Raw genomic sequence first — 72,089 nt, 5'->3', positions numbered from 1 at the left:
GAGGGCATCTTTTGAGATGAGCACTGGGTGTTGTATGGAAACCAATTTGACAATAAATTTCATATGTTTAAAAAAACATTAATAAATATACAGGTCACCCTCAAGAAAATAAAAAAGAATAACAGAGGTGGCAGTTAGATAAAGGGCCTATTCATTAAATCCATCTATCTACATGAATATAAAATTTATAGTTACAGAGCTAAATGCATACTACTACTTTATGACATTTTTTAGAAACCTAAAGACAGTTAACAAATGAGGGAAACTCAGGTGAAGCTAATTAAATTCATATTCATTTTTACACTTGGACAATGGCCACATTGGGGTGAACTACTTGCCTCAGCATTCTAAATGACTACATGAAATCAAATTTGGTATTCCAAAGCTTTCAAACTTTTTCAACATTTGGATTTGCCTCATGATTCTTCAACATTTTGTCTTCTAAATATTATTTTCATTATTATAAAATTATGTCCATTGAAAGGCATGTATCACTTAATCTTGCTCAAGAACTTTGCATAAAGTAACAACTGATAATTGTTTGCCAATGAAGATTATCTTGTTTGTCTTAATCATTGCTTTTCTGATATTCTCTCTAATATATAAAGCTGCTTCTAGCAGTGCTAAAAACATGAAGGCTACTTTTTCTGGGCCTCCCCATTTCGATGGCAGATTTATGTGCGTATGCAAATTTCTTTAGTTATTTTTCATAATCTGTCAGTCTGGCTTTAAGTTGCCTTAGAAAATCTATAGAAAATCTCATAAACATATAATCTCCATTAACACCATTAGAATAGTTTTAGATTCTGTATGGAATTCCTGAATTTGTTGTTAAAAACGTGAGACAACCTTAAAAAGATACGCATAATATATATTACATTGTGAAGCATGTGTATGCTAAGATCACCGACCACTATGACAACAAATTATACGCCATATTTTGTTGCATTTGTGCTGAGAGCAATCAGTCTTTGCATTAGAAAACTGCTTACAAGTGGGGAAAGTGGGGAGCTCAACTGTAAGGAAAGAGGTTTAGGTATGAGAAGGTCACACAGAATAGGATGTGAAGCAGGAACAACAGTGCTTGGCAGAGCTAGTGATGAATGTGAGGAGACAGACCTCAAGTTACAAACCCTGGGCTGTTAACACTGAACAGCGAAGTGCATGAGATTCTAGAGGCTCTGGGTGAAAAGAGATTTCAGAGATGATGAGATCCTCTGAAACAGGAATTCTGAGTTATTAATTCCTTTATTTGTTGTATCTATCCTAGAACCTGGTACATAAAAGGCATAAGTATTAGTCAAATGAATGACTTATGAATGAAATGGAAATCCATCAGGGTTAAAAATAGAGGGTCATTTTTATTCACGAGAGGAGTATACCAAGCCCACCTCTCCAGTCACGCCTTCTCTCTTGCTTGCTCATTATCTTCAATTAATACTGATTTTCATTACATTTTTAGAATACTGAAAGCTCTTTCCTGCTAAATAATTTTGCTCTTGCTATATGCCATCTCCCTCAAACATATTTCCATAGCTTGCTTTTTTGTCTCAACTCAGAAACTACATCCTCAGTAAAAGGCCTTGTCTGACCTACTGTATCTTAAGCATTTCCCCCAACATTATTCTCTATCACATCACCCTGTTAATGTTCTTCATAACAGCTAACTCAATCTGGGGTTATCTCGTCTGTGCAAGACTTCATTTATTTGCAGTCTGTGCTATCTCTTCCCAAAGAATACAATTTTCTTGAGAATAAAGAGTCTGTCTGTCTCATCCACTGCCTTAATCCCAAGTCCTGGGACACAACCTGGCACATGATAAATATTTGCTGAATGAATAAAATAACCTTCTAAATAAAGTGTGACTTTTCATATCAACATAACTTTGGGTTGAAAATGGCAGACAGCCTTCAACTGGCAAATAAGTAAATAAAATCAGGCACTGATTGGTTCAGGATTTAAGAGATTATATGTGAGGTAAAGGAATTGCTACCTGAAACAAAGCCACCAGGATACATGCGTCAGCTTTGCCTCTGCGGGGCTGGCTTTACTGTCAAACTATGCTCCCGGCACGTGTCTTAACAATCAGTCCAGTAAGGGAGACAGCTTCTTTTTCCTGGGAGCCCAACCGATTTCTCCCTGGTTATACCCTCATCTGGCCAGATGGGATAGCCAATAACCCAATAACTGGCCAGGGGGAAGAAATAAGTTGTTTGATTGTAGCCTAACAGGTCCCATCTGGGACTTGTGAGTAGAGTCAATTCCACCCAAATCACATGACTAAGGATGCAGGAGGGGGTGGTTTCCCAAAGGAACCTGGGGGTGTTATTACCAGAAGGAAAGAGAACAGGTGATGGGCGTCAACCACAAGATGCCCTCTACAGTATCTTTCTTCTGATCCATTAACTGGAACCAATCATAGCTTGATACAAAGCTCTCCTTTTTAGGGGCGCCTGGGTGGCGCAGTCGGTTAAGCGTCCGACTTCAGCCAGGTCACGATCTCGCGGTCCGGGAGTTCGAGCCCCGCGTCAGGCTCTGGGCTGATGGCTCAGAGCCTGGAGCCTGTTTCCGATTCTGTGTCTCCCTCTCTCTCTGCCCCTCCCCCGTTCATGCTCTGTCTCTCTCTGTCCCAAAAATAAATAAAAAGCGTTGGAAAAAAAAAATAAAAAGCTCTCCTTTTTATGTGAATATTATTTAGGCTGACACAGATCTGCTACTTCTGATCAGAATGAGGAAGACAGAAAGGAGTGCAGAGGCTATGTTATTTAATATTCCTTTGGTTGTTCATGAATATTCATACAGCTCCTAACAGCTGGTTGCTACTCTGCCCAAGCCTCCAAAGGGAGGCAGATCATCACTCCCATGGAGGCTCGTTCCCTTCTCTGGCAGCCTTGAGTTATTAGACTATGGCTCTTTTCTTTGAGCTGGAACCTGATAGATAATACTTAGAAAAGCCTCAGTGGCATAGCCAGAAGAACTCTGGAAAATGCTTGCTCAGCAGGCTGGGAGGTAGACTTTTGCTGCTGAGGATTGCTGAAGCCACGACAGAGAGTCATGTCGCCACCTTAGAGGACTTTCCTCTGTCTTCTCTTCTGCTTCCATCCGCAGGCTCCTTTGACTTACAGAGCTCTCGAACTCAGCACATCCAACTCTGGAATTACCAGTTTTCCTCTTTAGTTCCTCCACCTGCCTTCTACCTCTTAAATACCTTCTCCCCCCATTTCCACTGATCTCCTCATACCCCTGTATCTCTCATACCCCTCAGACTCCTGTATCTCACCTCCTAACTGCTTTTCCTCACACTTATTTAAACTTTTCTAGTTCATCTCATACAGAGAGTTATCTTAGAAATATATACCTGCTCCTTTCCTGCTTACCTCTGTTAGGGATTCCTTTTAGATTATAGATAGAAGGAACAGAAGTCCTTACCAGTATTTTCCCTGCCTCCCTCTGCAGCCACATCTCTGATATCTCTGTCTTCCCAGCTTATACTTCATGAAAGATCCCCAAACGTACCACATTCTCCCACACCTTTGTAGCTTTCCACCTGCAAGTTCAACTGCCTGGAACACCTTCCTCCTGAGAGAAGTTTCTAGCACTATTACTCTTCTTTAGACTCTGCTTTACTTCCCCAAGGAGGCCTGCTTCTTATTCCATGTCTGAACCAACTACTTCCCCTTTGTGGCCCCATAACTATCTTCTCTCATAACAGTCTTTACATTTGACTGTGAGCTTCTTGAGAGTAGGGACAGTCTGTTATTTCCCTATCTTAAATGTATGGCTTTCAATCAGAGTTCAATGGATGTTGATTAAACCAAAGAGCTGACGTATATCACTGTCGCTCAGGTGGAAATTTCCAAGATTGCAAGGGCACAGCCTAAAACTCTACAAAGAACTTCTACACATTACTTAACTCCAACTGTAGTCACTGAATGTATAAATGTAACTTTAATAACAGAATGTATAAATGTATGTATAAATGTTTTCCTAAGTATTATCTATCTATGAGAATTATAGCAAGAGGAAAACAATGGAATTCTTTTGACCACTTTATTCCAAAGGGGAATATGTGATCTAGATTACAATATAGAAGTGGATACCTTCACAAAAGGGGACTTGTCAAATAGGAAACACACAGAAGAATGCGTGTTGTATGCTTGATGATGTTCCAACTGACACAATAAAACTACAGGAGTTGAGTTCCTTTCCAAGTCTCTTCAATGTAACAGAAATTCAACTAGAATAAAGATAGCATTCAAAAGGTTGGGGGAGGGGAGCTTTACCAGAGAGGAAATAGTAACAAAATGAATGACTACTCCAAAAATTAAGGTTTCCAGACCACACTTTCAGCATTTGCTATTTTTCCCCAAGGGTTTCAAAATCCTAAGACTGAATTATAACTAGAAAATTTGCATTATAATTAGTGAATGTGAAAGAGGTAGAAGGTTTGCTATGGGAAGAGCTAAAAACAAATATTTAACATTTTCAGGTAAAGGCATTCAGTAATTATTATTCTCAAAAGTGGGATTAATATTAGATATATTTGTAAACCAAAGATGCTGGTGTGTGCTTTTTGTTATATTTCAATGCAATCATATTAGATATTTGATATGGAAAATTTCAAGTGGAATTAGATAATATCCATACTAATTTCCTAAATTGATTCCTAATTTATTAAAATGAGATTTTTTGAGAATTTGATTTTGGAATAGCTTTATATTTACAGAAAAATTCACAAAGATAGTACAGAGAGTTCATGTAAAGCCCTCACCTGACAATGGGTTTCTCCTTTGTTAACATTTTATATTAATCACCATTACAGAATTGTCAAAACTCAGAAACTAACATTGGCACATTTACTATTAACTAACCTCTAGACTTTGTTTGGATTTTACCAATTTTTACATTATTGTTCTCTTTCTGTCCCAGGATCCCAGTAAGGGTGACACATTGCATTTACTTGTCATGTTTCTCCAGTCTCCTCTGACCAAGACAGTTTCTCAGTCTATCCTCTCTTTTCATGACCTTGACAACCTTGAGAGGTACTTGGCCACATACACTGTAAAATGTCCCCAAACTAGGTTTGCCTATTGTTTTTCTCATGACCGAACTGAGGCAATATGAGATTTTTAAGGGAAATAATACTTGCTTTAGTAGTCCTATTTTAAGAAACCGTTTTCTTTGTGTGCAAAAAAAAAAAAAAAAAAAAGACTGTGAAAATCTTCTTGGTTTCTGGTTTATTCTGTCCATAATGAGACCCCCCCAAAACGAGATCCAACAAGATTAAATCACACACTGTTATATTTTGATGCACAAACTTTAAAGAGTTCTTATGATTTACTGAGGCATTCTTACAACTTACAGTAATTTTGAAAATGTTAGATGCTATGATAGCCAACTGGAATGGAAGGGAAAGCGTCCAGTGCTGCATAAGTTAAGCCAACTCAGGGGTACCGACTCTTTTTGCCTTCTCAGACTGGCATTTTTCTGAGACAGAGATCTCTGTTGACATGCTCTGGGGAGGTTAAGGTGGGCAGACTTAAGAAATGTCTTTGGTCAGCATGAACCTGCTGAATCCACTGGTCCTAGAGAGGTGGAAAAAAAGGTTACACAAACTCATGGCTTCATATACTAAATTTGTTTTCCTATTCAGCCATTTAAATCATTAATCAAATGAGCCCGTAAGCTCCCAAAATGAAATGTGGCATTGGAAGAGATTATGGGTCTAAGTAGAAGCAAAATTGAAATGCTAACAACATCAAACTAAGAGTCAGTGAAAGAGGATGTTTGCCATTGTGCCTGGCTTCTGCACCATTTATAGATAGTTCCATTGCTCTGAGTGGTTTGTGTAATAGTGAATAAGTGGAAACCCACATAAAAGCTATCTTTAAATGCCATAAAGATGAGTAATCTGAAGATAAATTGTTCAAAGTCATCTTTGCAACAATACGTGGGCAAGTTTTCCATGGTCTCATGAGGCAGCTTAAGAACAGGATTGAGATCTCCATATCTGTACTTAGAGATTATGGCTAGAATTAAAAAAAGAATTGAGACTAAAAAGTTATTTTTTATTCTGATAGCCATAAGATACTGGGAAATTAAAATGTTCTTACCAAAAACTATAATCATGCTATTATTTTTCACATTTCCATAACTATTAATAATTTGCTATCACAACAGTTAAAACGAATTCTTATTTATTCCTTGGTTACTTGGCATACTACTAGTTTGTTGATAAAGAAAGTAAAAAGGTCCATATGCATGAGAGAAGAATCAAAGCCCTTGGAGTCAAACTGAACTGGGTTCAAATCCAGATTCAGCCCCTTTGATCTGGAGCAAATCATCTAACTTCTCTACATTTTTGAAATGGTGGTAACTTCACAGCGTGTTATGATTATACAATACAAAATACAGAAAAGGCTGAGCTCAGTTCCTATGCTATTTCTAAACTACCCACAGGGTGGGCCATCTTTTCAGCTTTGAACATCCCTAAATGAGCAGGTGAGAGCTTTACTGAGCAACTGAGTCCCTGTATGTCTCGTGGAGGGGGACTGAAGGTGGAGGAAATATGCAGAGCAGGTCCAAAGACAGACAACGAATGAAATCCAACTCATAAAACAAGATACTTGGCAACTCTTTAGAAAAGATGAGAATGCCCTTTATAGATTAAAAAAAAAAAAGTATGTTTCTAAAATGAAAATCACTGGTAAAAAAAAAAAAAAAGAGTTATAGTTAAATGGCAGAGACAACTTTCCTCCCTGTAAGTGCAGCACATAAAACACCATAAACACTAGCAAAATAAGTGACCTTCATGAAGCAAGCAGACAAATAGCAGTTATTCAGCATAATTCTAACCAACCATTATAATTCTTCCCAGGCAGGTCATCTATATAAAGCTCTGTAATAGGCTTCTATGGGTGCCATAACATATCACCACAAACTCAGTGGCTTAACACAATGCGAACTGATTATTTTACAGTTCTGTAAGTTAGAAGTCCAACAAGGGTCTCACTGAGCTAAACTCAAAGTGTCAATACGGCTGCATTCCTGCAGGTTCCAGGGGGGAATTTGTTTCTTTGCCTTTTCCCGTTTCTAGAGATTGCCTATGGCCCCTTCTGCCATCTTCAAAGCTGGCAACAAGAGGCAGTCCTCATGTTACATCACTCTGACTTCCTCTTCTGCCTCCCTCTTCTACTTTTAAGGACCCCCAAGTAATCCATTTATTTTAAGGTTAACTGATTAGCAATCCTTATACAGCCTAATTCTTCTTTGCCAAGGAGCCCCACTTAGTCACAGATTCTGGGAATTAGTGGGCAAATATCTTGGGGGGAGGGGTTATTCTACCTGCCATAATCTCCAAGGAAGATCACCTCTGAATTATATACTATTAATCTCTAGCTATAAATAATAGACCCCAACTCAAACATACCTCATGCATATTCTTCCAACGATTTAAAAACCGTGGAACTTTTCAGCAACTTTAGCAAAGGTATTTCCATTGCATTTAACAAGAGCAGAAAGAGACGATGCCATGACAGTAAGAGTTATGTGACCAGAATCATTCTTGTTTACACTAGGCAATGGAATTTTGTTATCTCTGGTATCAGACTTCCTTCGGCTACAGGGAAAACAGGGTTTCAAAATATAATATCCATGTCAACAAGCCATCCCTGTAACCTACCATACAATTTAGTCCTTTTTGCATCTAGAACTTACTGTATTTCCAAAGAGAAAAATATCTGTTACATTAGCAACAAGTCAGAGAGATGACTTAGAAAGTGAAGCTATAAATAGTGTGGTTGGGGTATGAAAGCACAGAAATCGTGGGATGAATTTTTCTTTTTTTTTTTTTTTTTTTTTATTTATTTTGGGGACAGAGAGAGACAGAGCATGAACGGGGGAGGGGCAGAGAGAGAGGGAGACACAGAATCGGAAGCAGGCTCCAGGCTTCGAGCCGTCAGCCCAGAGCCTGATGCGGGGCTCGAACTCACGGACCGCGAGATCGTGACCTGGCTAAAGTCGGACGCTCAACCGACTGCGCCACCCAGGCACCCCGAATTTTTCTTTTAATAGACTCATCTAAACACAACTGTGGTTTCAAGCCTAAATACCACTACACATAAAAATACTTGGTTGCAAAACAAACAAACAAAAACACATTTGGTTGCTTAACTTTATTAGAAAAATTAAAATGATATAGAATTTCACTCCCCAAGAACACTTAAAAATTTTTTTAATGTTTATTTATTTTTGAGAGAGAGAGAGAGACAGAGCGCAAGCAGGAAAGGGGCAGAGAGAGGAAGACACAGAATCCAAAACAGGCTCCAGGCTCTGAGCTGTCAGCACAGAGCCCAATGAAGAGCTCAAATTTATGAACCATGAGATCATGACCTGAGCCGAATTTGGATGTTTAACCAACTGAACCACCCAGAAACCCCCACAAGCACATTTTTTTTTAATTTTATTTTTTTAATTTACATCCAAATTAGTTAGCATATAGTGCAACAATGATTTTAGGAGCAGATTCCTTAATGCGCCTTACCCATTTAGCCCATTCCCCCTCCCACAACCCCTCCAGTAGCCCTCTGTTTGTTCTCCATATTTATAAGTCTCTTATGCTTTGTCCCCTCCCTGTTTTTATATTATTTTTGTTTCCCTTCCCTTATGTTCATCTGTTTCGTCTCTTAAAGTCCTCATATGAGTGAAGTCATATGATATTTGTCTTTCTCTGACTAATTTTGCTTAGCATAATACCCTCCAGTTCCATCCACATAGCTGCAAATGGCAAGACTTCATTCTTTTTGATTGCTGAGTAATACTCCATTGTGTGTGTGTATGTATATATACATACGTATATATATGTATATGTGTATATATACACACACACACACACACACACACACACACACACACACACACCTACCACATCTACATTATCCATTCTTCCACTGATGGAGATTTGGGCTCCTTCCATACTTTGGCTATTGTTGATAGTGCTGCTATAAACATGGGGGTGCCTGTGTCCCTTCAAAACAGCACACCTGTATCCCTTGGATAAATACCTAGTAGTGCAATTGCTGGGTCGTAGGGGAGTTCTATTTTTAGTTTTTTTGAGGAACCTTCATACTGTTTTCCAGAGTGGCTGCACCAGCTTGCATTCCCACCCCACAAGAACATTTTAGAAAACTGCTGTTAAAGTCTGATGTAAGGCACTGCCTACATCGGGAGATGTAGATTAAAGGGGTATGGAGCCCAGGCAGGTCACAGAAATAATGGCTGAAGCCAGGTGGGCGTCTGGTGCACTCGCTCCATTGCTGTCCCGTCTGGAGAGGCCAGCCACCACCCAGCTCTAGCAGCTGTTGGCTCATATGATTGTCTGATATTTTCATAATTCAGCAAACATAATTTTTATGTGGAATCATTCATATTTTCAAGGTCGGCAACTTAATAATGGGCCTCTGAATGTAGATAAGACAATCCTTAATAACTACCTGATATTTTAGTTGATAAAATCAAGACTGGTATAACCTATTGTCTAAGTGGATGCAAACATCAAAACCTAGAAGAAACATGTGTGTACACAGATGAGGCAAAGAGCCTTAGCAGGTACCTGAGGGGTTCTTTGTTCCTTCCAGGGAATACATTGTGCCTTATGTTCTGTCATGGCCCCAGCACATAGCATAGTATCTGTCACATAATAGGATTTAAGTGAAGGCTTATTTAATTAAATAGTACCTGGACTTTAAAGAAAACATTGGTGGGACACCTGGGTGGCTCAGTCGGTTAAGTGTTTGACTTCTGCTCAGGTTATGATCTCACAGTTCATGAGTTCGAACCCTGCATCAGGCTCTGTGCTGACAGCTCAGAGCCTGAGGCCTCCTTCAGATTCTGGGTCTCCCTCTCTCTCTCTCTGTCCTTGCCCCGCTTATGCATTCTCTCACAAAATAAAATAAGTCTCTCAAAAATAAATAAGTAAACATTTTTTAAAAAAATAAAAATTTTAGAGGGAGGAGACAAGATGGCAGAACAGCATGGAAGTTTTTTGTGTCTCGCATCCATGAAATACAGCCAGACCAACACTAAACCATCCTGCACACCTAGAAAACTGATTGGAGGATGAACACTACAATCTACACAACCTGAACCACAGAATTCAGCAGGTACGCAGAGAGGAGAAGTGAACTTGGGGAGCGAGAAGGCACAGGAAGGGAGGTGCTTTTGCAAGCGAGAGAGGACCGAGAATGGGGTGGGGTGGGGGGAAGAATACGGGAAAAGCACCCCTCCCCAAAAGCAGCTGGAGAGAAAGTGGAAAATCGGAAACAGCCGCAGGGGCTAAACTAAAAAGGGAGAAAGGAGAGGGTTTAAATTCCATCAAGACTGTAAACAAGGGGAGCGCAAAGGCTGCAACTCCACAGCTCCATACCTGGCGGTGCTCTGGTGGGAAGGGCGAATCCCCAGGAACAGAGTGCGGTCCGGGAGGTTCTCAGGCCACACAGGCAAAAGTGGTTCCACTGCCGGAAGGACATTTGGTAAAGACTGCTGAAGCCACCTGGTCCCAGCAGACCCCAGAAAATGGCCACATTCGCTGGTGCTGGAACAAGGTCCTTAAGGGTGAAGCCTGGCGCCAGATGTGTGTTATGATTTTCCATAATCCCTGAAAAGCTGCTGCTACACTGTCTCGTGAACTTTTTCTGGGGCGGGCTGACACCTGGCCGCAGTCTCAGGGCACTGGCAACAGCAGGGTCCAGTGGGCGTTCCTGGGTGCAGCCGACATTCGGCCATTACTCATTCAGCCATTGCTCAGTGAGACCCTGGCACAGAGGGGCGGAACAGGTCAAAGCCACAGTCCTTCAGAAGTAAGGGGCCAGGGAAAACAGCCGCATTTGAGATAAAACTCGGGAGAGAGGTACTGTCTGGGGCCTGGTCACGGAGAGTGAAAAAGCAGGGAGTGGACGAGAGCTGAAGACAGAAGACAGGTGCGTGACTGCTGATCGGGGAGAACAGAGTGGGTGGCTGGGTGGCGCCGTTTCACCCCTCCCGCGCATGCGCATACGCACACGCACCTATGAGCCCTGCAACAATCCACCCCAGTAGGCTAGCAGCGCCATCTAGTGGAGAGAGGAGCCTTTACCCTGAGCCCCGCCCAACTGGGCCAACTTCGCTCTTCAAGAACACAAGTCTCCCCGCCTGCTTAGTTTATGGACTATAAAGAGCTACAAGTCTGACTTCTAGGGAAAAATGAAGTAATCTCAGACCTACATCAATCTGTTAGCAGGTCCATCTATTCAATTTTCTTTTTTCTCTTTTACACTTCTTTTTCTTGAATACAGAAAGAGAAAAAAATTCATTTTCAATTTTTATTAAAAATATTTTTCTTTAATTTTTATTACTATATTTTTTACTTTTGTGTAAATTTTTTCAAATTCTATTTTACTTCCATCAGTTTATTTTAGTCTACTTCAGTATATTCACCTTTTCAAATTTTCAAACCATTTCCTTTTTTTCTTTTTTCCTCTTTTTCGTTTCTTTTCTTTTTCTTGAATGCAGAAAGAGAAAAACTTCATTTTTACCTTCAATTTCTATTAAAAATATTTTTCTTTAATTTTTATTACTATATTTTTTTACTTTTGGGTAATTTTTTTCAAATTCTATTTTACTTCCATCAGTTTATTATATAGTCTACTTCAGTGTATTCACCTTTTCAAATTTTCAAACGATTTCCTTTTTTTTCTCTTTTTCTTTTCCTTTCTTTATCTTGAATGCAGAAAGAGAAAAACTTCGTTTTTACCTTCAATTTCTATTAAAAATATTTTTTTTAATTTTTTTATTATATTTTCTGCTTTTATGTAAATTTTTTCAAATTCTCTTTCCCTTCCATCATTATTTTAGTCTACTACAGTGTATTCACTTTTCAAATTTTCAAACGATTTCCTTTTTTCTTTTTTTAATCTTTTTTCTCTTTTTCTTTTCTTTTTCTTGAATACAGAAAAAGAATAATTCATTTTTATTTTTAATTTTTATTAAAAATATTTTTCTTTAATTTTTTTCTACTATATTCTTTACTTTTGTGTATATTTTTTCAAATTCTATTTTACTCCCATCATTTTAGTCTACCTCAGTGTATTCATTTTTTTCAAATTCTCAAACGATTTCCTTATTTTGTTTTTTTTCTTCCCCCCTTTTTTTGTGTGTCAAACCACGTTCAACACCCAGACCAAAACACACCTAGGATCTAGCATCATTTATTCAATTTGTGTGTGTGTGTGTGTGTGTGTGTTTAATTTTTAAATTTTAATATTTTTTAATTTTAATTTTTCTACCTCATTAATTCCTTTTCTCCCTTCAAAATGACAGAACGAAGGAATTCACCCCAAAAGAAACAGCACAGAGAAATGACAGCCTGGGATGTAACCAACCCAGATACAAGCAAGATGTCTGAACCAGAATTTAGAATCACGATAATAAGAATACTAGCTGGAGTCGAAAATAGATTAGAATCCCCTTCTGTAGAGATAAAAGAAGTAAAAAGTAGCCAGAATGAAATGAAAAATGCTATGACTAAGCTGCAATCACGGATGGATGCCGCGGCGGCAAGGATGGATGAGGCAGAACAGAGAATCTGCAATATAGAGGACAAACTTACAGAGAATAATGAAGCAGGAAAAAAGAGGGAGATTAAGGCAAAAGAGCACGATTTAAGAATTAGAGAACTCAGTGACTCATTAACAAGGAACAACATCAGAATCATACGGGTCCCAGAAGAGGAAGAGACACAGATAGGGGTAGAAAGGTTATGTGAACAAATCATAGCAGAAAACTTTCCTAACCTGGGGAAACACACAGACATCAAAATCCAGGAAGCACAGAGGACCCCCATTAGATTCAACAAAAACCGACCATCAACAAGGCATATCATAGTCAAATTCACAAAATACTCAGGCAAGGAGAGAATCATGAAAGCAGCAAGGAAAAAACAGTTCCCTAACCTACAAGGAAGACAGATCAGGTTTGCAGCAGACCTATCCACAGAAAGTTGGCAGGCCAGAAAGGAGTGGCAGGATATATTCAATGTGCTGAATCAGGAAAATATGCAGCCAAGGATTCTTTTTTTTTTTTTAATTTTTTTTTTTAACGTTTATTTATTTTTGAGACAGAGAGAGACAGAGCAGGAACGGGGGAGGGTCAGAGAGAGAGGGAGACACAGAATCTGAAACAGGCTCCAGGCTCTGAGCTGTCAGCACAGAGCCTGATGCAGGGCTCGAACTCACGGACCGTGAGATCATGACCTGAGCCGAAGTCGGCTGCCTAACCGACTGAGCCACCCAGGCGCCCCAACAGCCAAGGATTCTTTATCCAGCAAGGCTGTCATTCAAAATAGAAGGAGAGATAAAAAGTTTCCCAGACAAACAAAAATTAAAGGAGTTTGTGACCATTAAACCAGCCCTGCAAGAAATTTTAAGGGGGAATCTCTGAGGGGAGAAAAGATAAAAAAAAAAAAAATATATATATATATATATATATATATATATATATATATAGCAACAAAGATTAGAAACAACCAGAGAACACCACCAGAAACTCCAACTCTACAAGCATCATAATGGCAATAAATTCATATCTTTCAGTATTCACTCTAAATGTCAATGGACTCAATGCTCCAATCAAAAGACACAGGGTAACAGAATAGATAAGAAAACAAGATCCATCTATATGCTGTTTACAAGAGACCCACTTTAGACCTAAAGACACCTTCAGATCAAAAATAAGCTAATGGAGAACCATCTATCATGCTAATGGTCAACAAAAGAAAGCCGGAATAGCCATACTTCTATCAGACAATCTAGACTTTAAAATAAAGACTGTATCAAGAGATGCAGAAGGGCATTATATCATAACCAAGGAATCTATCCACCAAGAAGATCTAACAATTGTAAACATTTATGCGCCAAATGTGGCAGCACCCAAATATATAAATCAATTAATCACAAATATAAAGAAACTCATCAATAGTAATACCATAATGGTAGGAGACTTCAACACCCCACTCACAGCAATGGACAAATCATCTAATCAAAAAATCAACAAGGAAACAATGGCTTTGAATGACACACTGGACCAGATGGACTTAACAGATATATTCAAAACATTTCATCCTAAAACAGCAGAATATACATTCTTCTCCAGTGTACATGGAACGTTCTCCAAAATAGGCCATATACTGGGACACAAATCTGCCCTAAGTAGGTACAAAAAGATCGAGATCATACCGTGCATATTTTCAGACCACAATGCTATGAAACTCGAAATGAACCACAAGAAAAACTTTGGAAAGTTAACAAATACTTGGAGACTGAAGAACATCCTACTAAAGAATTAATGGGCCAACCAGCAGTTAAAGAGGAAATTAAAAAGTATATGGAAGTCAATGAAGATGATAACACCACATCCAAAACCTCTGGGACACAGCAAAGGTGGTCATAAGAGGAAAGTATATAGCAATCCAGGCCTTCCTAAAGAAGGAAGAAAGATCTCAGATACACAACCTAAACTTACGCCTTAAGGAGCTGGAAAAAGAACAGCAAATAAAACCCAAAACCAGCAGAAGACAGGAAATAATAAAGATTAGAGCAGAAATTAATCCTATCGAAACAAAACAAAACAAACAAACAAAAAACAGTAGAACAGATCAAAGAAACCAGAAGCTGGTTCTTTGAAAGAATTAACAAAATTGATAAACCCCTAGCCAGTTTGATCGAAAAGAAAAAAGAAAGGACCCAAATAAATAAAATCAAGAGTGAAAGAGGAGAGATCACAACCAACACAGCAGAAATAAAAACAATAAGAAGAGAATATTATGAGCAATTATATGCCAATAAAATGGGCAATCTGGAAGAAATGGACAAATTCCTAGAAACATATACCCTACCAAAACTGAAACAGGAAGAAAAAGAAAATTTGAACAGACCCATAACCAGTAAAGAAATCAAATTAGTAATCAAAAATCTGCCAAAAAACAAGAGTCCAGGGCCAGATGGCTTTCCAGGGGAATTCTACCAAACATTTAAGGAAGAGTTAACACCTATTCTCTTGAAGCTGTTCCAAAAAAATAGAAACGGAAGGAAAACTTCCAAACTCTTTCTATGAAGCCTGCATTACCTTGATTTCAAAACCAGACAGAGACCCCACTAAAAAAGAGAACTATAGACCAATTTCCCTGATGAACATGAATGCAAAAATCCTCAACAGGACATTAGCCAACTGGCTCCAACGATACATTAAAAAAATTATTCACCACGACCAAGTGGGATTTATACCTGGGATGCAGGGCTGGTTCAATATCTGCAAAACAATTAACGTGATTCATCACATCAATAAGAGAAAGGACAAGAACCTTATGATCCTCTCAATAGATGCAGAGAAAGCATTTGACAAAGTACAGCATCCTTTCTTGATAAAAACCTTCAAGAAAGTAGGGATAGAAGGAGCATACCTCGAGATCATACAAGCCATATATGAATGACCCAGTGCTAATATCATCCTCAATGGGCAAAAACTGAGAGCTTTCCCCCTAAGGTCAGGTACAAGACAGGGATGTCCACTCTCGCCACTGTTATTCAACATAGTATTGGAAGTCTTAGCCTCTGCAATCAGACAACACAAAGAAATAAAAGGCATCCAAATTGGCCAGGAGGAGTTCAAACTTTCACTCTTTGCAGAATAGATGATACTCTATATGGAAAACCCAAATATGCCACCAAAAAACTGCTAGAATTGATTCATGAATTCAGCAAAGTTGCAGGATATAAAATCAATGCACAGAAATCGGTTGCATTCCTATACACCAACAATGAAGTGACAGAAAGAGAAATCAAGGAATTGATCCCATTTACAGTTGCACAAAAAACCATAAAATACCTAGGAAGAAATCTAACCAAAGAGGTGAAAAATCTATATGCTGAAAACTATAGAAAGCTTATGAAAGAAATTGAAGAAGATACAAAAAAAAAATGGAAAAGATTCCACGCTCCTGCATAGGAAGAACAAATATTATTACAATGTTGATACTACCAAAGCAATCTACATATCCAGTGCACTCCCTATCAAAATAACACCAACATTCTTCACAGAGCTAGAACAAATAATCCTAAAATTTGTATGGAACCAGAAAAGACCCCGAATAGCCAAAGCAATCTTGAAAAAGAAAACCAAAGCAGGAGGCATCACAATCCCAGACTTCAAGCTATACTACAAAGCTGTAACCATCAAGACAGTATGGTACTGGCACAAGAACAGACACTCAGATCAATGGAACAGAATAGAGAACCCAGAAATGGACCCACAAACATATGGCCAACTAATCTTTGACAAAGCAGGAAAGAATATCTAATGGAATAAAGGCCGTCTCTTCAGCAAGTGGTGCTGGGAAAACTGGACAGAGACATGCAGAAGAATGAACCTGGACCACTTTCTTACACCATACACAAAAATAAACTCAAAATGGATGAAAGACCTCAATGTAAGACAGGAAGCCATCAAAATCCTCGAGGAGAAAGCAGGCAAAGACCTCTTTGATCTTGGCCGCAGCAACTTCTTACTCAACACACCTCCGGAGGCAAGGGAAACAAAAACAAAAATGAACTACTGGGACCTCATCAAAATAAAAAGCTTCTGCACAGTGAAGGAGAGAATCAGCAAAACTAAAAGGCAACCAGCAGAATGGGAGAAGATATTTGCAAATGACATATCAGATAAAGGGTTAGTATCCAAAATCTATAAAGAACTTATCAAACTCAGCACCCAAAAAACAAATAATCCAGTGAAGAAATGGGCAAAAGACATGAATAGACACTTCTCCAAAGAAGATATCCAGATGGCCAACTGACACATGAAAAAATGCTCAGCATCACACATCATCAGGGAAATACAAATCAAAACCACAATGAGATACCACCTTACACCTGTCAGAATGGCTAACATTAACAACTCAGGCACAACAGATGTTGGCGAGGATGCAGAGAAAGAGGATCTCTTTTGCACTGTTGGTAGGAATGCAAACTGATGCAGCCACTCTGGAAAACAGTATGGAGGTTCCTCAAAAAAAACTAAAAATAGAACTACCCTACAACCCAGCAATTGCACCACTAGGCATTTATCCACGGGATACAGGTGTGCTGTTTCAAAGAGACACATGCACCCCCATGTTCATAGCAGCACTATCAACAATAGCCAAAGTATGGAAAGAGCCCACATGTCCATCTATGGATGAATGGATAAAGAAGATATGATACATATATACAATGGAGTATTACTTGGCAATCAAAAAGAATGAAATCTTGCCATTTGCAACTATGTGGATGGAACTAGAGGGTATTATGCTAAGTGAAATTAGTCAGTCAGAGAAAGACAAATATCATATGACTTCACTCATATGAGGACTTTAAGAGACAAAACAGATGAACATAAGGGAAGGGAAACAAAAATAAAAACAGGGAGGGGGACAAAACAGAAGAGACTCATAAATATGGAGAACAAACTGAGGGTTACTGGAGGGGTTGTGGGAGGGGGATGGGCTAAATGGGGAAGCGGCACTAAGGAATCTACTCCTGACATCATTGTTGCACTATATGCTAACTAATTTGGATGTAAATTTTAAAAATTAAAAAAAATAAAATTAAAAAAATAAAAATAAAATAATAAAAAAATTTTAAATACAGAAAACTTAGGTTACTCTCACACTTGTTAACATAAAGAATTATACTCACACTTGTTACTATAAAGAAGTAGTGACATAGCTTTAGAATTTTTTTAATGTTTAATTTTGAGAGAGAGAGAGACAGAGTACGAGCAGGGAAAGGGCAGAGAGAGAGGGAGGCACAGAATCCGAAGAAGGCTCCAGGCTCTGAGCTGTCAGCACAGAGCCAGGTGCAGGGCTTGAACTCATGAACCGTGATATCGTGACCTGAGCCAAAGTTGGATGCTTAACCGACTGAGCCCCCAGGTACCCCAAGTGATGTAGCTTTAGAATGTGGGGTTGGCTTAGAAGGTAAGAACCCTTAATATTTTCCATGTTATCAAAATATATGTATTCTAAAATTTATTATGTCGCACTGACCAAGGAGGTCTTTTATAATGGGGCAAAGCCAGATTTTAACTTGAAAGTATAATATAACAACAACCCAAACCACGTATTTGTATGATATTTTTATGTTACAAAGTGCTTTCAATATATGATTTCTCTTATCATCAGAACATTTCTGTAAGGTAGACAGGTATTATCTTCATTTAATTTTTTAAAGAGTTTATTTTTTTATTTATTTCTTTTGAGAGAGAGAAAGAGAGCACATGGGCAGGGGAGGGGCAGAGAGAGAGGAAGAGAGAGAATCCAAAGTAGGCTCCGTGCTTTCAGCCCAGAGCCCAACCTAGGGCTCGATCTCACAAACTGTGAGATCATGACCTGAGCTGAAATGAAGAGTCCAACACTTAATCAACTGAGCCACCCAGGTGCCCCACCTTCATTGTAAAGATAGAAAACTTGAACAAATGAAGTTAAGTGACATTATAAAGACTTACAGAAACCTAGCTATAGAACTGAATCTCTCAGCCCATGATGGTTCTCTCCTGACAAGGAGACAGCATGGCGTGTGACATTAAAGCATAGACTCAAATAAATTAAACCTGCAAATGGCACCTCCATAAACAGGATGAGAAGGAAATTACCTCTGTGTGGCACAGAAGAGGAAGGCAAGAATGAACATAGCAGGAAAGTATATTTTTGAAAAAAGTGTGTGGACCTCAGCGTACCTTATTCATCATGACACTAGTGGCATGTTGGGTAAATCATTCAGCAAAATGAGATAGATCAGCTTGACCTGTGTTGTTTCACTTAGAAACACATTGCTCTGTAATATTTTCATGTCCTACATACCTTTGTCTCCCCCACTACAGTGGAAACTTCATGAAGTTCAGAGGCTAAGACATAATAAGGGTTCTTAAGCACGCTCTACCCAGAAGAAATTAATCGAATGTTTTGATTGGTTAATGGGCAACATATATATTGGTTACAGTGGAGCATAATGGTCATGAACAGGGGTTCAAGTCCGTAGTTCTGTATCTGAAGCCACGTTCTGTCATGACTAGCTGTGCCACTTGTGGGCAAGTTACTCCACCTCGGTGAGTCACGTTGCCATCTGTAATAAGGGTGACAGTGATACAACTTAACCGTAAGTTTGTAGTGAGGATTAAATTAAGTTAATGCTTGTAAATAAAAACCAACGGGATGCTGGGTACCTAACATACACTCAATCAATGTTTCACTGCTGCAATATACTGAGGTTTCAAGTTCAGGGACGTGCTGGAGGTACATGCCAGTCTCCATCGATTTGAAGAAAGAACGTTGGGTTGGTTCTCAAAAACAAAGTTAGATGCCGAGGGAAAATTTTTACAATTCACCCAAAATGTATTTTTAAAACAAACTTTTAATTTATCCCACATGCCATTTGGAATGTAGCAACAGAACAAAGAACAAAAGGCGGATGCTGTGTGCCTCACCAGCGATACAAACGATTACAAACACAATCAGCCTGCAGACACAAGCTAACGGGGAAAACCGTGTGACATGTCAAGCTTTACAGAGGAGTGAAGAAGACCTGAGATTTGGCTGGTCACAAAGGAGACATTCAAAAGAAGGAATATGTGCAATACTTTTTTGAGTAATTCTCCTTGTTCCTAGAAAGAAACAAATATGTCACAAATGTATTATCTTATCAAAGCCCAGCCCCTTATTTTCCAGTGTGTGTGTGTTCTTAGCTCACGTTTCAACGTACATCTTTAGACCCTAATTGCTCCCCTGCATCCCCCAAAGAAATGCAACGGTAGAAGTACCTTAAAATGAGAAAGAGAAAAACAGAATGCTCATATCTGAAAAGGGAAACGACACATACTGAATGATCTCTATCATACTTAGGGTGATATTTATGAGAGAAAACCAGAGCCAAGGGAGTGAAACATTTTCTACCCAAGAGCAGCAGAAAAATGAACAATCACAGAGCAATTTGTCGCACAACAATTTGGAAGAGAACTTGATGCCAACATAAGAGAATAAACTACTCCACTGACACTTCTTCTTTTGTGTCTTTAGGATTTATAGGATCAAATTCATGCAACCTGAAAATTTTTGTGAAATAACACTTTGAACCCTGAATTTTCAGTTCTGGGGCGCAAGCAGAGGAATGCCAGCCAAGCTTCTCTCACACAACCTGAGGGACCAGCTCTTTAAAGTCACAGATGTTGACTCAGAGAACATCCTCCGTTTCTCCTCTGCTTCCTTCAGGGTCTGGGTTGAATTCCAACGGCCTGGGAGACTCCGCCATTGGAATCTCATCTCCTCGCCTGGCGTTACCTTCCTTGGTCTCCTCGTGGATCAAGTGTGGCAGGCAGTCCTGCTCCGAGTTACTCCAGACATAGCCGGGTAACGTCACGTGGCTGTCGGGCTGGTGGCCGGCTGTCTTGGTGGCTTTGCCAGAGATGAGCACCATGCGAGCGCTGGCAGCCACCTGCGACTGGCTGCTGGTGCTGTGGGTCAAGGTGGTGAGCACGGAGCCGTATCGGTGACCGCCGCATGGGGGCGTCCTTTTCCAGTCGATGGAGAGATTCCACCGGCCCCACAACTTCTTCACCTCGGACTGAACCTGTCACAGGAAATATTGTGCATCAGAAACCATCAGGGAGCCTGAAGCCTTGTTAGACGGATATTTGCCCTTCAGTGATAGTAATCGCCGAGTTTCCACTGTGTGCCAGGGAATGATGTACATATTCTCCCTCAACCTCAGAAAACCTCTACATGTTATTACTGGCTCCGAGAGAGGTAAAGGGTCTTGTCCAAGATCAGTATTTTAATATAAGCTGAAATGCAGCCCATAGAAACATCTGAGTTGTGGGAGAGGGAACAGAGGATTCTGGGTGGAAGAGGAGGGGGGTGGTAAATAGTGCCAGCTGTGCCCGAGGAATGGCATGGAAGGTACTCAACTTGAAATGTAATACTGTGACTTTGCACAGGCATACTGAGGGAGGAAAAAATGGGAAAGAAGCCTGTACCACGAAAAACAGGCACTGCAAATGACTTCTTAATAGGGTGGGGCTCTTGCTCCCAATCTTGTGGTTGAGGTTTCAGTTCTCCTGCTATTACCATTTACCAGAAGAGAGCTTAGTTGGAATTTCCATGGAAAGCAGTGGAAACCTGGTAAGCTGATAACAGCATGGCTAATGCTCTCCAGCCAACCCCTCAATGAACTAAAAGTGTCCCGTCACCATCGTGTGGTTTTTAAAATATCAAAATATTCTCATGGACTTGTCCCAAGAAAACTTATTTTTTAGCTTCTTATAGGACTCGAAATTGAATGTAAGTTTATGTATTAACTGGAATATGAAATTCACTGTCCTTCCAAGTATCAATTTACATTCCAACGAGTTGCATGGTGTTTGGGTTTTTGTTTTTGTTTCTGATATCAGGGTTTGCAACTGAATTAACGTTGAAAAGTGCTAGAAGAGGAAGACTTTAGCTTATTTCCATTCATTCTTGCTTTCTCAAAATAGTTTATGATCGAAATATCCCCTTTCTCCCTGCTCATTTTTTCCTGTCACTCCTGGGGATCCTGAAGAGATTCAGGCCACACTGTGATGGCCATTTACAAGCTGACTCAGACCTACACCTGTGGGGTGTCCGGGGCTCTTCAAACCTACCTCCCCGTTGCAGTAGCAGTAGATGATAGACACAAAGAAACCCTGGGGAACAAAACAGAATGTTAGCATGCTGACAATTCATGAAGATCACAGCACTGACGTGTCTTGTGTCAAAATATATAAATTGAAAAACTGGGTGGTGGTATGATTCCTTCAGAATATTATATGAACTACTCTCTCCTGATGTTTCCAAATCTTCAAGTTTATGTTATATTTGTCTGAGATCCTTCCTTGGCGTCAGCTGAACCAAACAAGTAACTGAATAAAACACTGTCAGATCCATAAAGAATTGATTCCCATTTTATTAGCTTCATGTATGTTGTCACTCAAGGATCACAGAATAGCACCTGGTGAGTACGAGGTATTTATACATTGTGAATGCTGGAAACTACAGACATAGGCTATCATATGGCAAAAAGACAAAGAAACTTCTGTGTCACTCATTCAAAAGTATTTATTGAGCCTCTACAGTGCAAACTGCTCAGCATGCCAGGGGTGAACAATTTAATCAAGACAGCCGGGGTCCCTCTTCCCTTAGAGCTTACATTCTAGAAGGAAATACAGATGGATAAAACGTAAACACCTAGCCACGCTGGAAAATTGTAAGATAATAAGGGCTATGCAGACAAAATGTGAAAGAGAGGAATGGAGAAGGTATATTGAATGGGTAACTCAATGAAGAGCGCTTCGAAGAGATAGCATTTAAGCTGCTTTGAGCGACAAGAAGAAGCCAGGCCTTGTGAGTATTGGGGATGCTGGGGGAGAGCCCTCCAGACAAAGGCAACGGCAAGTATGAGCCCCTGAGATAGGAATGAGTTTGAGGAACAGAGAGTGTGGGAGCAGGAGCGTGACTCAAACTCAGTGGGTGACAGGGAGCACAGTGTGACGCGAGGTCACAGTCGGGCAGGATCCCTGCCGCATAGGGCTGTGCACACCAGCAAATGGCATGTGGATGTTATTCTGAGTGCAATGGGAAAACTCTGGGTACTTCGGGTAGATGAGTGACACGATCAAATTTATTTTTAAGATCCTCCAGACTGTATACGGAGACTAGATTTAAGGCGACCGGAGGTGGCAGCGAGCGAGTGCCCCGGAGGAGGGAGGTGTCCGCAGTAAGCCATGTAAGCGATGACGGTAATCGTATTTTCAAATGAGATAAAACGGGTAGCAGCTACTTCTCCTTTTTTGTCTCCCTTTCCCTTTTTTGCCTCCTCCCTGCCTTCTTTTTCTTTGACTTTCGTTTATTTTCCATACACACACGCAGAAGCCCCTGCTCTGTACGTGTTCCATATTTTACAGCAATACGCTTTCTTGTCTCACTGCCCAGACTTGGTGAGAAGCAGCTCCTGCTGTGGGCAGAGGTTAAAAGCATAGGCTCCAGAGAATAACGCCCTTCCGTGGCCCCCTGGGAGACAGGTGCATGAAAGTCGGAGAGAGGAGCAGAGAAAAAAGTTGCGGGGGGGGGGGGGGGGGACCCCAATGCAAGAGCCGGAGCTGTCTACCTGAAAGGAATTGAAGAAGAGCTCACAGTGCATCCGGACCTCCCAGCCCAGCCCGGCGAAGGAGTGGGGCAGGCACAGGAACACGATGTAGTGCACTCCAAAGACCAGCACCAGGACCAGGGTCGATTTGGCGAGTTTCCTGAAAGAAGCCTTTTTATTAACCAACTTAGAGTGCCGGTCCGTGGAGATGGCTTGCAAAAAAAACCAAGCTTAGGAGAGGCTGACTTTTTCCCCGTCTCTTTAGATCCCGTGGCTTCTGCTAGATATTTTTCCCCCCTCCCTCCTCTTCCTGTCACATTTACACTAAATAGAAAAAACGGAACGATTAATTCAAGCTCGAGAGGGCCTGAGAAAGGCATAAGGGAAATAGTACTTTTTTTAAAAGCTGAATTTTTTATACTAAATCAAATTGTTTATTCTCACTTCCCATGATTATTATCCCTTAATTCTCTCTAATCTCATTTCCACTCTCCTGGATTAACAGATATTGTTTTCATAAAGCTATGAAATGCCCTTTGTTGCTGCCCTAAATTTACTTTAACTTCTATGTTTGAGACTTAAACAAGTATTACTTCCATTCATGTTAATTATCTTTACTTTCCACAGACCACATTTTGATTTGTTTTGTTAATTTTAAAATTAACTACTCCCAGGGCATGTGGGTAGCTCAATCACTTAAGTGTCCAACTCTTAATTTCCGTTTAGGTCATGACCTCACAGCTCAGCTCAAGAGCTCACTCCCTGCCTCAGATTCTATCTCCCTCTCCACCCCTCCACCCCTCTCCTGCTTGTGCTCAGTCTCTCTCTCTCTTAAATATAAATAAACGCTAAAATTTTTTTAATTAAAATAAAATTAACTACTCCCTAGTTTCTTCATCAGTTGGATCTCCATTAATCATTTCATATTTTCTTATAAGCTGCATATGGCCAATGTTTTTTGCTGTCTGTAAATATTCTACAAATTATCTACAGTTCTAGGTTTTGTGCCTTTATTTTGCAAGCTAAGCAATTTGACTTTATTTCCCTTAACTACTTTTTTCATATATATTTTCTTGTGTATCTGGAGGAACCCCAGGTTTCCAGTATGTTGGTTGACTCTAAAATGGCCCCCAGTGATTCCCCACCTAATATTTACATTCTTGTTAATCCCCTTCCTTTGAGTATAGACAGAAACCTAGGACTTGTTTCTAATTGACAGACTACAGGCAAAATGATGGGATGTCACTTCTGTGATTACATTTCATAAGATTGTAACTTTCATCTTAATAGCAAAGCCTCTCCCTTGTTTGGTCCAATGAAGCAAGCAACCATGTTGTGAGCTAGTCTACTGAGTGGCCCATGTGGCAAGGTGGGGTGGCATCAGCCAACAGCCAAGAAAAAACTGAATTCTGTCAATAATCTCATAAACTTGGAAGTGGATTCTTCCCCAGTCCAACCTTAAGATAAGCCTGTAGCTCTGATTGACATCTCAGTTGACCCTTATAAGAGATCCTGAGGGAGGAGGTCCATGTAAACCATGCTCAGATTTCTGACCTACAGAAACGTTAAAATAGCAAGTTTTTTTTTTTGTTTTAAGCCACTTATGTTTGTGGTAATTCATTTGCACAGTAGATAACTAGTACACCCCAGCACATCATTTTCTGGTGTTTGGCTTTGGGGTTTTGGGGGGGAGGGGGTTCTTTTGTACTTTTTATCCAAGAATCTGCCAAATCTGGCTTCTTCTTTCTTTTTTTTTAATTTTTTTTTAACGTTTATTTATTTTTGAGACAGGGAGAGACAGCATGAACGGGGGAGGGTCGGAGAGAGAGGGAGACACAGAATCTGAAACAGGCTCCAGGCTCTGAGCTGTCAGCACAGAGCCTGACGCGGGGCTCGAACTCACGGACTGCGAGATCATGACCTGAGCCAAAGTCAGATGCTTAACTGACTGAGCTACCCAGGCGTCCCTGGCTTCTTTCTTATTCCTCAAATATTCCCTTATTTGGAAATCATTTATGCCCCAGTAATCTCAAACAATTGTAACCTTCTCCCTTTCTTACTGGTCTTTCCTCCAGCTATTTTTCTTTCTCCCTCCCTCCCTTCCTTCTTTCTTTCCTTCCTTCCTTCCTTCTTTCTTTATTTGTTTACTTATGTATATACTTACCTAGTTTCCTTCTTAGAAATAAACAGTGTGGATAAGCAGAGATCACAATGGACTAAAACTAAACAGAACTGGATTCAGATTCCAGATTTGCCACTAACTTCCTAAGTGACTGGGATTCGGTTTTCTTTCCTCTAAAATGAGTTACAGAGCCCAGAAGTTTATAAGAGCTATAATAGTCTAAGGCTTTCATAGGGATCATCTTCCAGACACATCCACTTTCCTATCATAACCATCTTATCAGTTCCCGCAGGACCTGGGTGTCCCACAAAATCATATTCAAAAGCCTAACTTAGACATTTAGAGTTGCATATGTGTCCCATCTCATTCTCCTCTGCCTCTTGTATTTCTCAGTAGTGCCTAGACCGTCTGCTCCTCTTGTCTCAGAGCCGTCTGCTCTGCCTCAGGCTCACAGTTTCCCCAGTGGCCTATGGGCTTTCCCCTGTGCTGTTCTAGCCCCACACTTCATACTTTGACTCATCTACAGTCTACTTAGTTTGAAAATTCTACCTTAAGTCTGTTTCATTCAAGGCAGCATCCATGGTAAGACCATGGATTTCTCTGACCTAACTAAACCTTTCAACTTTCAGAGGCTCCTTGGGATATGCCTGTCCTCCTGAACCCTGACAAGTGACTATCCTTTTCCACCACTGCATAAATGAGCAAGACACTGTGAGTAACTTCATGACATCGGAATTCAGTCTAATCAGATAAAGGGGGACAGCACTAACTACATTTGCAGAACTTTACAAGTCTTGTTTAACATGACCCTGAAAAGGAAATTGCATTTCCTCTTTTAAGATGATTGAATAGGGGCACCTGGGTGGCTGAATCCATTGAGTGTCCAACTTCAGCTCAGGTCATGATCTCACAGCTCGTGAGTTTGAGCCCTGCGTGGGGCTCTGTGCTGACAGCTCAAAGCCTGGAGCCTGCTTCAGATTCTATGTCTCTCTCTCCCTCTGCCCCTCTCCTGCTCACTCTCTCTCTCTCTCAAAATAAATAAACATTAAGTTAAAAAAATATTTTTAAGATGAATGGATAAATCCCCCTGGAGATATTCTCAAACTCAAGCTAACTTTGATTGTTCTTATTGTGTGTGACTAGGAGCCATAAACTAGGTTAAAACAGGAAAGAAAAAGAAGAAAGAAAGAAAGAAAGAAAGAAAGAAAGAAAGAAAGAAAGAGAAGAGGAGAGGAGAGGAGAGAGGAAAGAAAGGAGAGGAGAGGAGAAGGGAGGCGAAGGGAGGGGAAGGGAAGGGAAGGGAAGGGAAGGGAAGGGAAGGGAAGGGGGAAGAAAGAAGTGCAACACATTGTGAAATGAGCACAAATATAAAATTTTAGGGACAGTTTGGTTCAAAGCAGAGCAAGAAACAGTTGTCAAAGACTGCAATTTAGTGGGAATCCTGCTAGCTCAGCCATCTGTTTTTTCTCTTTTTCTATGACTAGGCTCTTTTACAACTCTGTAGAGGTAAAAGTTAATTTGTAGCAAACATGATAATTGAATTTATTTTCTATTGCTATGTAACATATTATCACAAGTTTAGTGACATAAACAATATCCATTTATTCACTCTCAGTTTCTATATGCCTCACGTCCAGGCATGATGTACATAGATCTTCTGCTCAGGGTGTCACAAGGCCAAAATCAAGGTGTCAGCCACCAGGATTGTGTTTTCATCTGGACCTCAGGGCTCTTCTCCAAGTTCATGCATACTGCTAGCAGATCTCAGCTCCTTGAAGTTGTAGGACTGGGAGCTGGCTATTGGCCAGGGATCATTCAGTTCCTACAGGCTGCCCTCAGACTGTCCTCAGGTCCTAGCCATATGCCTTCACAACATGTGGGATTACTTCTTCAAAGCCAGCAGGAGGATCTCTCTCCAGGCTCACTCACAGGAGTCACTACCCCATCACTTTTGCCTTGTAATGTAACCTAAGCAAGGGAGAAACTGTCCTATCACAGGTCTTGCTCAAGAAGGGGTATGGAGGATGATTATAGAGGCATGTACACCAGGGGGAAAGTAATCTTGGTGGAGCAGGGGAGGGGGTGGGGAAGGTGAAGTATGTATCTTAGAAATTGGCCTACCGTAGTAGTGCAAATAATTCCTGTCCACAGAAATGTAAATTGTGCCCAGTGGAACGTCACTAATTTTAGCCCTGTGGATATTAACAAGTTTTACTAATTTGCATCCATTTGTAAATTCATTTCAGCCTTCATGATTCCCTTTTAAGCATGTGTAATGTCTTACCAGTTCCTTCATTAATGACTTCAATAAAATCTTTGAAGTGTGTTCATTTATATTTGTATAAAAGTTATGATTACATCCTCTTTGAAAATTTATCCTCCAGTGCCAGGGGTAAGTTGAAGCAGGGGCATGTACCAGGCCGTTGGATACATGGGTCATCTGTTCGCTTATAAAGATGGATTTTTGCACTCGCATCAAATCATTCAGCAATCCTGGGCACTGATTTGTTCGGCGTCCATCTGGTCACTCACGCACACTGTACATCTTCGCAGCCCGGCTCTCTGAAAAGGCACAGCTGCCTAGCGAGATGATCAGGGACGCACCAACTGAACGTGGCCTTCTGGCTTGCTGGAAACACGGTGGCGGCTCTGCCTCCAAGGGCAAAGCCATGAGAGGAATGTAAAGGAATCGAAGGGTCCATGGGACTCAGTGTCCTATTTAGAAAATAGATACTCAATTCTTGCAACAGCTCTCTCCCCAGGTGAAAAGTGTTGGAAGATCTCTACTTTCCTTGTCAGAGTCAACTTAGCTTTTTGAAAAAAACTACTATTTCCCTTAAGCCTTTTTCGATCCCTCTTGAGCTTGAATTAATCTTCTCCTTTTATCTATACACCTAACACTTTGTAAGTGCATCTCTACTGGTACTGTCCTCACTTTGTTTAATTAAATTAATCTCTCTCTCTCTCTCTCTCTCACCACTCACTCAAATTTTTTTGCACACAGAAACCATGTCTTCTTATACTTTGAATTCTTGTGTGGCACAAAAAGGGCACTCAGTCAATGAAGCTGTTGCCTATGACGCCCCTGTTACATACTATACCGGCTGCCTCCTTTTATTCTGCCAACCATGTAAGAGCCGTTATCATTCCATAGCCTGATGAGGACAGAGGCTCGGAAAAGCAAAGTATTCGCCTAAAGTCAGACAATGAGTACAGGATTCAGCCTTAAAATCTGCCCTCTTTACTATCATACTGCATAATAGACATTGGTTGAATTTATTCCAAAATAATAAACAATAAATACGATTTTTGTCTAACATTGAATGGAAAGTCAAATTAGCCAAAACATTCCAATGTTCTTGTCCATTCAGTCTTGCATTTCTCATAGCTCATGTTCTTCCACTTCTGGCAATCTTTTCTTACTTTGCAAGGGGATTGAGTTGTAATTTAAAACAAAAATGCAGGGGTGCCTGGGTTGCTCAGTCAGTTAAGCATCTGACTTCAACTCAGGTCATGATCTCACAGTTTGTGAGTTTGAGCCTTGCTTCAGGCTCTGCGCTGACAGCTCAGAGCCTGGAGCCCGCTTCAGATTCTGTGTCTCCCTCTCTCTCTGCCCCTCCCCTGCTCATTCTCTCTCTCTCTCTCTCTCTCTCTCTCTCTCTCTCTCTCTCTCTCTCTCCCTCCCTCTCTCTCAAAATTAAATAAACATTTAAAATTTTTTTTAAAAAGCAAAAAATGCATCAGCCTTGCTGTTAAATCTGATATGTTATTTAATTTTCTACACACCAGTCTTGTTTTAAAATAACTGATGTGGTAAATAAAAAGAAAGACAGAGCCTTTCCTCACCACATTTTGAACTTTGGACACTAGTAAGAATACGAAGGGTGTTTCAGTTATTAAAAAAAAAAAATGTATGTGGCTGGAAAATACTTTCCCTGACTACCTGACATTAGTCTAGACTCTGTTCAAATTAATCATTTCAAACTTAAAACACTTCTGGGCCCCAGATTATTTAAAAATTTGTTCTGAATTCTGAATAGATTATTTTAATCCTTGATGAATTTTTCTCTTCCATTGTTTTGAGAACTACTCCCCCATGCATGAACTCAAAATATTGTCTATTCAAACTATGTTTTAAGATAGTTCACCCTTTGTTCTCTCCAGAATTTTTTCTCAAGTCTCTTTGGTAACTTTTAACTGAGAGTTCAAGTTCACATCATTTAGAACTATAAAAATAAGGAGCTTTTATTCAGAACTAGAGAAATAAGCAGCTTTCAAAAACCTTTGTACTTTTCCACTTTATGGAGAAAATTGAAGAGCTATTTACATTTTCCACTGTTCTGTCATCCCCTGGCCTTTGTCTTCATCAGTGGGATGTGACAGGAGACAGGCTATATTAGTATGGCAAAGGTCCTTCACTGTAAACTCTTAGGCACAATTTATATTATAATAATACCGCTTGCAGCACATTAAAAATAATTGGAGCCTGCAGCTACTGGTTTGTTCAGTGTGTGTCTTATCCCAGACTCCAGTCTATACCCGTCATCTTTTCTGCCTGACAGTGAAAGTTGCCTACACAGTAGAGGGAAATAATTCAACAAAGGGCTTCGAGAACAGTTGTGACACTGAACCAAAATACTGACTATGGTTTCTTCCTTTCTGTGTCTCAGACAGCATTTCCTAACAATCCAAGACAGAAAGAAGTGGTTATTACTTTGGGATTATAAAGATCAATCCACATCCACCTGACCACTGGATGTGTGCACAATTGGATAGAGGCTGTTATTATTCGGGACTCCCAAAATTGTCATTGGGAAAAGTGGGAATACCCTTAAGATAGCTTGATAATGATCATAAACATTCAATTTGCCCTTTTCTTCATGAAAGACTGAATAATGTGTCTTGCTCAGTGTATTTGAACGTTCTTAAAAATTTATATTTGGTAGGGGCCAGTTTGATGGACAGATTGGAAACAATACAGCAAACCCACCTTCTTGATATTTTCAGTTATGACATATTATTTTAAGAACACAGAGGGGCCCCTGGGTGGCTCAGCCGGTTAGGTATCTGACTTCAGCTCAGGTCATGATCTCACGGCTGGTGGGTTCGAGCCCTGTGTTGGGCTTTGTGCTGACAGCTCAGAGCCTGGAGCCTGCTTCAGATTCTGTCTCCTTCTCTCTCTGCCCTTCCCCCACTTGCTCTCTCTCTCTGTCTCTCAAAAATAAATGAACATTGAAAAAAAAAGAACACAGATAAAATTGTCTGCTTAGATCATCAACAAGAGATTTTCTGGGTAGTCACATTGTTTATGGGAAAATCCCAATCTGCTAAGAACAGATAAAAAAAAATTATACTTAATACTTAAAATGTAAGCACATTAGGAAGGTTCTGGATTACTTAGATTTTCCTAAAATATATCTATGCATTTCTGATAAATGGCATAACTGAACCAAATGAAAATTCATATTCACAAATTTATCTCTCAGAGACATTTCAGATCAATCAATACCTGTTCTTTACTCTAAATAGTAACCAAAATATTTCCTCTGGTAGATGCCTGTCCTGGAATTACCTGTATTGCTTTTTTGTGTCATGCCCAACTGCATTGGTCTCCCAGATTTTGGTAGCCAGAACTCTAACCGTATTCAGAAACAGAATAAAATTGAGCTGAAAGAGAAGGTAATATTATAAAGAATTATTAACTTAACCATCAAGATGTTTATAAAAAGTTATACAAATTGAACTTCTTTGTATTCAAAAACCATAAATTACCCATTCCATATATGTGAAAGAGGGACTCTGAGATAAGATACTGGACAGCTAGTGATTCTTGAGTTGCCCTCATGAAAACACAGAGATAAAAAGTTGCAACAGCACTGGAAACTAAAAATGCCAGAGGATGATCTGCCAGAATCCATAGGGAATTTCCAAACCCAAGTTCAGATGAAGTCCTGTGGCAGACTGGCAGAATAAAGGATAATAGTTATACAAATGTAACTACCTGCCCTTTTTGAAATGAGTTCCCAGCTTCTGTATATATCTTAGGGAGAGGAATAATAGAGTTGTTTGGGCGATGCTGTCCTTCTTATGACATATGAAAAGTATTGAGTGAAGTATATAGATTTAAAAAAAAAAAGCAAATGATGTGGGGCATGGATGAAATAGATAAAAGGGATTAAGAGCACACTTATCTTGATGAGCACTGAGTAATATACATAATTGTTAAACTATTAAGTTGTACGCCTAAAACTAACACTGTATGTTATGTACACTTCAATTAAAACAATATTTTAAAAACACTTCTCAGGCACACACAAAACAAGATGCTGTCTAAGAATAGGCCCCCACTGGAGGCAGTTAGATTGAATTTGAAATATTACAGGTGTGAGAACCCCAGAGACAATCAAGTTCTGGTTTTAAAAATGTTGGGGAGGTGTTCGTAGGATAAGCCCTTTTATGTCCGAGGGCCACAAGAGTCAGAGAAGAGATCCAAAATGAAGAAAAAGAAAAGATCTCCAGGTCTAGGGTCATAGGGAAGTAGAAGCCTGAGGCCCTGGAGATGCCTGCAGTCCAGAAAGTGTCACTACTTAGGAATAATGGTAATGTGGGTTGCCAAGAGTGGGCTTGTGTTAGCGGCAGATGAACAGCAGGAAAAGAGGACCGATCAAGTTCTGGATCTTGGAAAATAAAACTTGTCTTGCCGAGTTTTCAACCATTTCTGGAATTTGAAGAATTTGGGTTGTGGGGTGATTCATGTGCCCCTCTCCTGGGTCCAGCTGATCGTCTCCATCAGCCCTCAGCCCCCTGCCACCTTCTTTGCCATCCTACCTACTGACTATGCTCTCACCTCTCACTGATTTCACACTTCTTATAAGAACTAGGGGCTGGGACTTGAGCCCCACACCCTGGAGGAAGGACACAGGTGCACTGTGAGCTGGTGGAAGAATAAGGATTTTTCAGGCCAGTAAGAGCTGCCATTTATTGAACACCTGAGTTTAAATGCTCACAGGAATATGGGACAAGCATAGGTCCCTTTATTACGGATGAAGAAACTCCAGCCCAAAGAGATCAATTGATTTGACCTAAGCTACCCAGCTATCAGGGGAATCTGACCCAGGTCTGTGTGGGTCTGTACTGTGAATTCTTAACCACTATCTTATACCTTCTCTTCAGGAGGATAAAAAAAAATGCAAAACATGAGAGCTGAGGACCTCCATTCATCCTCACCCACCGCAACACCTGGCTCCAGACGTAAAATCATTTTCTTTTCTTTTTTTTAATGTTTGTTTATTTTTGAGACAGAGAGAGAGAGAGAGAGAGCATGCATGAGCAGGGGAGGGGTAGAGAGAGGGGGACAGAGACTCCCAAGCAGGCTCTGTGCTGACAGCAGCAAGCCTGATGAGGGGCTCCAACTCCAGAACAGTGAGATCATGACCTGGGCCAAAGTCAGATGCTCAACCGACTGAGCCACGCCGGTGCCTAAGACGAAAAATCTTTTTCAATAAGAGGGTGAGAGCTGCTCACAGATGTCACATGAGTGCTACTTTGTGAACAGCCACTCATGTCAGGCCCCATTAATTCTACTCTCCCTATGACTACAGCCCCAGGCGATACAGTGCAGCTGGGAGTCAAACTGGTGAGAAGCGATGATGTGTAATTACCCTTAAAGGACGAAGTGGTAGGAACTAAAGCTGGCATAGCTATGGAAGCAATGCCAACTGGGGACTATCACTTGTCATTTCCCATTCCTGGAAAAGGAAAAATTGTAGATGGCTTCAGGCAGGCCAACCTTAAACTCCATCCATATTAAAAAGCTCATGACCAGGAATTGGCCAGCGGACCACACTAAATAAATACTGAAAACTCCGAAGAATTTGACTACAGAAAATACACACTTCCGATACATCACTTTAATAACTAAGATGATGCATTTAAGGACAAGGAAGTGGATTATGGAAAGAATTAAGAAAAACTAAAATTGAGTGAAACGTGCTGCCTTAAAAGATCAGCTAATGAAATATACCGATACCTGCGACAATAGTTGGGTGAAATTCCAAATAATTACTCTGAATAATTTAGGGAAGTATAGAATAAAGGGTAATTAGAAACTAAGTTATTGACCACTTAAGTGTATTACGCGAAGTGACTCAGTCTTCACAGGAGATAGGCATATTATTGCCCCATTTTACAGATGAGGAATCTGAGTAACAGTTTACACAAATTATTCCCAGTCACACAGCCAGCACGTGGCAAAGGCCTCCTGAGGCCCTTGCCGCCTGGACGCAATAGCATGCACTCAACCACTGCACCGTACTGTCCATAAAATAGAGTTGAGTTACCATGGAGACAGAAACTTAAAGAGCAGGATGGATTAAGAAAAGATTGTAAAGAATCTAAACTATAATCAAGTTTGGGGAGCCTGGATGGCTCCGTCGGTTAAGCATCTGACTTCTGCTCAGGTCATGATCTTACAGTTCATGAGCTCGAGCCCCACGTGGGGCTCTGTGCTGACGGCTCAGAGCCTGGAGCCTGTTTCAGATTCTGTGTGTGCGTCTCTCTCTCTCTCTCTCTCTCTCTCTCTCTCTCTCAGCCCCTCCCCCACTCATCCCTGACTCTGTGTGTGTGTGTGTGTGTGTGTGTGTGTCTCAAAAACTAAATAAACATTAAAAAAATTTTAAATTAATTAATTAATTAAATAAAATAAGATATAATCAAGTCTTAAAATCAGTATTCGAAACAGCAAACAGCAGATCTAACAAAGCAGGAGAACACATCCAGCAATGTGGAAGACCACTGAAGACGCTTCCCACACGGGAGGTAAAGAACAGAGAGAACCATCCACACGATGAGGGGAGAGGTGCCTGTGTGGACGACAGGGAATTGCAAGTTATCATGTAGGTTTATTTCTCCTTCTGCAGAAAAGATAATGATAAATTGAACAAACCAATAAAAATATGAGGGAGAAGTCCCTGCACCAAAAGAAGATCTGAGCCTGTAGACGGAAAAATGACGTTATACGCGGGGCAAATTGAATGATAAAAGAATGAGACCAAGAAGATGCGTCCGGGTGAGATTCTTCAATTTGATTTTAGAAGATGAAGACACGATTCTAAGAGAAAATTAGAGAGTCCTCGCATCCCTCATGTGAACCTCTTGTAAAATTTTGCTTAAAGGTCTACTTCAGGCAAAGCACAGATAAAACAAAGAAAAAACCAAAACCGAGAAGGTGAATAAAATGACCCCCTCGTCAGCATTAAAACCAGTCACATATAGAATCAATTTTATGCAAATGTGGTTTTTAAATAATGCAAATGTAAACATTAGATTCTCTCTCAATTAAAAATTTAAAGATGGATTCAAAGTGAAGCACAGATGAATTGAAACAAAGAACTCAAAACTTCAGCCTGGAAACCTCTGGCCCCGCAGGCTATCTCTGAGACTTTGTTCCCAGAGCCCTCTTGGCAGGGATCCTTCTCTCACTCCCTCTGCTCCCCCTCCCTCACGAGGGTAGCTCATTTTCCTAGGCTTCAGGCTGAATGTCAGCTTTCCTCTGAAGCTGTTCCAACCTCACCCCAGCACTTGTCACGTTTAAATGTTTGCCCCACCCACTCTGCTTAAGCTTCGGGAGGAACTGGTGTCTGTCGCCCCACCGTATCACGGCCATTGCCTCACCCACCACCCGCAATGTTCTCGGTGTTTAATCGGGACTTGTTAAATGAGTGAATGAATAATTGCGTGAGATATGCCCTCTCCAAGCCCTAGTTATATTCTGGGAAATCAGCATATCTCCCTTTCATGTACAGTGTTCACTTCTACGTGTCTATCATAAAAGACATCCTCAGAGAAAGAAGTCAGAATTTATGTATAGGAAAGCCCACTGTTGTAAAACCTCTATAAACCCATCTCTGGGCCCCTGCAATTTTCATCTCTGCCTTTGGACACATTCGGGGGAGGGGTGCTTTCTCCTGGTCCCGATTGTCCCTGCCAGGGGGCGCTGCTCAACTGACGTGCACTTCCGTTCTCCCCTTCACTCTCTCCGGCCCTGAAGGAGACAAACCGAAGTATTTAATGAGCAAATGTGGGAAGAATATGGACTTTGTTTGACCTGGCCCATCCTTCTTTGCCTTGGGAGCTTGCCACGAGCACACTTGCCCTGCAGCATCTCCAGGGTTAGGAGTCTGCCCCTTAGCCTCCTGTGTGAATGTAGGTCCTCCTGTCTCCGGGGGCGGTGGCCCCCTTGGTCAGGATGGATTACATCTGCCAACTAAACCTTTACCACTTCTTCCAGGCCATGCTGCCCTGCGTGCCCTCTTCTTCCTTCCATCGATGTTCTGGAAGGCCCAGCACCAAAACAACGCTCCGTCTCTGCTGTCGACCAGGAAGTATTCCTCTCAGAGTTTGATGTTATACAGAAGAATTTTTTCTTAATCATCCTTAAATCAACAGCGTGTTGCAGGTGAATAACAAATTGTTATATTGGCAGATGTTTATTTTCAGAACAAAAAAAATGAATGTTTTCTAATGTTTTCTGATGTTCTCTTAAACATGGTTTTAACACTTGTGAATAAAACAAAACCAACAACAGTGCTATAATTTTAGATTGTGTGATTCGAAAATACAGTGGTTCATCCTAAATTTATACTAAAGTCTGATGATCTCTAAAATTCGATTCTCTCGATATGACTTCTTCAAGTTAGAACCTATAAATGCTTATTCTCTATAAACTCCTATGTTCTCTTAAATTCAGTTTGCTTTATATATAGCTTAGAACTTCTGATCACATTTACTCCCAGATTTTACTCCCAGATACACAAAATTCCAATTAATAGAATCTCTGCTATTCCAGTATCCAAAGCCAGAATTAAGTGAGGGATCCAACCTATATTTAAAATTCTTGGCAAAGAATTTCTGATAGCGTATATGGAGCATATCTAATTACATAAAACCCTGCCACATGCAATGCAAGTTTGAAAAACAAATATTTTATCCAAAGTTAATATATAAAAACTATAAATATTGCCTTAAAAATTGAAAGAACTTTTTCCCATAAATTCAAGAAACAATCTTGACACGTTTTGGAGTGCAAGTGACAAGAACATGGTCAAAACCATGCTTAGTCTCATTTTGTCACACTATCTGTGACCTTTATCTGTGTGGACTCTAGTTACCTTCTCTGGAAATGAAAAGGTTACAGGAAATGCAGAGGTTCTGTAATTACACAGCACTTTGCTTGGTGCTCTCATTTCACTTCTTGCCTCTTACCAGTTCCCCAGGGCATCTACTTCGCACACAGTTTTATTTTTTCAACAAATATTTATTGAGTGGCCACTCTGCACCAGGAAACCTGCTAGGCACTAGAAATATAGAAGTTGAGGGAAAATATGGTTCTTGATCACATAATCCTTGTAGCTTAGAGGGCAAGATGGACGCTCAACAATTAGGAGCTTCATACATTGTGATGATCTTGAGAAGGAAAAAAACCTCACCTTGCTCTGTGGGTTATGACAGGTGTGACCTAATTTAGACTGGCGGCATCAAGGAGGCCACAATGAAGAAGTGGCATTTAAAGTGAGGAATGGAAGAAAGCACATCCCCACCTTCCAGGGGTACAGAGCAGAATGTGGGAAAGCCCTGAGGAGGCAGAGGTGGACAAGTTCAAGGATCTGAAAGGAAAACAATGTGGCTGAGGTACTGCATGTAAATGGTGCAGGCACGAGTGACCGGGGGCTTCTCTAGACTATCAGGAATGTTAGATTTTATTATACGTGCAAGGAGTTCATTGGGTAGAGACAGTGGGCCTGAAGTTAGAATCCCCACTTACTAGCCACTTACTCCATCACTTACTAGCTGTGTGACCTCGGGCAGTTTCCTCTTCTAGAAGATTAGATAAATCTATGTAAATAAAGCACTTAAAACAGTGCCCACTGCAAGGTAAGCACTGTGCACTGTTTGCTGTTATTTGTCATGCTTCCCAGCTTCAGGACACTGAGGAGCTGAGAGGAGGGAGCCTTGTCACTCAGAACACGAGGACGAGGTTCAGGCACACCTCTTTCCTTACAGACTGGTTCTACAGTGAAATGAGAGGATCTTAAAGGGAACTGTGATAACTGAATTGTAATACTAAAACAAAATGGTCGCTCAAAGAACACAAAGCTTCTCTTGAATCTTCTCTGATTCATGAGAATAAATGGGTGTTGTGATATTGGAAAAACATTTAAGAATTCTTGCTTTGGAGCTGTCATAATTTTAGTTCGAGAATATGAAAGTGGCTTCCCCCTAAGTTTTCTTCAAAATGCATTGAGTGTACCATCATTTCTAGCTCTCTTTCCCCAATGGGGAATCTTCTAAGAACCTCCATAATCACCTAACTTTACTGTTTTACTTTTCAGTTTAGAAACCTCAGCAAATAAACTTCTCATCCATGTTGACAATGTAACTAAGATCTGCAAACAAACAAACACAAAAACACAAAGCTTTGGCTAAAAAATCAATGGTTTTGGGGGTGCCTGGGTGGCTCAGTTGGTTAAGCATCCCACTTTGTCCCAGTCGGTTAAGCGTTCCCAGATCAGGTCATGATCTCACAGTTTGTGAGTTGGAGCCCTGGTCAGGCTCTGTGCTGACAGCCTGGAGCCTGCTTTGGATTCTGCATCTCCCTCTGTCTCTGCCCCTCCCCTGCTTGTGCGCTCTCTCTCTCTTTCTCTCTCTAAAATATAAATAAACATTAAAAAAATTTTAAATCAACGGTTTCAATGGAAGACGTCCTATGATTTACTTTTCTCCACTGTCCTCTGCTTCAGTTATTCATTTTGCGAGGACCTCTTAGACTTTTCACAGGTCTTTTCTTTCCAGCAAATGAAAACTCACACTTGATGTTCTTAAACTCACCTACATTTTCATATAATGTTTAATTATCTCTTATTTCACAATTCTAGTACAAAGCACTGAAGACACTAAAAGTAAGAAGACCCCTTAAAAAAGAGGATGGTAAGTGATGGATGAGCGAACCCAGTAGAGGAGGAACTAGGAGGAAAGAAAATGAAAGGTGGGGAAGCACAGATGAGGATAGAGTATTAACGGATAAAAGGGAAATCAGAGTGGTAAACACCAGACCCTACTTCATAAAGTTAATTTGTATCTTTAACTTCATTCATGTTCCCCCAGGGATATAGTTTATCACCAAATGGTTTGATGGGGTGGTTTATCCCCAGACTAAGAAAGCAGCCCTTCATTAGAATTAAAATTAAATGATAAGAGTTTATAAATGTAAGTTGTTCATTCATTTACCCACAGTCCGTTTATAGCTTCTCCTATGACATAGAATCTGTTCTACTTTGCTAATATGCTGTTTTCTCAAGGATACAAACCGGCTTCTCTAAAAGTGTTCTACATTTTATATCCCCCATAAGCACTTACACCAATGGGCTTTTGAAATGAAGAGTCCTTTTCAATCTTTTCTATTTTTCTTTCTGCATTTTTCCTATGAGATAAACAAGCTTTTCTCTGAGTCTGGATAAATACTACAAAACCTCAGTCCCATTAATAGCTGTCCCTCTGTATCCAGTGTGGCAACATAATGACAAACTGGGTGATGCATTGTGCTACAGAAAACAAAATGAGAAAAGTAAGAAACTGGAGAACAAAGAAAGACAAAAAAAAGAAAATCATTAAGAATTAGACTCCTACATTACTTTCAAATGATTTAACAGTTAATATGGGAACATAAGTCATTGTATTAAGATGTTTATAATCTTGAATTAACACAAGAAACATGAGATGGTATAATTTCTTCATCAAACCACAGAGAAGCGATAAAGCCTTCAAGGGAAGTCAAGAGTAAACATTTTGGTGAGTTTTGTCAGACACAAAGAAGTGTAACTTTGTTTTCTTTCACAACACAGATATAATACACCCGTGAAATATTATAGGCAGATAAGGTCCATGCAATACACATTGCCTACTCCAGTCTTTTTCTATTACATATCAGACAGGATTCTGTGGAATATGTCTTCACATAGCATCCTCTTAACTACTGGAAGACATTATGCCAAGGAAGAGGTTTAGTCAATGCTTTATAATGAAGCGTCCTATCATTTTTCTTTCTCCCAGTAATTCCTCTGTTCTCCCACTATTTGTCCTCTCCTCCTGACCTACTTACTACCAAGTGATCAGAACAGTAAAGTGGAGCTATAATATAACAGATGTAAAGAAAGAAGAGTTTTAGGACCTTCCAACTCCTTGAACATGTAAATGGTCACAGATATCTTGAAGCCCTGGAATTTAACCATGTGCTAGCTGATTAAAGCAAGGTCTGTGCTTTCTGCATAGATCTCAGCATCAGCCACAAGTACTGGTATGATCCTAGCCCAGACTCTCCTAACAGCTATTGCTGTAATGTGCGAGTCTCCTAAACCTTTGTAGAAGAAAGAGACAGACACACTCTCTCTCAGTTTTAGCAGCAGCTTAATTATGCATCCTATTCCTTTCTTTCTACTACACAGGCTTTTTACACTCACCCCGATAGCTGCTAAGATTGGAGCTTGATAAATCCACTTGATGTTTCCAGCACTAAGTTCCCAGCATCTGAGATATGAAAAGAATTTTCATGAATAAATTGACAAGCAAATAGGCAGTGAGAACCAAGTAGCATTTTAAGTTTTACTGAACATTCCTGTCCCAAGCTTTTTTTTTAATGTTTATTTATTTTTGAGAGGGAGAGACAGAATGCAAGCAGGGGAGGGGCAGAGAGAGAGGGAGACACAAATCTGAAGCAGGCTCCAGGCTCTGAGCTATCAGCATAGAGCCTGATGTGGGGCTTGAACTCACCAACTGTGAGATCATGACCTGAGCCAAAGTTGGATGTTTAACCAACTGAGCCACCCAGGCGCACCCCCCCCCCCCCCCCGTCCCAAGCTTTTGATTGAAAGATAAGTAGACACACACACACACACACACACACACACACACACACACACATCTCATTAAATACCCAAACTAGTGAAAAAATGTGTAATGGGTCTTGGTTTCCATACGATGAACTGTGGAGCATTATAAATATTGTTTAATTTTATATCAACAAGAGTCAAAACCACAGTTCCAGAGCCACAAAAAATTATTGTCTTCTAAATGTGGTACACCTGATACTTCATTTTCTTATCACTAGAATGAGAAAGTCTTCTCACTTCCAAAAGTTTCAGCAATTCTGTAACTCCACATGCTGTAGAATACTGACAATAATGTGAATCATTCTTATCCATCGAAATGCAATATAAAGCTGACAGTGGGTGGCTCAATCAGTTAAGCATCCAACTTTGGCTCACGTTACCGGCTCTCGCAGTTCGTGAGTCTGAGTCCCAAGCTGGGCTCTGTGCTGACAGCTCAGAGCCTGGAGCCTGCTTTGAATTCTGTGTCTCCCTCTCTCTCTGTCTCTCCCCTGCTCATGCTCTTTCTCTCTCAAAAATAAACATTAAAAAAAAAACTGACAGTAATGCAAATGATCCTTGTTGACAGATATGCATTAGAAAACTAGAAGCAAGTGATTTTTATACATAGAAATGAAAACTAGTTGTGTTTGGTGGAATATGATTGATTATTGCCTTATGAAGACTGAATTTTTGCATGTATTTATAAATTTATTTCAGTGTTCATTTTGCTAAATATAAGCGTGTGATTCCTATATTTCTTCTTTGAACCAGTTATAACATCTTACTGGTTCCCTCATTAATTAGTGAGTTAAAAGATCTTTGACAATGCTCATTTTACATTAGCATAAAATCCATGATTTTATCTTTGACTGTAAAAAGCTTGTTTTTAGCAGTACTTAATAAAAACACTATATGATACTTGTTATGTTTATCTTCTGCTCAACTGCCATCCCAACTAGAATTTAGTTTCTACATGAACAGGGAACGTTTTTCTTATTTTCTGATGTAGTATAAGTGCCTATAATAATATGGAGCATGTAGGTAGCTGACAAATATTTTTTGGATTGAATTGAATTGAAAGTAAGTTCACTCAGTCTCACCCAGGCTGGTTTGGGATTGGGTGAAATTGGAATAAATGGAACAGTGTTGAGAAAAACTAATTCTGCTTGAAACTTTAATGTAGCACTTTAAACAGTTTTTATACATTAAAGATACATGACTCAAAGCTCCTCTCTTGGGTTCTTTCTCCTTAGGAAACACCTAGCATCAATTGTAGGGACAATAAATGAAATTATATAAAAAATATTAGGGATATAAGGATAATTTTTTAATTCTAGATGATAAACTTATCAAAAAGTTACTTTTAAATTAATGAATAAGTTATGGATAATACAAAGCAATTTCAACTACCCCTTGAAGGTAAAACATTTTCAGTATATATGTAATGACCATATAGTTTTAAATTTTAACATTTTCATACAGGTGATACATTCCCATTTGAAAAATCAAACTATATGAAAAGACAGCCATTGAGACATCTCAGTTCTTCCCATCTTCCTGTTTTCCTCTGCCCATCTCTCTCCGTATACATCACATCTTTTATTACTTTATTGTATATGTTTCTAGTGTTTTCTTATGCATATTCAAATCCAAATATTATATTTTATTTTCCCCTACCCTATGAAAAGTGCAACGTATACTCTGTTCTGCAGCTGGCTCTTTCCTTTTAACAGTACATTTTTTATTTCTTTTCCTATCGGTACCAAGACAGCTCAGTAGCACAGCATTCCATTAGAAAGATGTACCACAGTAGAATCAACTAGACCCCAAGACCAAAGTATAATCCTGACCCTGATACACTGCAATCTGCAGAATCAATGGATTTGAAGTTTGAATAACATGGAAATCAAAGACAGGGAGATTTTGCACTCGCACATTATTAAACCTTTCCTAGCATTATTTGCATGCATGTATTTTTCACGTTATTCAACCATACAGGAAAGATAAGTGTGACTGAGTTGTGCAGAATGTCTATCATGCTACCCGAAAAACGCTTCCTACTAAATGGAAAGTGGCATATATTGTATGAATATAAATTGAACACTGATTCACTAGCTGCAAGGCTCTTGAATTCTGTAAATTTTCTTTTTGCTTTGACTTTTGGTAATATCTCCACAATCTTCTTTCTTTGCCTCAATGACATTTCATCACGGTGTCTCCTAACACACTTCAGTTCAGTTGTACAATTGCAGCTCTATAAAATACTTCTATTTGGAACTAGGTCAAAACCAGCTACCTCTAGAAACAGGAAAAACTTGACTTTGATAATTTTCAATGTCAAAGTTTCAAATTCACCCTTTGATATGAAAGGCAACTGAGATGTCACATTTTTTTTTTAAGAAAACACTATTAATCCTTGCTTTTCATTCATTCATTCCTCAATGTCCCAGCTCATGCTGTGTTTGTTAACATGGCTCAGAAACTACCCTCTGTTCAGACTTCACAAATTAAATTTTAACACTCTCAAAAATGCGGAAATGAATGTAACTAAAAATGCAGTTCTGAGTAGTGAGCATGAGGCACAAGGGTCTGACTAGAAACTAGGAACTAGGACTTCCTGGAGCCAGAACCGGGAATAGGAGAGGCACTGTTCTGCCAGAACAGATCCAGGGAGTTGTGCTGACCGAACACCACATTGTACCCACAACTCACAATGTGACAAGAGCAGGGGAAGTGCAGAAGCCCTGGGAACCATGCAGATTTCCTCGAAATGGTAGAAGCTATCTTTCTTGGTCCTTTGCACCACTGGGTCCCACCTTGCCTGTTGGCATCTCATCTCCTTTGAATGAGCAGGGAGAAGGTAATAAGGTAGCTAATGGGGGGGGGGGGTTGCTTTCATTAAGTAAAAAGAAAGAGAAACAAATATACTCACTTTTTAAGCTCACTTGTCCAATCAAAACTACTCAATTTTCTTACCCTAGCTTAGCCAAATAACTTTTGATAGAATTTTAGAACTGTAAGACTTCCTTTGTGTATTCAGTAGCATTTAGAGGATCTTCCAAAACTGAGTCTGGTCGGCTTACCTCTAATAGGCAAGGCTACAGAGAAAATCAGAGTTCTAGCTTTGGAAGGCCAGATTAGAAAAAAGAAGAATCTCAAATATTAGAGACAGGAGCAGAGATCCCATTCATCCTTTGAGGATGCCCCAAGCTGGCTCCAAAGCTGAACTTTGTGGCAGAGCACTCTCTGTAGGTCAGATTATCCTCAAGAAAACCGACAAAAACTTTCTATCCAGAGACAAGCTGAATTTCATGAAAAATCAAGTTAGGCAACTTTGAAATCATGCTATGTATGTGATAATACAGTTTTATTTTATATGCAAAATAAATATAAAATGACCCCTTAACCCAATTATCACGTTCAGATCAGGACACTATAAAATTCAAAATTTTATTCTGAGTAAGGCAGGAATAAATGTTTTGCACAGAGGAGTCATATGATCTAACTTATATTTAATTTTTTGGCATTAATTCAACTGTTTCAGAGCAATATTCAGTATCAGTTGTACTTTTTGAAACATTGTATACCTAAAGGATGTTTTGCCTCAAAAACAATAGACATATAATTTTTTTTCTTAAAAAAATAAATATGACTGTTAATGGTGTATGATTCAGTTTATGATTTTCAAGAAAGAATAAAAGATCGCTAAGAAAACTAATTATCTAATTCAATATAAAATGTATTGTGAATATTTTTGCTTGCTTTCTATGCTCAAGGCTTGGAATATCTGTTGAACGGATGAATGAGTCAAAATTGCTACAGGCTGACCGTAGTTTTGGAGATGTAACCTGATGTCTCTGGGAGGCACTTTATTCATCTCTCAAATGAGAGGATTGAACGAAAAAATACCTTAGGATCTATTTTCTCTAAAATTCCAAATCTAAGTTATATGGTTACACATCTCAGGGTAAAATTATTTAGCATTATTTAGTACCTCTTTGCTGACTCAACCCACCCCGCAAGAAATCAAATAGCAGACACTGTAAGTTTTCTTTGACATTTCCAGTATCATCGTATACATATAGCAATGATAATGCTGATAACATTAACCCTCAATTATTAGCAAATTTAATGTTTGCATAGAAGTTGGAGTTTACAAAGCCCTTTCATAAACGGGCTCTCATCTGATTTTCAAATCTACCCCCTGTAGACTCACAACCTTACTCATCACCAAGAATATTTTCATTTTACAAATGGGAAGTCTGAGGCTAAGGGAAATGGCCACAAATAACAAACGGACGAGAAAATGCATCTCCTGGTAACTCACAGTTTGCATCAAGTCAGACTTTATCTTGCTCAAGAGACACTTAGCAAATGGAGGAAAGTGGCCAAATAGATCCATAACAACTGATCAGCAAGCATTGAAGAGTTCTCTATTATAAAACAGAGACATTCACTCCTACCCGTTTGTAATTCATAGTTTTTTTTTTCAAATCTGACAGTTATACATGCACATCAAGAGAAATAAGATAGTATGTAAGAAAGGGAAAATAACAGAATATACATACAAAATGCTACAGGAATTTGATAAGGAAGATTTTACATGGTGGGATAGTGAGTTCAAACATACTGAAGTTGCAGACTACTTGTAGTTATGGTTTTCCTTTCTGAACACCATGAAATGTAGATTTAATCGTATCACGTGAATGAGAGAAACATGTGCTAGTAAATAGCTCTGTATGTTTACGTACAACACCGATGCCCCAGCATGAGCTCATACCTTGCAAAAAAATGTGAACTATTAAAAAGTCCATCATAGGCGATGAATTATTTCTGATTTAGAGAATAGAACTACAAGTGGTAGAAGGACAAAATGCAGATATGATGAAGGCATGAAAAACTGCCCAGGGTACAATGGGCATTGTCCCCTCTGCATCCCTCATTACCAGAGGTGTTGAAGCAACTGAAGGGTGAGCAGCTGTCAGTGAAATGTAAAAGGAATCCCTCTACAACACTCCTCCCCCACAGAAAATAAAAATACCACTAGTCTTAAAAGAAACATCTACTCTGCTCATGGTATTTATTGAGAGCCTCTGGAGCCCAACTGTCTAGACAAATTCCTTCTCTACCACTTGTGGCTGTGCAATGTTGGGTACAACTATTCTGGCCTCAGTCTCATAGAGTTGTTATGAAGTTCAATTAAACTAATAGTTACAGAACCCCTAGAAAGTGCCTGGAATGTGGGTATCATTCAAAAATTCTAGCTACTGGAGTGCCTAGGTGGCTCAGTCAGTTAAGCATCTGACTGCTGATTTCAGCTCGTGTCATGATGTCACGATTTGTGAGATCGAGCCCTGCGTTGGGCTCGCCCTAACAACATGGAAACTGCTTAGGATTCTCTCTCTCCCTCTCTCTCTCTGCCCCTCTCCCCACTCCCCTCAAAATAAGTAAATAATTTTTTTAAAAAATGCTAGCTGTCATCTTTATTATTACTTTTCTCCCATTTTTCCTTTCATGCTGGTAATGATCTTTATAAAATGCAAATCTGTTGTCATTGTCACTGAAAGGAAAAAAAAAGAAAACAACCATCCTAATGTAACCTATAAAGATCTGGAAGATGTGGCCCCATCTCTTCTCCAGCCTCATTTTTAAGCTCTAACTTTAGCAGAATCAAGGCTCCGCTGGCTTGATAGGATAAAGGCCATCAGTTAGGATTAATAAAAACATAAGTCCTGCTTTCTAATGGAATAACATAACAAAAACATTATTTTTGGTCAGACATTACATATAGGTATAAATTAATGAAATAAGGGAATAATACTTGCTAATAAGTATTTAGTACTTACTATTCCAAACTCTATTCCAAAACTATAGGTATTTTACATACATTCCCATTCAATCTTACAACAATGCCGTGAAGAGTAATATTCATTTTACCTGCACTTCATTGATGAGAGAGGCCAGGTAGTACATCTGTTGTCACAGACCAACAAGTAGTAGAACAGGCCTGTGAGTTACCTGCACCTGAACCCTTCCTCATCATGTCCGCATTTAGTGCCTGTCAGCTACCAGGCTGTGCTAAGCGTTTTGTCTGTATTAATGTCATGTATACATTATTATCTCTGTTTTATATTAAGAAACGGATGTACAAAGAGGTCATGTGTGTTTCCCATGGTCTTGAAGCTAACAGCAGCTAAACCAACATTTGAACTCAGGTCTGTGTAAGTCTAAAAATAAGGTCTTTTACCATCATTCACCATCACTGCACTGTACTTTAAAATGCTACTTCAGGGGCACCTGCATGGCTCAGTTGATTAAGCATTGGACTTCATTCAGCTCAAGTCACGATCTCATAGTTCATGAGTTCAAGTTCCACATTGGGCTCACTGCTGTCAGCACATAGCCTGCTTCAGATCCTCTGTCTTCCTCTCTCTCTGCCCCTCCCTCATGCACTCGCACACTCTCTCTCTCTCTCTCTCTCTCTCTCTCTCTCTCAAATAAACATTAAATAATAATAATAATAATAATAATAATAAATAATAATAATAAAATGATACTTCAAATTAGTCCCAGGCTACTTGGTAATCCTAGTGAATCACTTCCAATGTGCATTTATTTTTTGAAAACATTTAATTATGCTATAAAAGACCAAAAAAACCCAAACGGGTTGGATGAAACCCATAGTTTGCATCAAATAGAGATAAGTATGTAATAAGTGGAGCCCATGCATGTTAAACATAAGTATAACTGGGCACTATATATTCATGATACACCATATATATGAGACACAAAATACCCCTGATAGACAGGAAGTGCTCAATACCCTTGACATCTTAATTCCACCACTGATTGGTGAAACCCGTGCCCATGTATTTTTTGCCCAAGGAACACAAATAAAACCCAAAGCTGTTTAGCAGGCTAACTGGCCAGCTATAACTATGACCAAGTATACTTTCTTCTCATCAATACGAAAAAGCAATTGTGTGTCATTGGCCCAGGGCACCTTCTGTCTGTGGGTCTCCTTGCTGCAACCACATCTCTGGTCTTCAAAACCACACCATCAAGTGGGGACGGCTGACATGGACAGATTGAGAGAGGAGATCTGAATATTGCCTATCCCATGACTCATGTGGTGCGATCCTTCCACATGCTTGCACCATTATCTTAAGCATGTTAACTTACCTATCTCCTTCCCCTTGAATTCTTACAATATGTTTTAAAATGATATTACAAACCAGAGAGGTCAAGCATCCTAATCTGGTCTGTGAGTCTTTCTGTCCCAAGACCTCTGGGATGGATAGCTTGCTGGTAATGTATCAAAGGCTATAATTCCACCAAGGTAATTTCCTACATGATGTCCATAAAAGGAAATGTGGTCCACAACAGCAGCCAGTGTAAATTCCAGGCAGGAAGACTGAGTCTTAGGAAATTTTAGGCTCTCTCTTTACCTCTTCTTTTTCACTCACCTTGCGTCAGCCAGAGTTGCTCGCGCCACAGCCCAGGCTGCAACAAATGCTGCCGGGAACCCTGTAATCAAAAAGGGATTCAGGGACCATACTTGCTTTAAGATTAAAGGAATTTTTAATCTCATACTCAGCACACATAAAAATATACTACTAAAAGTTGAGAGAGGAAAATAGACATGAAAAAATATGGGTATATCAACACAAAATTCTTCTTAGTTTTCCTCTTGACCCCCCTGAGAAATGAGCCAGGTACATTGCTGTCATTTGCCCCTGAGAGTGTGAAGATTTGAAGGTTGGCCCAATGTCCCCTTGAGGGATGTAGGATCAAGCCATATGGGGAGGGGACAGAAGTTCCTGGAGTCAGAAGCAGGTAGCAGTTGGAGCTTTGGACTTTGATTCTTGCCAAACTGGTAGCTACAAGCCTTCACGGAGGAATGAAGCCACAGACTTCATGAGATGCTACAGGGAGGCTATTATTGTAAAAAATTAGAGCTTTGCCATTCTAAATGTGCAAGCCATTAGAGAAGCTATACTAGGAAGTTTTAATCTGTGTAGCCTCTTCTTTTGAGGGGGGTTCATGTTGGCTCAAGACAAGCATATGTATGCATTAAGACCATAGCGAAGGATGAACCCTATGTTACTTTGAGGCTTTGAGCGCTGAAATATGTGTCCTTCATAAATGATAAACACCTCGTGAGCTTGCAATGTCAAATCTATTACACTGACTTTCCACAAGTGTATAAAGTGTGCCCACAGTAAAGGCTGACTGTTCAGTCCATGTTATAGTTGATTAGACTCTGACATCACAAAAAAAATCGCAAACCATAACTTTTATGGAACATGACAAAACAGGACCAAAGGCTTGGATGGACAGCTTCTCATTCTGTGGAATTTATGAAAGTGGTTTGAAGAAAGGAAAGACAGAGCATAATGAAAACATTGCAGAAGTTAGGAAGCACTTTACAAGGGGAGAGAAAAAGTTTTAATCTAACTTAGGACATTTTTATTAAACACAATATTAAATTCTTTACTTTTAAAAACACATTTGTGGGGCGCCTGGGTGGCGCAGTCGGTTAAGCGTCCGACTTCAGCCAGGTCACGATCTCGCGGTCCGTGAGTTCGAGCCCCGCATCGGGCTCTGGGCTGATGGCTCAGAGCCTGGAGCATGTTTCCGATTCTGTGTCTCCCTCTCTCTCTGCCCCTCCCCCGTTCATGCTCTGTCTTTCTCTGTCCCAAAAATAAATAAACGTTGAAAAAAAAAATTTTTAAAAACACATTTGTAATTTTTTGAGTTTTCCTTTTTAGCAAAAAAGTGAAAAAGAATAGGTTCAGATGAAGAAAAATGCCATTAAAAGTGAAAATAAGATGGTGCCCTGTAATAGAGAAAGTTTTGGCCTCCCTGGTGATCATCTCATTGAATTTAACCTCAGCACTGCAGCCTGACTGTGTGGTTATTTAATTTTATAACTCCGTTTTCCAATTTTATTTATTGCTTGCATACAACATCTAAATTTCAAATTCTATGTTCCAGAAAATTGTTTTTATCAAAATAGATCTACCCAGGGGGCACCTGGGTGGCTCAATCGGTTAAGCTTCCAACTTCAGCTCAGCTCGTGATCTCATGGTTGGCAAGTTCGAGCTCTGCGTCAGGCTCTGTGCTGACAGTTCAGAGCCTGGAGTCTGCTTGGGATTCTATGTCTCCATCTCTCTCTCTCTGTCCCTCCCCTGCTCACGCTCTGTCTCTTTATCTCTTTCTCAAAAATAAATAAACAAAAAAAAATAGATCTACCCAATTCTGATTATTTCTTAGGTTCAGTTCACATATTTTATCTATCTTTCCATCCATCTATCTACTCATCTACCTATCCATCCATCCATCCATCCATCCATCCAACCATCCTTCCAACCATCCACCCAGTAAGCATTTATTAAGTGCCCATGTATGTGTCAAGGATTATTCTACTTTCAGAAAATAAAACAATAAACAGATCAACAATATTCCCATTTTTCTGAGGCATATTCTGTAGGGAGATGCAAAATCAATAACATAACGTCAGTTATCAGTCAGCACCCTGAGGAGGAAACAAGAATGATGCTGTGTAATGAAGACAGCCTGGCCCCTTCTGCCAGGGTGGTTCAAAGAGCCCTGACATAGCTCTCTTTACGGTTCTGCTGCCTTGGCTATTTTAAAAAAGTGTCTGCCTTTTATCAGAATTTTCACATTTTCTCATTTACAGGTCTTTATCTTTTGCTTCCTTTACAGTCTCCCAATTAAGCAATTTCCTGAATAAAGTTCTATACACATTGATCAAGGGTGATTGAGCTGGAAATCTGCTTTAGATGATCATTATAACAAATATCTTCTATCAGACACTATGTCTTCATGAAATTACTTTTCTCTTCCTCTTGGAAGATTCTCACTCACAAAGCTAGCACAGAGGCAACCATGGAGGAAAAAAGAATTGAAACCATTTTTGGGATTTAAGGATTTTTGATTACCAATCTTGGTATCACATCATTACATAATTGGGAACACATAAGTATAGAGGAAAATGCTTGAAATTTAGATGTTATTTTGAGTCTGAATGCCAATTTAAGTAAATTTACTGTAAATTCAAATGTTACTCAATATATACATTTACCTTGAGAGCTGAGTAATCTTCATAAAATGTCAGTATAAATAAGTGACTCTGAGAGGGAAGCAATCTCTGGTCTAAAAATAAGTAAACACAGGGGTGGAGGGCGCTTGGGTGGTTCAGTAGGTTGAGTATCTGACTCTTGATTTCAGCTCAGGTTCTTGAGTTCAAGCTCAAGGTTCCTGAGTTCAGCTCACAGTTCTTGAGTTCAAGCCCTGCATTGGGCTCTATGCTGACAGTGCAGAGCCTGCTTATGATTCTCTCTCCCTCCCTTTCTCTCTGCCCCTCCCCGCTCATGCTCTCTGTCTCAAAATAAATAAACATTAAAAAATTAAAAAAAATAGACATGGGTTCTCATGTGGCTCCATTATTATTCCCCTATAAAATGAAGTTTTGGGGGCACCTGGGTGGCTCAGTCAGTTGGGCAACAGACTACACTCAGGTCATGATCTCACAGATCATGAGTTCGAGCCCTGCATCAGGCTCTGTGCTGACAGCTCAGAGCCTGGAGCCTGCTTTGGATTCTGTGTCTCCCTCTCTCTCTGTCTCTCCCCCACTCACATTCTGTCTCTGTCCCTCAAAAACAAATAAACATTAAAAAAATTTTAATAATAAGAAAATTAAAAAATTAAAAAAACTAAAATGAAGTTTGGGACTAATTAACAGTAGTCAAAAATGTTTAGGCAATTAAAACCTTTCTTCAAATAAAAACTTGGGCAGCAGTCCACACATAAAACAGGGAGGCTTTGAAGCCAAAGGCAGTAAATAGGATCTTCTTGTCTTGGTCTATGGAGTTTCATCTCGTTTTGGATACTTCATAGGCTTCATAAAGCCCTGCCTCATCCTTATTCTCCTCCTGTGGTGCCAGTACTATTTTACAATAGTAAAATAGGTTGATCATAAAGTGTAAAGTTAGTTCTAAAAATTAGAGACGCATCGTGACATGGGATTCCTGGATTAGCTATAGACACACAATATCTTAATAACCAGAAATCTTGATTCCCCGGGGAATCTAGTCAACATATTGACTGCTCAGACATGAAGTTCCAGGCTATACCTCCAGTTCCCGCTCTACCCACCACAGAATGCTGGAATTCCATTTCCATTGCCTATCTATCTCTTTAAGGAACTTAGAAGTGGCTCCATTATGATTTTGGCAGAATCGTTCTCAACTCTGAGGAGATTTGAAGCCAATACTGAATGAGCACATCTTTTTGTCAGGAAAATTGCAAAACCTTTGAAAGTCTTCCATTGTTACAAGGAAGAGTGTCTACTTCTGAAACTTTAGAAGAGCTACCTCCTCCTGAGATGGAATTGCTACAGGAAACAGAAGAATTTTTTTTAAGTATATTTTATTATTGGGGCGCCTGGGTGGCTCAGTCGGTGAAGTGTCCGACTTCACCTCAGGTCATGATCTCACAGATCATGAGTTCGAGCCCCATGTCAGGCTCTGTGGTGACAGCTCAAAGCCTGGAGCCTGCTTCAGATTCTGTGTCTCCCTCTCTCTCTGCCCTTCCCCTGCTCATGCTCTCTCTCTCTCTCTCAAAAATAAATAAAAACATTTAAACAAAATTAAAAAATATATATATTATTACTAAATATATATAAAAATATATTTTATTATAATCCAAAAAATGCAGTAATGTACTGCAGGAAAGGACAGTCTGAAATAAGAGTTACAATAAAAAAGAAAATATGCTTACTGAATTTAATATTGCCAGTGGGCAGAAACTGTAGATCGAACTGGTGGAGATGAGGTGAAATCTTAAAACCAGGTGAACCCACTGAGATAAACCTACATAATCGCTACATACGGAAATCTAAACTTTACTATAATTTGTTTCCTTTTAAAGAGGTAATCATCCACATAATTTTAATTTTTTTTAATGTTTACTCATTTCTGAGAGAGAGAGAGAGAGAGCCAGGGAGGAGCAGAGACAGAGAGAGGGAGACATAGAATCCGAAGCAGGCTCCAGACTCTAAGCTGCCAGTACAGAGCCCGACGTGGGGCTTGAACTCACAAACCATGAGATTGTGAACTGAGCTGAAGTCGGAAGCTTAACCAACTGAGCCACCCAGGCGCCCCTGTAATTTTAAATGGTTAGTAGTAAAACTTCAAATTACATCTGAAAACCTTGTTCTGTATCTTACATAAGGTAAGGCTAAAATATAGATCTTTTATTGACTCTGTTAAATGTAATTTTAAGACAATCTTCAGTAGAAATAATAAGGGAATTAAAAATCATGAAGGATGGGAGAAATGGCTTTTCTAGATTTTTAATTGTGTAAAGGTATCATTTGACTATCAAAAATAATTTTTGTGGAGAACAGGTCTTATAGATCAAATATTTTGAATATCATACATCTGATCAGAACAGGCAAACACAAAACAAAATGACCTACTGGTCAGACTGCATGTTTCTTGTGTAGTCTTTACAACATATCTCTGTATTTCAATTATATTTACTGCCAACTGGATAATCAAAAAATATTTGCTGAATTGACATCAGCTTATACAGACTATTCTCCTGATTATTTTCAGAGAATACAGAATATGAAAATATTCTACACGAAAGTTTGGCAAAAGAGACATGACTAATTGGTAGAACCAGGATAGGTGATCTTATATGATAATATGTACATCCTGGCACCTTATCTAACAGTTGAAAATTAAGAATGGTTGCTACCAGGGGCACCTGGGTGGCTCAGTCAGTTGAGTGTCTGACTTCAGCTCAGGTCATGATCTCACGGTTCGTGAGTTTGAGCCCCACATAGGGCTCTGTGCTGACAGCTCAGAACCTGGAGCCTGCTTCCAATTCTGTGTCTCCCTCTCTCTCGGTCCCTCTCCCCCTCATGCTCTGTCTCTTTCTCTCAAAAATAAATAAACATTAAAAAAAATTAAAAAAAAAAAAGAATGGTTGCTACTATAGAGGTAAATGACTACATTCAATAAGGATGAATGAATAAGACTGATACCTTTTCAATATAGAATTAAATATATAGAAAAATAATGCATGCATGAAAGAACAAAATGGAACCAAGAATAAAGCGTCCAGTTTATGAGAAAACTGAAGCAGGAATAGGAAAAATTACAAATGTGGTTGGTTGAAAGAAAAGAAATATAGTCATCATCAGAATTTGCCTTTACTCCTTGGTATACATCTTGTTTTGTGATGAAGATGTGTAAAAACAGTTATTTTAAACATTTGCCTTCAATTTACTAAAGGTCAGATATGGCACCTCTTCTTCTTTAGACTGTAATTTCCTTCCTTTCCAATTTATTCTTCAGAATCAGCAAAATCAATGTAAATGATAAAGCTGCACACATCACCATAATGTGAGCAATAATGTTCTGAGTATTTATTTAGCCGAAGAGATCTTAAAGTTATAATGACTGGGTCCAATGAGTAACATAGGAATCCAAGCAAGTTCTCTTCTCTAATGAAGCTCATAAGTCACATTATTGGAAGAAAGCACAAAATTGGATTCACTCTAAACTATTTCCAGCCAAGGATCCTGCAAAGCAGCTATAATGTTGTTGATCATTGTTTTTCTTACAGGAATTTAGAAAAATGAGTCAGAAATAAAAATGATATTTTCCAATCAGACTGTCAGCGCTAAGGGAAAAATAGTCTATTACTTAAATGGTCTTAGTCATTTACTTCATTAAATGGTAACTGCATTTAAGTATTGGAGAGAGATTCTTAAAAATATACACCTATAATTATATATGCCCTAGACTAGAGCATTTTTTTTATTATATATTATCGAACAAGCAAGACGAGTGACAATGAGGAGAGCATTTTGAGGGTTAGAGCAGGGTTAGAGCATTTTTTTTAAATGGAGTCAGAGCATTTTCTTAAAGAGAGTCAGAAGGTAGATTAAGTGGAGAACTGTAATTCTATAACGATTGGTTATTAGTGTTTCAGACTGTGGTTAAGTGCACATGACATATCCATGTAAAATGCTTTTCAAAGAAAGTTTCCATGTGAAGCCTACTTGATTTCATGTTTGTCCTTAAACCATTTGATAAAAAGAAGATTTCAAGTAATGATGCTTCTCTACTATAGGTATAATTCCAATGTCAAAGTTCTTGTGAACAATTGAAAAAGAGTTGTAAAGGAAGGTATGAAATTCATACTTGCATGGAAGCTCACTGGACTGTTTTTTAAAATTCTGTTTCTTAAAATTTTTTTAATGTTTATTTATTTTGGAGAGAGACAGAGACAGAGACAAAGACAGAGCATGAGTGAGAGGGAGAGGGGCACAGAGGGAGACACAGAATCCCAAGCAGGCTCCAGGCTCTGAGCTGTCAGCACAGAGCCCAACACGGGGCTCAAATTTACAAACTGCAAGATGTTGATCTGAGCCATAGTTGGAGGCTTAACCAACTGAGCCACCTAGGTGCCCCTGGCCAAATAAGAGTTAATGGGGGAGTTAACCATCAAACCAATAAGTAAACAGAGAAAAAAGAATTTATTATGTGTGACCAGTGGTGTTGAAATCCAAAATATAAAATGTAACTCAGACAAATGTTTTCTATCAACACCTTTGCCAACTTCTAGTAATTATGTACGTACACAGATGTAATTTTGATTTGAAGGCAAACTGCCAAACACTATTGAGGAAATTTCCAAAGTACTCTAAAAAAATAAAATGCATCTTTTTTTTATTTTTAGTAACTGCTAGTCAAAGGGAGAGCTTTAAAACAGACAAGCTGCCTTCAGAAATAAAACTTTATTCACAACAATCATTTCATAATAAATGAAATTTTATAGTAAATAGACCCTTTGCTTTCTTAAATCTTATTCCTTAACTAGCAGGAAATTCAATATTCCTTACTTCACATTTTCAAATGTTAAAACAATATTAAGGCAAAACAAGCAAAGAAATATTCTTATTTTGGAGGAGGAAAAAAAGAAGCCCTTCAAATGTAATCTTGAACCACCTAGTTAATTTTTTTTCCAATGCCAAGCACCTCATAATCTGAATATTAAAACAGCAATTGAAGGACGCCTGGGTGGTTCAGTCGATTAAGCGTCCAACTCTTGATTTCGGCTCTGGTCATGATCTCACGGTTTGTGAGTTCAAGCCCCACATAGGGCTCTGCACTAACAGTAAGGAGCCTGCTTGGGATTCTCTCTCCCTCTATCTATGCCCCTCCCCCACTCTCGTGTGTGTGTGTGTGTGTGTGTGTGTGTGTGTGTGTGTTCTCTCTCTCAAAATAAATAAGCTTTAGGGGCGCCTGGGTGGCACAGTCGGTTGAGCCTCCGACTTCAGCCAGGTCACGATCTCGCGGTCCGTGAGTTCGAGCCCCGCGTCAGGCTCTGGGCTGATGGCTCGGAGCCTGGAGCCTGTTTCCGATTCTGTGTCTCCCTCTCTCTCTGCCCCTCCCCCGTTCATGCTCTGTCTCTCTCTGTCCCAAAAATAAATAAACGTTGAAAAAAATAAATAAATAAATAAATAAATAAGCTTTAAAAAAATAAAATAAAATAACAATTGAGATCTGCAATTGTTGATCATGAGGTTTCTTAATTGCAGCCACATAAGAGTTTTAAGTTCTCTTAAATTTGGACAAAAAAGCAACATCCTTTTCCCCATGTCATGTTGAGTTAGTGCCTAGTCTAGTCTAGTACTGATAAGGCATTTTTGGAATGTGAGCTGATTATCCTTTTTTTTAATTACATATGCATAAAGTAATTTGAATATTTTTTTCCAAAAGACATGATAAGTCCACATAATTAGCTTGTAATTTGTATCATTAAATGCAATGGAGATGCAATCTCATAAATTCCTTCCTGGAATTCTCACCAACTTACCAATGATGTATCAGTACAGCTTCGAAATTTAAAAATCAAAATATTTAGAATGAAATTATTGCTAAATCAGGACATTGACATAAGACATGAGCATAGCAGTTCTAAATGTCTATGGCTAACAATGTGGTCTTTTATATTCCTGCCAAAGAATTCTCTCAAGAATCTGGCCTAAGAACACCAACCATAAGTTAAACACGAAAAGTTTCTTACCACTGAGGGGCTTACAGACTTGATCTTAATAACTTTCCCCAATGAACAATGGAAGAGAAAAAAAGGAGGTATAAAGATAAAATGGGGAGAGATTTCAGGAAAATGGCTGAAAGTATGCTAAGGATAGGCTTAACAGAAAGTCCTCAAATCCACAATCCAGTTTAAAGGGAAAGGAGACATAAATACCTTACCCCAGCCTATCAAGGTGAAGCCCCACAGGTATTTGGTGTCCGAAAAGAATGCCACAAAGATTAGACTATGCAGGTAGAGACCTTCCACCAAGATCCAATAGTAATTTGTAGCCAAGAAGTAAATAAACATCACAACAGCAATCTTGCACCCAATCTGTTACAAATAAACCAGAATTGCATCATATTAGAACCCTAAACTGTGCTAGATGCAATATCAGACCACCAAAAAGCAGTTCTCCATTTCTTTTTTTATAATCTATTTCCTGTGTCTAGGAAAGCCAAGACTGCTGGAAGAGAGAACAAAGTTATTTTAAGACCGCATCTCTAAGACTATGGGCTTGATTCTATTTTTTTTTAAATAAGATTAGAAGTTATAAAAAAATCACTTTTCCTTAATTTCTCCTGTTTATCAAAATAAGACTTAATCATCAGAAAAAATTAGGAAAGTACAGAAGAGTATAAAGAAGAAATATTAGCCATTATTCTACCATAAGTTTATTTTATTCTTGTCTTTTTTAATGCCCCAGAAGTCAATGGCTAAAACAATAAACATTTAATACATCTTATGATTCTATGGACTGACTACGTGATTCTGCTGATCTGGGCCAGGTTCAGCTAATCTTGGCTGGGCTCACTCACAGAGCTCTACGCTCGACTGTCACACTACCACGTCTACTTCATCCTATTGGATAAAACAAGTCACAAAGCCAGCCCAGAATCAGAATCAGGAGGGCCTACAAAGTTACAGGGCAAAGGCCAAAGATACAGAAAAGGTATCAATTCATACCATCAAGGCATATAAACTAGTATCCTTGATTTCCAGATATATTGCATCCGTGATCTAATTAACTGAATTATTGTGTGATATATTGTGGGATTCTGGTCACTAAATAACCCCAGGACATTTGAGAACAGAATCAAGTACTCTGTCGTCTTATATTTGAACAAGTCTTTGAGTCTACAATAAAGAAACTAAATGTTGTGGGCTTTTAAATCCCACACTTCTGGTTTTGCAAGTGGGCTTTTTACTTTTGAAAGCCACGACAGCGGCTAGAAGCCATACACCAAATGCACTCCAGTCATGTGATTTTTGACGTTTCCATGCCAGAATGTTCTGGAGGAAAGAGCCCAAACACTTTTAATAGTCTAAGATGATGAGTAACTAGGTGTGAAGCTTGAGGACAGATCTGAGGTAGTAAACATTATACAAATTGGTCATCTATTTTTGTTAACTCAGAGATGAGATAAGCCCAAACAAGTTAATATTTAGTGGACTGTAAAATGTAACGTATCTATAACGTTACATGAATCAGTAATGAGAGAAGATGGTGAAAACACTTACATACTGTGACTTGTCCACAGAAGGCACTGCCATGGAACTCTGCAGGTCACCCTGCATTACCAGAGACTGCAGCTCCTTTACTCCTATGTGAGTATGGACCACTTTGTCCTTGACGAAGATGCTTACGGCTCTCAGCATGAAAGACACAAACAGGTGCATGTGGATATAGTTCCTAGTGCAATGTAATCGTCTATGGAAAAAAAAATATTCAGTACTTCGATTTGGATGAAATTAGAAATGGGGAAAGAAAATACATAAATGAGCCCACACTCCTCCACAAAAGGATAAAATATAGTACGCGTGAACAAAGACAGAAACCCATTACTATATATTTCCAATAGAAACAACTGGGATCAAAAACTAAAATATAACTTTTTGAGATAATAATTTCAAATTTATCATGATCTTCTACCATGTTTCTTCTGATCTGGCAGTTAATTATTATACTATATTATACTGTAGCATTATACTAAACTATATATTAAAGTAATAAATGGTTAATGAAGAACCATTTTGAAAAGGGATAAATATTAACAGTGGAACTTTCACATTTTCAATACATTCTCTGTAAGAAAAAGTAAAATATTTTGCTAGCATTACACAACTTTATTTCCAAATAATGTTAAAGAGTAAACAAGCTTACTTTAATAGAAAAAGCTTTGAGTTCATAAAAGAATCTTAGACACAATTTAAGTCATAACATACTTAGAAGTAGGTACAGTACTACTAATTTCCTTTGCAAAAAGCTAACTCCAAAAGAGACCTTTTTTTTTTTAAGTTTGATGGAAAAAAAAAACCCAACACTTAGCAAGGGATGTATAATCTGGCTCAGCTCTACCATTGCTTGACTGTGAGACAGTACAATCTCCCTGTACAATGGACACAATCCTACTTCTCTTCCAGAAAGGACAAAGTACACAAAGGTAAGGTAGCAAGAAATTTTTAATCCAATAACATATTTTTATATTTCATAACATAGGAGGGGGTAGGCCAAATAAGAATGAGCTAAATTTAGACATTTTGGAAGTATTTTGTTAGTATGTTAGGGACAGATATGCATGTCCATTCTGCCCAGATAGTCCTCCTCACTGATTCTTTTGGGGGAGTTTGTTCACAAGCAAGTGGGATTTGACCAGATAGGTTTTCAGGTGTCTGTGAAAACCATTGACTGAGAATAGTGCCATCAGAGTGTATAAATAGGTATTGACTTTTAGAAGACTCAACATGATTTACTATCCTATAAAAAAGTACTTTGTTTTGTGAGACAGAGTTTCTCAAATTTTTGTATACCATTCTGCTATACAGTACAGTAACTGTATAAAAAGTACTATCTAGAAAGAATTTGTTAAATAGAGTGATAAATTACCATGTAAATTGAAGAATTACCACTTAGTGATTTGTATCCTCCCGAAATTCTATGTAGCTTTTTTTTTCTCATAAATATTCACCTATTATTCTAAACAACCAGAGCTACACTTAGTATAATGGAATGGACTCTGGATAGGAGTTGGAAGATGAAGGTTCTGTTTCCAACTGGACCACCTGTGACCTTGTGACCTTGGATACTGAGCTTCAGTTACTTGGTCTCTAAAATGGGATAATACTGCCAAGCCAATTTCACAAGGCTGTTTTGAGAACCCCTTCATAATTTTACAGATCTGATTGTGTTCCCCTTCTACTTTAAAATTTTCATTAGCTCCCTATTCTCTACCCTTACAAGACAAAACTCAAAGCCTTTGACAAGGGCCTGCAAAACCCAGTGCCACTAAATCTAGTTTCTTCCTGGCCATTGCTACCTGGCCACTTCTCCGTATGAATCAAATGCTGCCTTCACATTGGACTCTTTTATGTTCCCAGCATCTACTCTGCTCCTTCCTGTCTGAGTTTTGCACATTTCGTTCCCATCTTCTGGGATGTACTGAATTCCTTCTCATCATTGCCATATCAGTTCACATGTCAGTTGTTCTGGGAAGTCTCTCTCTGTCATCTAGTCAGTTTTGGACTAGCTCCTTGGTGTTCCCAATACCCTTTATAAAAACCAGTATTATAGTATTAACATTATTTGATTTGATAATCATTTAATGAGTCAGTCTCTCTCAATGGTGTATATACTCCTTTTCCAGTCTGCAACATATCTTAACTTGTCCTCCATCAGTACTAAAAAGAGTCTATCATATGGTAGAGAAAAATGCTTGTTGAGTAGATGGACTAGTGAATCAATAAAGAAAAAGTTTTGAAAATGTAAACTATACTACCATAATAGGAGTAATCATTTTAGAAGAAGTAGTTGGAATATTAAACTAGTCATTTATTTATTAATTCAACAAATATTTACTAAGCACCACTACATATCAAGTACATTGCAGCTACTAAGAATGCTACAATGAGCAAACAGAAAAAAATTAATGCTCTTATGTAGCTTTGCATTCTAGAGGAAGAGATAAATAAAAAGATAAGTAAAACATCAGATAGTACATTAGATAATGATAAATCAAAAGAGAAAGACAAAACAGGAAATACATATGAGAAGTTTCAAGGAAGAGGGGATTGTAAGATGGTCAGAAACAAAACATAAAACATTTTGGTTTTTAAATATGTCATCTACCCTCATCTCTTTTCCCACACACAACTTAGCACTAAATTCTTAAAATCGTATTGTCTTAATGAATGTACCTCAAAACCTTCCATTTGTAGCCAATCCTCAAAGCCACTGCTGTTGGCCAGGCCACAATCTTCTTGTCCGGAGTTATTCTGACAGCCTCTTCCAAATGAGCTTCCTATCTTGCTTCCCACCAACTCACCCTCCACCTTACAAGTGACCTTTCATGTCACTCTTCGGCTTAAAATTCTTCAATGGCTCCTCATTGGTCTTTGGATAAAGTTCAAATTTCTTCATATAACCTTCAGGTCTCAAAACATCCTCAACCATGCTTACCTCTCCTGTCTCACTCACTGCCCATCACTTACCTACACCACAACTCTGAATTCTCAAATATTCCTTGCTTTTCTTGATATAATCTTTTCTTGATATAAACTCTGTTCCCCAATGGTCCTTTTTGGTTAAATCTTATTTATACTCCTGTGTCTTTTGAGATTTCACTTCATTTGGGAGGTCTTTCCTCCTCTTCTTACTCTGCCCTCCCAAATTACCATCCACCACCTGAATCATAGCACTTCTCACACTGTATACTAGTTGTTTTCTCAGCTACTTGAGTCACAAACTAGCTGCAAACATCATGAGTATACCTTTCCCATACATGCTGTGCACTGTTTAATCTCCATACTGGTGCTCAAAATTTTGTATTGATTTAGATTAAGTTGAATTGAATCGGGCAAAAGTCCCAGTGGATAAAAAATAAACCACAACAGAAGCAATACATATGATTATCTCATCAGATAATTTGGGAAATCATTTTAAATGAATTTCTGTCCAATGGCACGAAAATCATTTGGGAAAAATGAAGTCTTTGCACCAGGAATGAAAATTTTTGTAACTCATTCTGCTCCACTTTGCATGCATCACTTTGCAAACAATACACTGTCCTGCAGATCTGTTGGCTTACTGGTTTCATACTGCTTTGATGCTTTTAAAGATTTTTTTAGTTTTTAAACAATAACAAAAACAAAAACCCTGAATTTCCTCATAAAAATAAATCTTCAAAGCCAAATGATATCATAACACTAGGCTGAATTCAAAAACTTGCACTGAGAAAAATATTTGGGGGCAGAAATTTTGACACCTTTACATCTTCTATACATAGGAAACAGAACCTGTCCCTTCACAGAAAAAGGGGTAAGGGATCACTCACCTGAAGTAACCAATGATGAGAATAGCCACAGCCAAGGAACCGAAGGAGACAGAATATCCAATTGTGTACATGACATAGAGGCGTTCGAAGAATTCTTGCTGAAGGGGAAGAGATTTAATTAGAAAAACAGGTTTCAACAAACAAGTAGATGTGCATAAACTTAAGAATCATGTCTTCCCCTGTTTACAGACAGGCAATGTGTTATCCCATTTACAGAACATTGATTATCCATCTGATCTTTCTTTTACTTCCTAAATTCAAGTCAGAGTTAAAGATATAATAATCTTTGACATTTCTTGCTTAATTGAGGGAAAATTAAATGTTGCAATATTTACTTCATGAATTTTTGTGCTGTCCACTTTAGTGGAGCTGTATATCTAATGTGATATTTGAAGTAAACGAAACACATATTACATGGCTATTCTAAGAGGAAACTGGTAAAAATGATGTCATTTTTGGAATACTATTTCTAGCTTTCTTTAAGTTTTTATTGAGCTGTCATTTACATAAAATACAGATCTCAAATGAACTGTTTGATGGGTTTGACAAACCAGCTGTGCTGTGCCCCTTGAGAGTCCAGAAACCCACCCACCATTCATCCCCTTGTAACTACTGTTCCAATTTCTGTCATCATAAATTGGCATCATCTGTTCATGTACTTCATGTATTTTTTGACCGTTCTTAGACTAAGAATTAAATAGTATATACTGTTTTTGTCAACATACTGTTTTTTATATTCACCAATATTGTTACATGAATCAATAATCCATTCCTTTTTAATTTTTTAAATGATTATAAATTCACAAAAACTGGAAAAGATAGTAAAAAACGTCCAATGTATCCTTCACTCAGTATCCCCCAGTGGTTACATCTTAACGTAATTATACTAAAATGTCAAAGGCAGAAATTTGACATGGTGCAATGTGTGTGTTTATAATTCTACATCATTTTACCACATATGTAAATTTTTGTAACCAGCAATGCAATCAAGATACAGAACTATTCTACCACCACAGAGTGGGGTCCCTTAGAGTCACATTTACCCCCCTCTTCCCCAGCATCCCTGACACCTAGCAACCATTAATCTGTTTTCTACCTTTATAATTTTGTCATTTCAGGGGCGTCTGGGTGGCTCACTCGGTTAAGCCTCCGACTTCGGCTCGAGTCATGATCTCACGGTCTGTGAGTTCAAGCCCCCGTTCAGGCTCTGTGCTGACAGCTCAGAGCCTAGAGCCTGCTTCAGATTCTGTGTCTCCCTCTCTCTCTGCCCCTCCCCAACTCGTGCTCTGTCTCTCTCAAAAATAAATATTTAAAAAATTTTAAGTTTAAAAAATTTTGTAATTCCATGAATGTTATAGAAATAGAATCATACAGTGTGAGACCTTTTGAAATTGGTTTTTTCACTCAGAGTAATGACCTCAAGATCCATTCAAGCTGTTGCATATATCAAGTTTGTTCTTTCTTATGCCAAATAGTATTGTATGGTACGTATGTAACCTATGTATAGCATTATATTTGAAATGTTCCAAACTTTGTAAACAGCATACATTTGGATCGTGTTTTTTAATAGATTTCTTCAATCTCTGTTAATTGGTATATTTAAACCATTTTTCAAATATAATATTGACATGTTAAGGCTAAGTCCATTATTTTATTTTTTTTGTTTTCTGTTGGTCTATTTTTCATTTCTCTGTTTTATTTTTCCTGCCACGCTGTAGGGTTACTTGAAAATTTTGTAGAATTCCATTTTGATGTCTCCTTTTGTTGTAGGTATTACTGTGTACAGTTTAATGTGGAACTTTTGATTATTGAATGGTTACCTTTCTTCTTTTCTAATTAAGCATTGAATGCTATAAAAAAGCTCTGTTTTTACTGTTTCCCCCAATTTTTGATATATTCAGCTTTGATAATTATTCAGTTTAAACTTTTGCCATGGGTCACATATTTCCAACACATATTGTCAACCGTCTACATATTTTATTTTAGTTGAATTCAATTAGTTCTTTTGTGTTGAGAAAATAGACTCTGTATGATTTTAATCTTGAGATTTATTGACACTTGAACCTTTGGTGTGTAATTTAAAAGAATGTGAATTTTGTAGTGTTTGGCTATTGTATTCTATAAATGTCATTTTAATCAAATTATTTGAAAGATATTCTATGGAAGTTTTTACCTAATTGTTTTACCAATTACTGACAGAATGGCATTTTTATAAATTCCAATATGATGAGATTTGATGATGTCTCCCTTTAGCTTTGACAATTTTTGTTTTATGAAGCCCCTAGATGCATGCATATTTAGGATTGTTATTTCCTCCTGGCAAATGGATTCTTTTATCATTCTTATATGTTCTTCCACATAGATAATACTGTCTTAAAGTCTACTTAGTCACACTCTTAAATATGGAGAATAAACAGAGGGTTACTGGAGGGATTTGGGGAGGGGGGATGGGCTAAATGGGTAAGGGGCATTAAGGGACCTACTCCTGAAATCCTTGTTGCACTATATGCTAACTAATTTGGATATAAATTTAAAAAATAAAATAAAATAAATAAAAAAATGTGTCTGAAAAAACCCTGACTATAAACACATTCAGCATGAATTTGTGCTGGGTCTTTACCCATAGATATGTGTCAACCATTTGGGAGGCTACAAGGTCAAATGCAGAGTGAGGAGAAAAGAACCTTTAAAAACAAATAAAATTTTGTTTGGTTAAAAAAAAAAAAAAGTCTAGTTAGTCACACCAACTCTCTTATGCTTAAGGTATGCTCTGCATATAACTTATCCCCCCTTTTGATATCAACCAATCTATTATCTTCACATTCATCTGTATCTTTCTATTTAGAGTACATTTCTTTAAGATTGTATATAATTAAGCCATACTTTTATTACCCATTCTGCCTTTTAAGTGACTGTTTACTTCATTTACATTGAATACAATCATTGCTAAGGTTGGGTTTAAATATAACACATTGGTATTTGCATTCTGGATGTCTTACCTTTAATTCGTTCCTCTATACCTACTTCCTTACCTTCCATTTGGGGAGCAGGGGTCCAATTATTTCTTAAAACTGCACTTGTGTTATTTTTTAGCAATTATGCATCCGGAACTCATAAGAGCCTACATTACATAATATTGAACTATCTCACAAACTAAAGTTTCCAATTGTATACTCAATTTTGCTTCCCAGACTATGTCCCTTTTAGATTTTGTCTACATAATTTATAAACCCTAATAAGAGACTATTATGTTTGCCTTAAGCAGTCAATAGACTTTTAAATTAATTAAATTACAGATACAGATATAAAGATTAGATATAAAACAGCAATAAATAATAAGAATAGTTTTGTTTAGGGGCGCCTGGGTGGCGCAGTCGGTTAAGCGTCCGACTTCAGCCAGGTCACGATCTCGCGGTCCGTGAGTTCGAGCCCCGCGTCGGGCTCTGGGCGGATGGCTCGGAGCCTGGAGCCTGTTTCCGATTCTGTGTCTCCCTCTCTCTCTGCCCCTCCCCCGTTCATGCTCTGTCTCTCTCTGTCCCAAAAATAAATAAAAACGTGGGAAAAAAAATTAAAAAAAAAAAAAAGAATAGTTTTGTTTATTGATTTAGTCTGTCATTTTTTTAAAAATTTTTTTAATGTTTATTTATTTTTGAGAGAAAGAGAGCAAGTTGGGGAGGGGCAGAGAGAGGGAGACACAGAATCTGAAGCAGGCTCCAGGCTCTGAGCTGTCAGCACAGAGCCCGACATGAGGCTCAAACTCATGAGCTGTGAGATCATGACCTGAGCCAAAGTCAGACGCCTAACCAACTGAGCTACCCAGGTACCCCTAGTCTGTCATTTTTATCCACATTTATACCCATTCCGGTACCTCTCATTCCTTCCTACCTATCTATGCTCCCGTCTGGTAAAGTTCTCTTTACCCTAGAGAACTTTCTTGATTATTTCCTATACTGAAGGTATGAGAAAGATTCTCTCATATTTTTTGTCTGCAATGTATCATTTTCTTACTTTTATCTTAATGCATATGATCACTTTAAAGATGTTATCCCATTGTATTCTGGCCTCCATTGTTTCTGACTAAAAGGCAGGCATCTTTTTTATTGCTATTCCCTTGGATATAATGTGCCATTTTTCTTTTTCTGCTTTTAAGATTTTTTTTTTAAGTTTACTTATTTATTTTGAGAGAGAGAGAGAGAGTGCAAGTGGAGGAGGAGTAGAAAGAGGGAGAGAGAGAGAATCCCAAGCAGGCTCCACACTGTCAGCACAGAGCTCGACTCGAAGCTCAAAGTAATGATCCCCTGAGATCATGAACTGAGCCAAAATCAAGAGCCTGACGCTTAACCTATTGAGCCACCCAGGAGCCCCTAAGTGCATTGATCCTTTACCATGCTGTATCCAGTATGTTGTTGAATATCAAATGAATTCATTTTTGAACTGAATATTTCAATTTTAGAATTTGTTATTTTTTAAAGTTTTTATTTATCTGATTTTTCCATCTGTTATGTACCTTTTTCACTAAATCATCTAACATATTTCTAATAGTTATTATTAACTACTCATCTGCAAATTCCAACATCTGGATCATCTGGGGTTTTTTTTCTGCTGTTATTTTTACTAGAGATTTTGGGTTCCTGCCTTATAATTTGTGTTACATTCCAGGCCCCGTAAGTAACTGAATAACAGGGACTAAAGTATATGATGGTAACAGCCTGAAAAGGGCAGGCCTCTTCCTCTGTCAGGGCTCTTTAGGAGGCTGAGTTACTCTGTTGCTAAGCTGAGTTGAGCTCTGTTGTAGTTTTTTGTTTTATGTTTTTTGTGATTCCTTTTATCCTGGTTTTAGGTTTCGAGAGCAGAATCAAGACTCCTTCAGCAGACCTGGAGATCTTAGCACCAGCAGCCTCTAGTGGCCATTATATGGATTTTAGCACACTTGACATTTTCCAAGCCACAGAACTTGTGCAGCTATTTGAACCATCCGTCAGCATTTTGAGTTGCTAGCGATCTTGCTTTGCTCTCCTGCCCTTCCCTGGCATATGGGCTGTACAATTATGCATCTAGTGAAGGCCCCTCGGGGCCTCTGTTCTGTCCTATGCCTTTGGCTAACTGCTGCCTCTCATTCTGAGAGCCCTATACACTCTTGGGGGATTTCTTTTAGCCCACTTGTGCTACCCCCAGCCTTTGGCACACGGCCTCCACACACTCAGTGAAGCCCCATGGGAAACAACTGGTTGGTGGGTGAAAGCTCACTGTGAATGTGGCTCACTTCTTGGAAATCTAAGCCCTCGTGCCAACCCTTGTCTGTTAAAAGTTGGTTTAAAAGCCTGGCTCTTTTCTTTCTGTCCCCTTCGATGGTGTGGTTGTTCCTCTTCTGCTACAAACCCAGCGATAAACAGCAGTCACAGGTCTCTTATAGGAAGGGCTTTCCCACTTGCAGAATTAGGATCATTTAGAGTTCTTGGCATCTGTAGCTCATCATGAGTTATTACAAATTAACAATTTTGCATCTTATTCAATATATTCCTCATCCTACAGCTTCCTACATCCTAACTGGAAACAAAAGATTTTGCCTCTTGTTCCTTTTTAAAAATGTTTACTACATTTTATTATCAATTAATAAAATATTAAAACCTTCTATAGAAAATATTTGGATAATGTGTAAAATATAAAAGAGAGGGAAGGAAAAATCTCCTGAATTCCTACCAACCAAAAGAAGCATTGTATTTTGTGTATTTCTTTTCATTCTATCTCTAGGAAGCATTTTCTATTGTTTTGAACATCTACATTCTTAATATACATACAACTTTATTACCTGGTTGTTTTTTTTTTTTCTGTGAACTGTATAACAAAGGAACTTCCTAAGGCCACAAAGTCTTTACAAAAAACATTTATATAAGCTTATTTAACCTTCTCTGGAAGGTGCTTCACTGAAAACTTATATTCTTCAGAATATTCACTATAATAATTAGTGGTTCAATGAACATTTTGTCCATTCAATTCCCCCCAGTCCAAATCTTTATACTCGAACCTTAGACATAACATTATAAGATGAAAGGTTATGACCACTTTGAAGTGTTTTTCATATATATTGCTAAATTGCTTCCCAGAAGTTCATTTAGCCTTTAGAAATGAGATGTATTATATGGTAATTTTTAGAGTATACTACTATTTTAAGTATAATACTCTCAAAAATTTAATAACCTTATGGCTTATCATAAGAGTTCCTTCCCATCTTTTTACTAATAGTAACTATCTCATTTTGTCAAGCCAACAATAAGGAAATTATTTAAGGAACAAAACAATAGATGTGTAAAATATCTTCATCTTATTTTCCTCAATAAAAATGTTTATTCTTAATGCACACTCTTTTGGTTTTTACTTCTTATTCCTTATACAAAAGCTCTCCTTACAACCATTAAGAATTAATACCTCATAAATAAGTAATATCACTTTGCCCTAGAGTATATCAAAACTTCAGGAGATATCCAGTTTTCTTAGTAGGGGATATTTAGTTTTCTTAAGTTTTCTCAAATTATTGCTTAAAGGTTGTAAACAATAGAAAACACTCTTTATATTTTTAATTAAGGAGATAAAATTATTTATGCTAACAAAATTCATCAAGATTTTTAGTTAATTTTTAAGCTTATTTTTTATTTATTTTGAGAGAGATAGCAATCAGGGTGGAACAGAGAGACAGGGAGACAGAATCCCAAGCAGGCTCCCCACTGTCAGTGCAGAGCACAACATGAGGCTCCAACTCACAAACATTGGAGATCACTCCCTAAGCCAAAATCAAGAGTTGGATGCTTACCTGACCGAGCCACCCAAGTGCTCCTCAGTTAATGTTTAGATCATTTTCACATGAACTAGTACATAGTTGGGTGTATTACCATCCTTGGCTACTTTGATTGTAGGAATATATAGTAATCACAAAGAGTGGTTGTAAGAGTAGAGTTCAGTGTAAATAAAACCATGATTTAACTGAATGGCCATTTAAAAGCTGTGGAAGATTTGCATCATCATTTGATGCACAAATAAATTCATCACAGTAAATACTGTTTACTTGTGTCAATGAAATTAAAATTATTTTGAAGCATTTAATATTAACTCATTGTTAGTTTTAGCTCCATAGTGGAATACATCATCTCCTCACATTGACTAATTTTATGCAAGAAGCTTGTCAACAATGAAATATAAAGCTGAAGTTCTTTCAGCAACTTACTAGAGTTCATTAAGGTGATAGCACTATGTGTCAGAAAAGAAGAAAGTTAAGAAAGGAAATCCTAGTAGTGCAAAATCAAAGACATCTTCAACTCACCGCTTCCCTTACTGCTCTCCCTACTCACCACCCCTGACTAAAAAAAAAAAAATGAAGCATAAAGAAAAATGTCTAATGCTGGCAGTTTATGTATTATAGACTGTTCTCAGGTCCACCATAGAAATAATTTATACATCCATTTATCATATTCACTCCTAACATCATATGCATATACGTCAAGAATTTTACTTACGAGGGCTGAGTGATAGGAATTTAAGCATGACTTTTACAGCATATATATCACTTAAAATTGATTATCTAGAAGTTTCCAAAGTTTACATATGATTGCTATACTGTAAACAGCACTGATGAGAAATCTGGAGAACAGGATTCCACTTTAGATCCTGTCATCAGCGAGCTGGGTCAATCTAACACCCAAAGTCTCTGCTTCTGAGTTGACTCACGTGTAAAATTAAGGTGTCGTCTGGAAGACCTATAGGATGCCCTTGCTGCTCCGTAATTCTACAACTCTAATCTTTCATATACTAATGAAATCATCTACTGGCTAATCTTATGAAATGAAAAATACATCTTAAAAATACAAATCTCCTTCAGGAATATAGAGTGAAATGAGATGGAACCATTCATAGGTAACAAAACAAGTCATGAATCCTGCTGCTGACTACCTATCTCAATTTTTACACATAATATAATGTAATATAGCATAATACAATATAATATAAACATAATGTGCTATAACAGAATAGACACAGACACATATTTATTAGTATATATGCCTGTATCTCAGCCAGATAACTCTAGCCTAAAGAAAATACAGAATGTTTTAGGTCCTACACCTTTCCTTAACTAGATATCTAAAAAGATTCCAAACTTACTTTTATCTTTTATAATCTTTGTGTCCCATAATAAAAAGATTTTTACATATAGTAGTTGACAACCAAGAACTGCATAAAAATATTATTCTGTTTTCCCTTAGGGGTTTGCAAATACAAAAATATGATTACCTTTCCCTTTTTTTTTTAAGTTTATTTATTTTGATAAGATGGGGAGGAGCAGACAGAGAGGATCCCAAGCACACTGACAGTGTGGAGCCAGACACAGGGCTCAAACTTAAAAACCGTGAGATCATGACCTGAGCCGAAATCATCAGATCCCTAACCGACTGAGCCACCCAGACACCCCAATATCATTACCTTTCCTATGCTGATATCTGGCTGCAGAAAGCGAAGGCACTCTGAATAATTAGCCCATGTTTTATTTAAACTGTACATAAAATCCCACGTCCCATTGGGGTTACAGTGTCGGAAAGCAACTCCTGTAAAGACACGAAGAAAAACATTGAGATTGCTCAGTTCCCTTGGCATCCATTAGGGGGAAAAGTACATTTCTATTCCAAATTAATCATTGCAAAAAAATTCAATACCTTTATGATTGAAGTCATAAATATAAGGAGGGCATGGGACAGCCAATATTTTCCCCACTGTTCCTCTGGGCCAACAAATGAGTCCATCCCATTCTGGGAAACAATTTCCCTCTAATAAAGGAAAAAATTAAAAAGCAAATAAACAAAAATGCAATTGGAACCAGACACTAAATGCACTCAAAATACCTGCAGCAAAATGTAAAACAAATTAGTAGTTGTGAAACTAGGTGCAAATGTCCTAAGATTCATCCACACAGCCTCCTTAAAGGTCCACTAATAAGAACATTTGGTTTGCATAAATTAAAAATATTTTAGTGATTCCAGTATATATGAGTTATAGCAATTACTATATATAAGAAACATTGGAATTCATTGTGAACAGCTTCTATAGTTGTAGCTACATTTTTTTACCCTAGATTTTAAAAAATTGATGTTAAAAAATATGATATATGAAACAGATTGAGCTTCACAGATAAGCTCCAAGATTTGGATTTGCCTTTTTACCAGTGATCCTTTTTTTTTTTTTTTACCAATAATTCTAGACATTTGTTTAAGTCTAACACTCATCTTAAACAAAATTCTCACAAAATCTACTTTCTTCAAGAATCAAGTATAAAGATACAGAGTGGGGGGGCGGGGGGGGGCGGGGAGGGGATTGAATGGACAAAATGCATCCAGAACCCAATCACTTCTCACAATCTCCACTGTCACACCCATGGTCTAAACTTGTCAAGCCATGATATTTACACAGAACAACCTAAAACTTGGAAACTCCTGGGGCACCTGCATGACTCAGTCAGTCAAGCGTCCAACTCTAGATTTTGGTTCACGTCATGATCTTACAGTTGGTGAGATCAAGTCCTATGTCAGTTTGTGCTAACAGTGTGGAGCCTACTTGGGATTCTCTCTCTCCCTCTTTCTCTGCCTCTCTTTCTCTCTCTCTCAAAATAAATAAATAAACTTAAAAAAATGAAATGAAATTTGGAGACTCCAACTTTCTCTTTTCAGTTCTATAGTTACTCACAATACAATATAACCACACATTAGTGAAGTCAAACTGGGATCAATATTTGGGGTTTTGCTTTTAACTATTTGAATCATTTTATAACTAGGTTTTTGCATTTCCATTTTCTTTTCTTTCATACACATGAGGAAAATGCTTGTTCTCTTTCTATTACAATTTTTTTCATAAGTAAAGCAGACAATAGTGTATATATGTGAGTGTGTGTGTGTGTGTGTGTGTATATACATACATACATACATATATACATCACCTAGAATTGACACTTGCTAATAGTTTACCGTATTTATTTCATCTAATTTATTTTTTGCTATGGTATTTTAATGTAAATTGCAGACAGCATAACAGCTGACTCCTAAATATTTTAATATGCATCTCAAACTTTAAGAGAATTTAAAAATTGAAATTTCTTAAATTAGCTAGTGAATTCAAAATGCCATTCTAGTTTTTTACACATAAATTGAAGAAATTTTTCATTGAAACATAAATCTGGCTTCCAGATTCGTTCTTCCTCTCCTTTCAGTTATTCACAAAACAGGCCAAAATCTTCCAAAAGGCTTCCCATCTCACTCCCAGCAGAAGCCAAGTCTTATAAAGACATTAAAGACTTATAAAGACATTATAAATGTTTGA

General features: G+C 38.5%; 1 protein-coding gene across 1 annotated transcript; it reads right to left on the bottom strand.

The window, feature by feature from the left end:
• Positions 1-19,491: 19,491 nt before the first annotated feature.
• Positions 19,492-70,546, bottom strand: PTH2R (parathyroid hormone 2 receptor). Its single transcript, XM_032594495.1, has 11 exons — positions 70,436-70,546; positions 70,206-70,327; positions 61,737-61,834; positions 57,928-58,117; positions 56,586-56,739; positions 47,730-47,790; positions 39,856-39,922; positions 30,915-31,009; positions 23,242-23,380; positions 21,740-21,781; positions 19,492-20,688 (listed from the first exon to the last, which is right to left on the bottom strand). Exons 2-11 carry the CDS (start codon positions 70,281-70,283, stop codon positions 20,293-20,295), a joined length of 1,320 nt encoding a protein of 439 aa, XP_032450386.1. The 5' UTR covers positions 70,284-70,327; positions 70,436-70,546; the 3' UTR covers positions 19,492-20,292.
• Positions 70,547-72,089: the final 1,543 nt, after the last annotated feature.

Source organism: Lynx canadensis, chromosome C1 (assembly GCF_007474595.2).
Source record: "Lynx canadensis isolate LIC74 chromosome C1, mLynCan4.pri.v2, whole genome shotgun sequence".
NCBI lineage: Eukaryota > Metazoa > Chordata > Mammalia > Carnivora > Felidae > Lynx > Lynx canadensis.
This window is presented reverse-complemented; position numbering and strand designations above follow the sequence as displayed.

Bases quoted from the DNA above. Each gene is read 5' to 3' on its own strand.
- PTH2R (XM_032594495.1), bottom strand. From the start codon at position 70,283: ATGTACAGTTTAAATAAAACATGGGCTAATTATTCAGAGTGCCTTCGC. The intron at 61,835-70,205 runs GTAATGATATTG...CTTCCCCTTCAG, and splicing joins CAGATATCAGCATAGGAAAG to CAAGAATTCTTCGAACGCCT. The intron at 58,118-61,736 runs GTGAGTGATCCC...TTTTTTCCATAG, and splicing joins CTCATCATTGGTTACTTCAG to ACGATTACATTGCACTAGGA.